The sequence below is a fragment of the Bombina bombina genome, chromosome 11, assembly GCF_027579735.1.
Source record: "Bombina bombina isolate aBomBom1 chromosome 11, aBomBom1.pri, whole genome shotgun sequence".
In the NCBI taxonomy this organism is placed as follows: domain Eukaryota; kingdom Metazoa; phylum Chordata; class Amphibia; order Anura; family Bombinatoridae; genus Bombina; species Bombina bombina.
This window is the reverse complement of record NC_069509.1, coordinates 171,189,961-171,262,049: the sequence shown is the minus strand read 5'-3', so window position 1 is coordinate 171,262,049 and position 72,089 is coordinate 171,189,961. Positions and strand designations below refer to the sequence as shown.

At 39.1% G+C, this 72,089-nt stretch overlaps 2 protein-coding genes across 2 annotated transcripts; one reads left to right on the top strand and one right to left on the bottom strand.

The window, feature by feature from the left end:
* Positions 1-21,045: 21,045 nt before the first annotated feature.
* AIMP2 (aminoacyl tRNA synthetase complex interacting multifunctional protein 2) lies at positions 21,046-38,365 on the bottom strand. The gene is made up of 4 exons (XM_053694982.1): positions 38,166-38,365; positions 26,979-27,182; positions 24,140-24,371; positions 21,046-21,685 (listed from the first exon to the last, which is right to left on the bottom strand). Exons 1-4 carry the CDS (start codon positions 38,274-38,276, stop codon positions 21,300-21,302), a joined length of 933 nt encoding a protein of 310 aa, XP_053550957.1. The 5' UTR covers positions 38,277-38,365; the 3' UTR covers positions 21,046-21,299.
* A 311-nt stretch (positions 38,366-38,676) lies between these two features.
* Positions 38,677-70,141, top strand: PMS2 (PMS1 homolog 2, mismatch repair system component). Its single transcript, XM_053694981.1, has 15 exons — positions 38,677-38,781; positions 40,879-41,018; positions 42,591-42,677; positions 43,924-44,026; positions 44,640-44,823; positions 47,533-47,703; positions 50,110-50,213; positions 56,909-57,008; positions 57,780-57,864; positions 59,029-59,181; positions 62,332-63,172; positions 64,335-64,502; positions 64,582-64,682; positions 68,200-68,369; positions 69,669-70,141. The coding sequence occupies exons 1-15, from the start codon at positions 38,768-38,770 to the stop codon at positions 69,810-69,812; spliced, it is 2,565 nt and encodes an 854-aa protein (XP_053550956.1). The 5' UTR covers positions 38,677-38,767; the 3' UTR covers positions 69,813-70,141.
* The last annotated feature ends 1,948 nt before the right edge of the window (positions 70,142-72,089 follow it).

The following is a 72,089-nucleotide window of genomic DNA, read 5'->3' as shown; positions in this document are numbered from 1 at the left end:
AAGAAATGAATTTATCAGGTAAGTTCTTACATAAATTATGTTTTTTTGATGTCCCTTCCTCGGTGGAAGTTAATCCTATACCAGATCGTGTTTCAGATATTATTGCATGAGAATGGGAGAAGCCTGGGATTCCTTTTTTCCTTTCTCCAATTTTTAGGAAGATGTTTCCTATTGCTGATTCTATTAAGGAATCTTGGCAGATGGTTCCTAAGGTGGAGGGAGCAGTTTCCACTCTGACCAAGAGGACCACTATTCCTATTGAGGACAGCTGTTCCTTTAAAGATCCTATGGATAAGAAGTTGGAAGCTTTTCTTAAAAAGATTTATGTTCACCAGGGGTATCAATGGCAAGCGGCTCCATGTATTGCTACGGTTACAAGTGCGGCGGCATATTGGTTTGATGCATTGTCTGATTCTATTCAGCAAGATACTCCTCTTGAAGAAATTCAAGATAGAATCAAGGCTTTGAAGTTGGCTAATACCTTTATTGCAGATGCTTCTCTACAGGTCATCAAATTGGGAGCTAAAATTTCTGGTTTTGCCATTTTAGCTCACAGAGTCTGAGGATGTGTCCTCTAAATCTAAGCTTTTGTCTATTCCTTACAAGGTTAAGACCTTGTTTGGGCCAGGTTTGGCTGAGATTATTTCCGATATTACGGGCAGGAAGGGGCATTCTCTTCCTCAGAATAAAAGAAATAAACAGAAGGTTTGGCAGAGTAATTTTCGTTCCTTTCGTAACTTCTCTGGTAAATCTTACTCTTCTTCCTCCAGCAGGAACAGTCCAAGCCATCTTGGAAGTCAAATCAGTCTTGGAATAAGGGGAAGCAGTCCAGGAAGCCTGTTGCTGACTCAAAATCAGCATGAAGGGTCTGCCCCCAATCTGGGAATGGATCTTGTGGGGGGCAGACTTTCTTTCTTTGGTCAATCTTGGGTTCGAGATATTCAGGATCCTTGGGTGGTAGATATCGTGTCCCAGGGTTACAAACTAGAGTTCAGAGGCAGGTTTCTTCTCTCCAGGTTATCTGTGAACCAGATAAAAGGAGGAGAGGTGTTTTTACGTTGTGTTCAGAATCTTTCCGACATGGGGGTGATAGTTCCTGTTCCGGTTGAGGAACAGGGTCTGGGGTTTTTATTCCAATCTCTTCGTCGTTCCAAAAAGGAGGGAACTTTCAAACCTATTTTAGATCTCAAGAGTGTAAACAAGTTTCTCAGGGTTCCGTCTTTCAAGATGGAAACTATTCGTTCCATTCTTCCTTTGGTTCAGGAAGGTCAGTTCATGACCACAGTGGATCTAAAGGATGCGTATCTGCATATTCCCATTCACAGGGATCATCACAGGTTCCTAAGATTTGCATTTCTAGCTCTTCCTTTTGGTCTGTCAATCGCTCCCAGAATTTTTTCAAAGGTCCTGGGAGCATTGTTGGCGGTGCTTCAATTGAAGGGTGTTGCAGTGGCTTCTTATCTGGATGACATTCTAGTTCAGGCTCCATATTTTCAACTAGCAAACTCCCACACTGAGTTGTTGTTGTTTTTTCTGCACTCCCACGGTTGGAAGGTGAATTTTGGAAAAAGTTTCTTAATTCCAGCTACAAGAGTGGTATTTTTTGGGACCATTATAGATTCTCTAGAGATGAAGATTTTTCTGACAGAAGCAAGAAAGTCAAAGATTTTCAATACGTGTTTTGCTCTTCAGTCCCTCCCTCGGCCGTCAGTGGCTCAGTGCATGGAGGTTATTGGTCTAATGATTTCAGTCATGGACATCATTCCGTTTGCTTGGTTCCATCTCAGACCTCTGCAGTTATGCTTGCTCAGGCATAGGGACAGGGATTATGCGGATCTATCTCCAAAGATTGTTCTAGATGTCCAGAGATTCTCTTCCATGGTAGTTGTCTTAGGATCTTCTCTCTCAGGGAACTTGCTTTTGCAGACCTCACTGGGTAATTGTAACCACGGATGCCAGTTTGCTGGGCTGGGGTGCTGTCTGGGGTTCATTATAGACTCGGGGTCTATGGGAGGAGTCGGTTCTTCCAATAAATGTTTTGGAACTGAGAGCAATTTTCAATGCTTTTCTAGCCTGGCCTCAGCTAGCTTTAACCCAGTTTATCAGGTTTCAGTCAAACAACATAACGTCAGTGGCTTACATCAATCATCAGGGAGGAACTCGGAGTTCGTTGGCCATGACAGAGGTAGCCAAGATTATTCAGTGGGCTGAGATTCTCAACTGTTGTCTGTCTGCTATCCACATTCCAGGGGTGGACAATTGGGAAGCGGATTTTCTGAGCAGACAGACTTTTCATCTGGGGGAATGGGAACTTCATCCAGAGGTATTTTCCAGCTTGATTCTCAGTTGGGGGCATCTCGTCAGAATGCCAAGCTCCCGAGGTACGGGTCAAGGTCAAAGGCTCCTCAGGCTGTTCTGATAGATGCTCTGGCAGTTCCTTGGACTTTCAGTCTGGCATATGTGTTCCCTCCGTTTCCTCTTCTTCCTTGGGTCAAACAAGAGAGGGTATCGGTGATTCTCATTGCTCCGGTGTGGCCTCGCAGAATCTGGTTTGCAGATCTGGTGGAGATGTCTTCTCTTCCACCTTGGCGACTTCCATTAAGGAAGGCCCTTCTTCTGCAGGGTCCCTTCCTTAATACAAATCTCGTTTCTCTGAAGCTGACTGCTTGGAGATTGAACGCTTGATTCTTTCTAAGCGTGGTTTTTCCGAGTCAGTCATTGAGACTATGATTCAGGCTCGTAAGCCTGTGACTAGAAAGATTTATTATAAAATTTGGAGTAAATATTTGTATTGGTGTGAATCCAAAGGCTACTCGTGGAGTAGAGTTAGGATTCCTAGGATTTTGTCTTTTCTCCAGGAGGGTTTGGAGAGAGGTTTGTCTGCTAGTACCCTGAAGGGTCAAATTTCTGCTTTATCTATTTTATTGCACAGGCGCCTGGCAGATGTTCATCTTTTTGTCAGGCCTTGGTTAGAATTCGGTCTACTACTCCACCTTGGAGTCTTAATTTGGTTCTTAGAGTCCTTCAACAGGCTCCGTTTGAACCTATGCATTCTTTGTATATTAAGATGTTATCTTGGAAGCTTTTGTTTCTGGTGGCTATTTCTTCGGCTCGAAGAGTTTCGGAGCTTTCAGCCTTACAGTATGAATCGCCTTTTCCTATTTTTCGCTCTGATAAGGTAGTTCTGCGTACTGCCTTGGGTTTTCTTCCCAAGGTTGTTTCTGATAAGAATATTAATCAAGAGATTGTTGTTCCTTCTTTGTGTCCTAATGCTTCCTCTCATAAGGAGCGTTTGTTGCACAACTTGGATGTGGTTCGTGCATTGATATATTATTTGCAGGCGACTAAGGATTTTCGCCAGTCTTCTTCTTTATTTGTTGTCTTTTCTGGGAAGCGTAAGGGTAAGAAAGCTACGGCTACTTCTCTTTCTTGTTGGTTGAGGAGTGTTATTTGCTTGGCATATGAGACTGCTGGTCAGCGGCCTCCTGAGAGAATCACGGCTCATTCCACGAGGGCTGTTTCATCTTCTTGGGCTTTCAAAAATGGAGCTTCTGTAGATCAGCTTTGTAAGGTTGCGACTTGGTCATCTTTGCATACTTTTTCTAAATTTGACAAATGTTATACTTTAGAGCAAGCAGTGGTGCCTTCTGTTTAGGTCAACGGTCTTGTCCCTCCTTTATCATACGTGTCCTCAAGCTTGGGTATTGGTTCCCAACAGTAATTAAGATGATCTGTGGACTCACCGTGTCATTAGAAAGAAAATATAATTTATTCTTACCTGTTAAATTTATTTCTTGACACGGTGAGTCTACGGCCCGCCCTGATTTTCAGACAGTTTGCTTTTCTATAAACTTCAGACACCTACACCTTGGATTACTTCCTTTCTCCTTTCCCTTTGGTTGAATGACTGGGGATTGTGGGTAGGGGAGTGGTATTTAATAACAGCTTTTGCTGTGGTGCTCTTTGCCTCCTCCTGCTGGTCAGGAGTGATATTCCCAACAGTAATTGATGATCCGTGGACTCGCTGTGTCAAGAAATAAATACATTTATCAGGTAAGAATAAAATGTTTTTTATGGAATTCTACTCTATTTAATTGCCCTTTAACACTTTTCGCAGGGGTTAAACATACACAGCTATTTTCAAGCAATAATAAAAAAGCTAACACATTATAGCACTTTGTTTATACACTTGTATGTCCCTTTAAGTGGCAAGAGTACAATTCCATCAAATGTACTAGTGAGTAAGAGTTACCCAAAAAGTGTGTAACATCCTATCCTCATAATGAATTCTATGGCGATTATGTGCTTGAGTGACAGTTGCCCTGTGTGATATTACTTACACCATATGTGATTGCCGATTACAGCAAATGTCTGCAGATAGCTTCCTTCTGTAAAGGGTAGCAAGGGCTCTGGACTGAGTATAATCTCTTGTGCCTTGTTACACGGGAGTTTAAAGGGACATTCTAGTCCAAAACAAACTTTCATGATTCAAATAAGGCATACAATTTTCTTTTATCACCAATTTTGCCTTGTTCTCTTGGTATTCTTAGTTGAAAGCTAAATCTAAGGTTCATATGCTAAGTTCTAAGCCCTTGAAGGCTGCCTCTTAGCTCAGGGCATTTTAACACTTTTTTCACCACTAGAGGGTGTTGGTTCGTGTGTTTCATTTAGAGAACACTGTGCTCACGCACGTGGAGTTCCTAGGAGCCTGCACTGATTGGCTAAAATGCAAGTCTGTCAAAAGAACTGAAATAAGGGGCAGTTTGCAGAGGCTTAGATTCAAGATAATCACAGAGGTAAAAATTGTATTAATATAACTGTTTATGCAAAACTAGGGAATGGGTAAAAAAGGGATTATCTATCTTTTAAAACAAATATTCTGGTGTAGACTGTTCCTTTCATGATTTAAATGGGGCATGTAATTTTAAACAACTGCCCAATTTACTTTTATCACCAATTTTGCTTTGTTCTCTTGGTGTTCTTAGTTGAAAGCTAAACCTAGGAGGTTCCTATGCTAATTTCTTGAAGACTGCCTCTAATCTGAATGCATTTTGACCACTAGAAGGCATTAGTTCATGTGTTTCATATAGATAACATTGAGCTCATGCACATGAAGTGAGCACTGACTGGCTAAAATGCAAGTCTGTCAAAAGAGCTGAAATAAGGGGGCAGTCAGCGGAAGCCTAGACACAAGGTAATTACAGAGGTAAAACGCCTTTTATAACTGTGTTGGTTATGCAAAACTGGTAAATGGGTAATAAAGGGGTTATCTATCTTTTTAAACAACAAAAATTCTGGTGTTGACTGTCCCTTTAACATTTTGTTCCATCTCAAGAGTGAGATGCCTCATTATGTAAACACTTTAGCTTAGGCTCCACAATACCACAATCATCTAGCCTCCATATATTATTAAAAGGATATGAAAAAGTGCTCCTTTACTAAAAATGACAGACTGTTAAAAACAACTTACTTGTTTTCAAGCAAAATGAGCAGTGTAGCCTTTAGTGTGATAAGGGATCTACCATTATAAAACACGTTCTACTGTCACATGATTTTTTTGCAGCAAATGTCCTGTACTGATCATAGGCAATAAAATGACTGGAGCTAGTGCAGGTGTCTCCTAGCAACCACTTCAAAGGAAAAGCTACTCTTTGCCCTTCCTGTAGAGACCGCAGACCCCTTAAAAGTAAAGGGCCCTGCACAAATTACGTTTAAAAAGGAAGAACGCTAAATATATCCCAACCCACTATTTTTTAATAGAACATATCTATTTCATAGGATTGCTGGGTATCCTGCCATGATTGTATTTTTTTTTTTTTTTTTGTACAGACGTGGCATGATTGTATTTTTTTTTTTTTTTTTTTTGTACAGACGTGGCAGAAAGTATTGGTTACCTTCCAACTTTTTAAACTCACAATTTTCTCTGAACGAAGTAAAAATTTACAAAACTGTTTGTTATCCACCATTCTTTATTACAAATGTAAAAGAACAAAAACCTAACTTCATCTATTACTTTAAAACAAATAAGAATGGCACAGACAAAAATATTGGTGCTCTTAAGCTAACATTTCATAGAACAGCCTTTGGCGACAATAACGGCAACCAAACTCTTTCTGTAGCTCTGAATAGGATTTGACTGGGATTGTGGCCCTCTCCTCTTGAGCAAACCGCAGTGAGTTTCAGCTCTTTCCACAGTTGTTTGATAGGATTCAGATCTGGACACATAGACGGCCACTTCATAACAATACAATGTTTTCTTCTCATCCATTCCTTGGGTGCTTTTTGAGGTATTTTTTATGTCATTATCCTGCGACCATGACACAGATTTCTGACACTTGGCAGTACGTTTCACTCCAGAATGCCTCGATAGTCTTCTGATTTCATTGTGCCCCAAAACATCACTGAGCCTCCATGTTTCACGGTAGGAATGGTGTATTTTCTTTCTGTAAACATGGAGTTGCGATTTGCCAAAAAGCTCTAATTTTGTTTTGTCTGTCCAAAGACCATTTTCCCAGAAGGATCGTGGCTTGTCAGTATGCATTATGGGAAATTCCAGACCGGGTTTTTTTGTGTTTCTTTCTTAAAATGCAACAGTACCAATACTTTCACCCACATCTGTATTTAATAAAATGGGAAGTGCGGTTCTTTAAAAGGGACAGTACACTCCAGAATTTTTGTTTAAAAAGATAGATAATCCCTTTATTACCCATGCCCCAGTTTTGCATAACCAACACTGTTTAATTAATACACTTTTTACCCCTGTGATTACCTTGTATTTAGGCCTTTGAAGACTGCCCTCTATCTCAGTTCTTTTGACAGACTTGCGTAGCAAATCATTGCTGGTTCATAAATAACTCCACAGGAGTGAGCCCAATGTTTATCTTTATAGCACACATGAACTAACACCCTCTAGTTGTAAAAAACTGTCAAAATGCACTGAAATAAGAGGTGCCTTCAAGGGCTTAGAAATTAGCATATGAGCCTACATGGGTTTAGCTTTTGACAAAGAATACCAAGAGAACAAAGCAAATTTGATGATAAAAGTAAATTGGAAAGTTGTCTAAAATTGCCCTATCTGAATAATTAAAAATTTAATTTTGACTAGACTGTCCCTTTAATAATCTTTAGAGGCTGGAGGAGTGCAGATGTTGTAGATATTCATTGGATGGTAATGATACTAGACAAACACTTACGGGAAGAACCGTTTAGAACATACAGGCGTTTTGTTTGTACTCAGAGTGGGTTGACATTGGAACTAATAAAATTACATATTGCAGAACATTTTAAAATCTAAACAAATTTTTATAAAAACATAATTTATGCTTACCTGATAAATTCCTTTCTTCTGTAGTGTGATCAGTCCACGGGTCATCATTACTTGTGGGATATTAACTGCTCCCCTACAGGAAGTGCAAGAGGATTCACCCAGCAGAGTTGCTATATAGCTCCTCCCCTCTATGTCACCTCCAGTCATTCGACCAAGGACCAACGAGAAAGGAGAAGCCAAGGGTGTAGTGGTGACTGGAGTATAATTTAAAAAATATTTACCTGCCTTAAAAAACAGGGCGGGCCGTGGACTGATCACACTACAGAAGAAAGGAATTTATCAGGTAAGCATAAATTATGTTTTCTTCTGTTAAGTGTGATCAGTCCACGGGTCATCATTACTTGTGGGATACCAATACCAAAGCAAAAGTACACGGATGACGGGAGGGATAGGCAGGCTCTTTATACAGAAGGAACCACTGCCTGAAGAACCTTTCTCCCAAAAATAGCCTCCGAGGAAGCAAAAGTGTCAAATTTGTAAAATTTGGAAAAAGTATGAAGCGAAGACCAAGTTGCAGCCTTGCAAATCTGTTCAACAGAGGCCTCATTCTTAAAGGCCCAAGTGGAAGCCACAGCTCTAGTGGAATGAGCTGTAATTCTTTCAGGAGGCTGCTGTCCAGCAGTCTCATAAGCTAAACGAATTATGCTACGAAGCCAAAAAGAGAGAGAGGTAGCAGAAGCTTTTTGACCTCTCCTCTGACCAGAGTAAACGACAAACAGGGAAGACGTTTGTCGAAAATCTTTAGTTGCCTGTAAATAAAAGTTAAGGGCACGAACTACATCCAGATTGTGCAAAAGACGTTCCTTCCTCGAAGAAGGATTTGGGCACAAGGATGGAACAACAATCTCCTGATTGATATTCCTGTTAGTGACTACCTTAGGTAAGAACCCAGGCTTAGTACGCAGAACTACCTTATCCGAGTGAAAAATCAAATAAGGAGAATCACAATGTAAGGCTGATAACTCAGAGACTCTTCGAGCCGAGGAAATAGCCATTAAAAATAGAACTTTCCAAGATAACAACTTTATATCAATGGAATGAAGGGGTTCAAACGGAACACCCTGTAAAACGTTAAGAACAAGGTTTAAACTCCATGGTGGAGCCACAGCTTTAAACACAGGTTTAATCCTGGCCAAAGCCTGACAAAAAGCCTGAACGTCTGGAACTTCTGACAGACGCTTGTGTAACAGAATGGACAGAGCTGAGATCTGTCCCTTTAAGGAACTAGCGGATAACCCCTTTTCTAAACCTTCTTGTAGAAAAGACAATATCCTAGGAATCCTAACCTTACTCCAAGAGTAACCTTTGGATTCGCACCAATATAGGTATTTACGCCATATTTTATGGTAAATCTTTCTGGTGACAGGCTTCCTAGCCTGTATTAAGGTATCAATAACTGACTCAGAAAAACCACGCTTTGATAAGATCAAGCGTTCAATTTCCAAGCAGTCAGCTTCAGAGAAGTTAGATTTTGATGTTTGAAAGGACCCTGAATCAGAAGGTCCTGTTTCAGAGGTAACGACCAAGGTGGACAGAATGACATGTCCACCAGATCTGTATACCAAGTCCTGCGTGGCCATGCAGGCGCTATTAGAATCACTGATGCTTTCTCCTGTTTGATTCTGGCAATCAATCGAGGAAGCATCGGGAAAGGTGGAAACACATAAGCCATCCTGAAGGTCCATGGTGCTGTCAAGGCATCTATCAGGACCGCTCCCGGATCCCTGGATCTGGACCCGTAGCGCGGAAGCTTGGCGTTCTGTCGAGACGCCATGAGATCTATCTCTGGTTTGCCCCAACGTGGAAGTATTTGGGCAAAGACCTCTGGATGAAGTTCCCACTCCCCCGGATGAAAAGTCTGACGAATTAAGAAATCCGCCTCCCAGTTCTCCACTCCCGGGATGTGGATTGCAGACAGGTGGCAAGAGTGAGACTCTGCCCAGCGAATTATCTTCGATACTTCCATCATTGCTAGGGAGCTTCTTGTCCCTCCCTGATGGTTGATATAAGCTACAGTCGTGATGTTGTCCGACTGGAACCTGATGAACCCCCGAGTTGCTAACTGGGGCCAAGCCAGAAGAGCATTGAGGACTGCTCTCAATTCCAGAATGTTTATTGGAAGAAGACTCTCCTCCTGATTCCATAGTCCCTGAGCCTTCAGAGAATTCCAGACAGCGCCCCAACCTAGTAGGCTGGCGTCTGTTGTTACAATTGACCAGTCTGGCCTGCTGAATGGCATTCCCCTGGACAGATGTGGCCGATAAAGCCACCATAGAAGAGAATTTCTGGTCTTTTGAATGGAATGAAGGACACGGCATGCATTTTGAAGTTTTGTTAACCTGTCCTCTGTCAGGTAAATCTTCATTTCTACAGAATCTATCAGAGTCCCCAGGAAGGGAACTCTTGTGAGTGGAAAGAGAGAACTTTTCTCTTCGTTCACTTTCCATCCATGCGACCTTAGAAATGCCAGTACTATCTCTGTATGAGATTTGGCAGTTTGAAAGCTTGAAGCTTGTATCAGTATGTCGTCTAAGTACGGAGCTACTGAAATTCCTCGCGGTCTTAGTACCGCCAGAAGAGTGCCCAGAACCTTTGTGAAGATTCTTGGAGCCGTAGCCAGTCCGAATGGAAGAGCTACAAACTGGTAATGCCTGTCTAAAAAGGCAAACCTTAGATACCGGTAATGACTTCTGTGAATCGGTATGTGAAGGTAAGCATCCTTTAAATCCACTGTGGTCAAGTACTGACCCTCTTGGATCATGGGCAAAATTGTTCGAATAGTTTCCATCTTGAACGATGGAACTCTTAGGAATTTGTTTAGGATCTTTAAATCCAAGATTGGCCTGAAGGTTCCCTCTTTTTGGGAACTACAAACAGATTTGAGTAAAACCCTTGTCCTTGTTCCAACCGCGGAACTGGATGGATCACTCCCATTAATAAAAGATCTTGTACGCAGCGTAGAAACGCTTCCTTCTTTGTTAGGTTTGTTGACAACCTTGACAGATGAAATCTCCCTCTTGGGGGAGAGGATTTGAAGTCCAGAAGGTATCCCTGAGATATGATCTCTAACGCCCAGGGATCCTGAACATCTCTTGCCCAAGCCTGGGCGAAGAGGGAAAGTCTGCCCCCACTAGATCCGGTCCCGGATCGGGGGCCCTCAATTCATGCTGTCTTAGGGGCAGCAGCAGGTTTTCTGGCCTGTTTGCCCCTGTTCCAGGACTGGTTAGGTTTCCAGCCTTGTCTATAGCGAGCAACAGCTCCTTCCTGTTTTGGTGCAGAGGAAGTTGATGCTGCTCCTGCTTTGAAATTACGAAAGGAACGAAAATTGGACTGTCTAGCCTTGGCTTTGGCCTTGTCCTGAGGCAGGGCATGACCTTTACCTCCTGTAATGTCATCAATAATCTCTTTCAAGCCGGGCCCGAATAAGGTCTGCCCTTTGAAAGGAATATTAAGCAATTTAGATTTAGACGTAACATCAGCTGACCAGGATTTTAGCCACAGAGCTCTGCGTGCCTGAATGGCGAATCCTGAATTTTTAGCCGCAAGTTTAGTTAAATGTACTACGGCATCTGAAATAAATGAATTAGCTAACTTAAGGAATTTAAGTTTGTGTGTGATGTCATCTAGTGTGGATGATTGAAGTGTCTCTTCCAGAGACTCAAACCAAAATGCTGCTGCAGCCGTGACAGGCGCAATACATGCAAGAGGTTGCAATATAAACCCTTGTTGAACAAACATTTTCTTAAGGTAACCCTCTAATTTTTTATCCATTGGATCTGAAAAAGCACAGCTATCCTCCACTGGGATAGTGGTACGCTTAGCTAAAGTAGAAACTGCTCCCTCCACCTTAGGGACCATTTGCCATAAGTCCCGTGTGGCGGCGTCTATTGGAAACATTTTTCTGAATATAGGAGGGGGTGAGAAAGGCACACCGGGTCTATCCCACTCCTTAGTAACAATGTCAGTAAGTCTCTTAGGTATAGGAAAAACGTCAGTACTCGTCGGTACCGCAAAATATTTATCCAACCTACACATTTTTTCTGGGATTGCAACTGTGTTACAATCATTCAGAGCCGCTAATACCTCCCCTAGTAACACACAGAGGTTCTCAAGCTTAAATTTAAAATTTGAAATGTCTGAGTCCAGTTTATTTGGATCAGAACCGTCACCCACAGAATGAAGCTCTCCGTCTTCACGTTCTGCAAACTGTGACGCAGTATCAGACATGGCCCTTGCATTATCAGCGCACTCTGTTCTCATCCCAGAGTGATCACGTTTACCTCTTAGTTCTGGTAGTTTAGCCAAAACTTCAGTCATAACAGTAGCCATATCTTGTAATGTGATTTGTAATGGCCGCCCAGATGCACTCGGCGCTACAATATCACGCACCTCCTGAGCGGGAGATGCAGGTACTGACACGTGAGGCGAGTTAGTCGGCATAACTCTCCCCTCGTTGTTTGGTGAAATATGTTCAATTTGTACAGATTGACTATTTTTTAAAGTAGCATCAATACATTTAGTACATAAATTTCTATTGGGCTCCACTTTGGCATTAACACATATAGCACAGAGATATTCCTCTGAATCAGACATGTTTAACACACTAGCAAATAAACAGCAACTTGGAAATACTTTTCAAAGTAATTTACAAATAATATGAAAACGAACTGTGCCTTTAAGAAGCACAGAAAATATTATAACAGATAAAATAATTAAGTTATAGCATCAATCTTTGTCAGAATATACAGTTTTAGCAAAGGATTGTTCCCCTCAGCAAATGATAACTAACCCAGGCAGCAGAAAAAAAATACACAAATAAACGTTTTTTATATCACAGTCAATACAATCAGCACAGCTCTGCTGTGAATGATTACTTCCCTCAAAAAAGACTCTTGAGATCCCTGAACTCTGTAGAGATGAACCGGATCATGCAGGAAGAAAATGAACCTCTGACTGAGTTTTTCTGATGCATAGTGAAAGCACCAAAATGGCCCCTCCCCCACACACATAACAGTGAGAGGGATCAGTGAACTGCTCTAATTTAAATCAAAACTATTGCCAAGTGGAAAAAAAGTGCCCAAAACATTTTTTCACCCAGTACCTCAGAGAAAAAAACGTTTTTACATGCCAGCAAAAAAACGTTTTACCTCAATAATTAATTGTCATTTAAAACCTATTGCAAGTCCCTGCAAAATAGGTTAAGTCTATGTATACAGTTTAAAAGCCAGAGAAGTACCATTTCCCAGAAAACTGAAGTGTAAAATATACATACATGACAGCCTGATATCAGCTACATCTACTGCATTCAAGGCTGAGTTTACATTATAACGGTATGGCAGGATTTTCTCATCAATTCCATGTCAGAAAATAATAAACTGCTACATACCTCTTTGCAGATTAATCTGCCTGCTGTCCCCTGATCTGAAGTTTACCTCTCCTCAGATGGCCGAGAAACAGCAATATGATCTTAACTACTCCGGCTAAAATCATAGAAAAACTCAGGTAGATTCTTCTTCAAATTCTACCAGAGAAGGAATAACACACTCCGGTGCTATTATAAAATAACAAACTTTTGATTGAAGATATAAAAACTAAATATATCACCATAGTCCTCTCACACATCCTATCTAGTCGTTGGGTGCAAGAGAATGACTGGAGGTGACGTAGAGGGGAGGAGCTATATAGCAACTCTGCTGGGTGAATCCTCTTGCACTTCCTGTAGGGGAGCAGTTAATATCCCACAAGTAATGATGACCCGTGGACTGATCACACTTAACAGAAGAAAAGTATTTAATAAATTCTGCCTTTAAATTTGTTTTTTGAAAGGGGAACTACAATTTTCTTTCATTGTTGTTTTAATATGATGCAAAGTAACTAAAAGTAAAGAAGTCTGTGTTTGTGATGGGTTAGATTGCCAGAGATTCAGATGGTGCAGCCACTGAGCATATTCAAATACCATACACATATGTTATGGGTAAAGTAAGATATCCGGGGAAACCTAGGATTACCCAGGAAAACCTGACATTATCCAAGCGGCTGTGGGTAAAGCCTGATGTAATTTAATTCTCCCATCTACACTATTTTTTTGCCTCTGCCTGGGGGGTTCAAGAAAGGTGCCCCGCCGATCTTCTGGCATCTGCCCCAAGCGAACCTTGGGGAATGAGGTTTACAAGGGGTGCATGGCCCACCAATCGGAGGCAAAAAAGATAGTGAACGAGAGTGGCAGACCTTTGGTCTAAGTCACCCCAGGTACCTTTTGTTCCCTATAATCAACTAGATGTCTCCCCATCTACCCCATCGTACATGAAATTCGAATACACAAGAGTTACTAGCCTTTTGTCGAAATGGAGCTTCAAACCCTCCTCGCCCTGGCAACTTACCATATGGGAAGCTAGGTGGCAACAAGGGCTTCGGCTAGGCAAACCTCTATCCTTACATTACACTCTCATTGATGGTGCGACACCAGCTGATAAAGCCCAACACATTCAAAAAATGGGAGCGGAGGTTGGATTTTACAGCTCCCCTTACAGAGTGGCAACACACGCTTTTACTAACGAAAAAAAACCTTCACTGCATCACCGTTCTCAAAACTTATGTTAAGGTACTCACACATTGGTACTATGTCCCAGCTCGTCTTGCAAAAATCTTCCCTAAGGCCTCCCCAGCCTGTTGGAGGGACTGCTTGTGCACTGGTGACATGATCCATATTTGGTGGAGTTGCCCTAAGCTTAAACCCATTTGGAACAAATGCTTTTCAACACTAACTAGTTTAGGTATTAGCCTCCCTAGAACCCCTGAGACGGCCCTATTTCACCTAGGCACATGCCAATTACCCAAGCACTACGGTTCCCTAAATATATATTTCTTTCATGTAATTAGCAAGAGTCCATGAGCTAGTGACATATGGGATATACATTCCTACCAGGAGGGGCAAAGTTTCCCAAACCTTAAAATGCCTATAAATACACCCCTCACCACACCCACAAATCAGTTTTACAAACTTTGCCTCCTATGGAGGTGGTGAAGTAAGTTTGTGCTAGATTCTACGTTGATATGCGCTCCGCAGCAGGTTGGAGCCCGGTTTTCCTCTCAGCATGCAGTGAATGTCAGAGGGATGTGAGGAGAGTATTGCCTATTTGAATACAATGATCTCCTTCTACGGGGTCTATTTCATAGGTTCTCTGTTATCGGTCGTAGAGATTCATCTCTTACCTCCCTTTTCAGATCGACGATATACTCTTATATATATATATATATACCATTACCTCTGCTGATTTTCGTTTCAGTACTGGTTTGGCTTTCTACAACATGTAGATGAGTGTCCTGGGGTAAGTAAGTCTTATTTTCTGTGACACTCTAAGCTATGGTTGGGCACTTTTTTATAAAGTTCTAAATATATGTATTCAAACATTTATTTGCCTTGACTCAGGATGTTCAACATTCCTTATTTTCAGACAGTCAGTTTCATATTTGGGATAATGCATTTGAATCAATCATTTTTTCTTACCTTAAAAAATTTGACTTTTTCCCTGTGGGCTGTTAGGCTCGCGGGGGCTGAAAATGCTTCATTTTATTGCGTCATTCTTGGCGCGGACTTTTTTGGCGCAAAAATTTTTTCTGTTTCCGGCGTCATACGTGTCGCCGGAAGTTGCGTCATTTTTGACGTTCTTTTGCGTCAAAAGTGTCGGCGTTCCAGATGTGGCGTCATTTTTGGCGCCAAAAGCATTTAGGCGCCAAATAATGTGGGCGTCTTATTTGGCGCTAAAAAAATATGGGCGTCACTTTTGTCTCCACATTATTTAAGTCTCATTATTTTTTGCTTCTGGTTGCTAGAAGCTTGTTCACTGGCATTTTTTTCCCCATTCCTGAAACTGTCATTTAAGGAATTTGATCAATTTTGCTTTATATGTTGTTTTTTCTATTTCATATTGCAAGATGTTCCACGTTGCAACTGAGTCAGAAGATACTTCAGGAAAATCGCTGCCCGGTGCTGGAGCTACCAAAGCTAAGTGTATCACTTTTGGTATCTGTTCCTTCAGCTGTTGTTTGTATTAAATGTTATGACAAACTTGTTAATGCAGATAAAATTTCCTTTAGTACTGTTACATTACCTGTTGCTGTTCCGTCAACATCTAATACTCAGAGTGTTCCTGATAACATAAGAGATTTTGTTTCTAAATCCATTAAGAAGGCTATGTCTGTTATTTCTCCTTCTAGTATACATAAAAGTCTTTTAAAACTTCTTTTTTCAGATGAATTTTTAAATGAACATCATCATTCTGATACTGATAATGGTTCTTCTGGTTCAGAGGTTTCTGTCTCAGAGGTTGATGCTGATAAATCTTTGTATTTGTTCAAGATGGAATTTATTCGTTCTTTATTTAAAGAAGTATTAATTGCATTAGAAATAGAGGATTCTGGTCCTCTTGATAGTAAAACTAAACGTTTAAATAAGGTTTTTAAATTTCCTGTAGTTATTCCAGTAGTGTTTCCTGTCCCTGATGCTATTTCTGAAATAATTTCCAGGGAATGGAATAATTTGGGTAATTCATTTACTCCTTTTAAAACGTTTTAAGCAATTATATCCTGTGCCATCTGACAGATTAGAGTTTGGGACAAAATCCCTAAGGTTAATGGGGCTGTCTCTACTCCTGCTATATTTTTAGCGGATGTTGCTGCAGCTTCAACTTTTTGGTTAGAAGCTTTAGCGCAACAAGTAACAGATCATAATTCTCATAGCATTATTATTTTTCTATAACATGCTAATTATTTTATTTGTGATGCCATCTTTGATATCATTAGAGTTGATGTCAGGTATATGTCTCTAACTATTTTAGCTAGAAGAGCTTTATGGCTTAAAACTTGGAATGCTGATATGTCTTCTAAGTCAACTTTGCTATCCCTTTCTTCCCAGGGTAATAAATTATTCGGTTCTCAGTTGGATTCTTTTATCTCAACTGTTACTGGAAGGAAGGGAACTTTTTTACCACAGGATAAAAAATCTAAGGTAAATTTAGGTCTAATAATCGTTTTCGTTCCTTTCATCACAACAAGGAACAAAAGCCTGATCCTTCATCCTCAGGAGCGGTATCAGTTTGGAAACCATCTTCACTTTGGAATATATCCAAGCCTTATAGAAACCCAAAGTCAGCTCCTAAGTCCCCATGAAGGTGCGGCCCTCATTCCAGCTCAGCTGGTATGGGGCAGTTTACGTTTTTTTCAAAGAAATTGGGATCAATTCCGTTCACAATATCTGGTTTCAGAACATTGTTTCAGAAGGGTACAGAATTGGCTTCAAGTTAAGGCCTCCTGCAAAGAGATTTTTTTCTTTCCTGTGTCCCAGTAAACCCAGCAGAGGCTCAAGCATTTCTGAAATGTGTTTCAGATCTAGAGTTGGCTGGAGTAATTATGCCAGTTCCAGTTCTGGAACAGGGGCTGGGGTTTTATTCTATCTCTTCATTATACCAAAGAAGGTCAATTCCTTCAGACCAGTTCCGGATCTATCAATATTGAATCGTTATGTAAGGATTCCAACATTCAAGATGGTAACTGTAAGGACTATCCTGCCTTTTGTTCAGCAAGGGCATTATATGTCTACAACAGATTTACAGGATGCATATCTGCATATTCCAATTCATCCAGATCACTTTCAGTTTCTGAGATTCTCTTTTTTGGACAAGCATTACCAGTTTTGTGGCTCTACCGTTTGGCCTAGCATCAGCTCCAAGAATTTTTACAAAGATTCTCGGTGCCCTTCTGTCTGTAATCAGAGAACAGGGTATTGGTATTTCCTTATTTGGACGATATCGTGGTACTTGCTCAGTCTTCACATTTAGCAGAATCTCATACGAATCGACTTTTGTTGTTTCTTCAAGATCATGGTTGGAGGATCAATTTACCAAAAAGTTCATTGATTCCTCAGACAAGGGTAACCTTTTTAGGTTTCCAGATAGATTCAGTGTCTATGACTCTGTCTTTGTCAGACAAGAGAAGTCTAACATTGATATCAGCTTGTCAAAACCTTCAGTCACAATCATTCCCTTTGGTAGCCTTATGCATGGAAATTTTTGGTCTTATGACTGCTGCATCGGACGCAATCTCCTTTGCTCATTTTCACATGCGACCTCTTCAGCTCTGTATGCTGAACCAATGGTGCAGGGATTACACAAAGATATCTCAATTGATATATTTAAACCCGATTGTACGACACTCTCTGACGTGGTGGACAGATCACCATCGTTTAGTTCAGGGGGCTTCTTTTGTTCTTCCGACCTGGACTGTAATTTCAACAGATGCAAGTCTTACAGGTTGGGGAGCTGTGTGGGGGTCTCTGACGGCACAAGGGGTTTGGGAATCTCAGGAGGTGAGATTACCGATCAATATTTTGGAACTCCGTGCAATTTTCAGAGCTCTTCAGTCTTGGCCTCTTCTGAAGAGAGAGTCGTTCATTTGTTTTCAGACAGACAATGTCACAACTGTGGCATACATCAATCATCAAGGAGGGACTCACAGTCCTCTGGCTATGACAGAAGTATCTCGAATTCTGGTTTGGGCGGAATCCAGCTCCTGTCTATTCTCTGCGGTTCATTTCCCAGGTATAGACAATTGGGAAGCGGATTATCTCAGTCGTCAAACGTTGTATCCGGGCGAATGGTCTCTTCACCCAGAGGTATTTCTTCAGATTGTTCAAATGTGGGAACTTCCAGAAATAGATCTGATGGCTTCTCATCTAAACAAAAAACTTCCCAGGTATCTGTTCAGATCCCGGGATCCTCAGGCGGAGGCAGTGAATGCATTATCACTTCCTTGGAAGTATCATCCTGCCTATATCTCTCCGCCTCTAGTTCTTCTTCCAAGAGTAATCTCCAAGATTCTGAAGGAATGCTAGTTTGTTCTGCTGGTAGCTCCAGCATGGACGGATCTTTTTCGGATGGCCTCTTGCCAACCGTGAGCTCTTCCGTTAAGACCAGACCTTCTGTCGCAAGGTCCTTTTTTCCATCAGGATCTCAAATCTTTAAATTTAAGGGTATGGAGATTGAACGCTTGATTCTTGGTCAAAGAGGTTTCTCTGACTCTGTGATTAATACTATGTTACAGGCTCGTAAATCTGTATCTAGAGAGATATATTATAGAGTCTGGAAGACTTATATTTCTTGGGGTCTTCTCATCATTTTTCCTGGCATTCTTTTAGAATTCCGAGAATTTTTACAGTTTCTTCAGGATGGTTTAGATAAAGGTTTGTCCGCAAGTTCCTTGAAAGGACAAATCTCTGCCCTTTCTGTTCTTTTTCACAGAAAGATTGCTAATCTTCCTGATATTCATTGTTTTGTACAAGACTTGGTTCGTATAAAACCTGTCGTTCAGTCAATTTCTCCTCCTTGGAGTTTGAATTTGGTTCTGGGGGCTCTTCTAGCTCATCCTTTTGAACCCATGCATTCATTGGACATTAAACTTCTTTCTTGGAAAGTTTTGTTTCTTTTGGCCATCTCTTCTGCCAGAAGAGTCTGAATTATCTGCTCTTTCTTGTGAGTCTCCTTTTCTGATTTTTCATCAGGATAAGGCGGTGTTGCGAACTTCTTTTGAATTTTTACCTAAGGTTGTGTATTCTAACAACATTAGTAGAGAAATTGTGGTTCCTTCATTATGTCCTAATCCTAAGAATTCTAAGGAGAAATCATTGCATTCTTTGGATGTTGTTAGAGCTTTGAAATATTATGTTGAAGCTACTAAGTCTTTCCGAAAGACTTCTAGTCTTTTTTTCATCTTTTCTGGTTCTAGAAAAGGCTAGAAAGCTTCTGCCATTTCTTTGGCATCTTGGTTGAAATCTTTAATTCATCATGCCTATGTCGAGTCGGGTAAAATTCCGCCTCAAAGGATTACAGCTCATTCTACTAGGTCAGTTTTTACTTCCTGGGCGTTTAGGAATGAAGCTTCGGTTGTTCAGATTTGCAAAGCAGCAACTTGGTTCCTCTTTGCATACTTTTACTAAATTCTACCATTTTGATGTGTTTTCTTCTTCTGAAGCAGTTTTTGGTAGAAAAGTACTTCAGGCAGCGGTTTCAGTTTGAATCTTCTGCTTATGTTTTCTTTAAACTTTATTTTGGGTGTGGATTATTTTCAGTAGGAATTGGCTGTCTTTATTTTATCCCTCCCTCTCTAGTGGCTCTTGCGTGGAAGATCCACATCTTGGGTAGTCATTATCCCATACGTCACTAGCTCATGGACTCTTGCTAATTACATGAAAGAAAACATAATTTATGTAAGAACTTACCTGATAAATTCATTTCTTTCATATTAGCAAGAGTCCATGAGGCCCACCCTTTTTTGTGGTGGTTATGATTTTTTTGTATAAAGCACAATTATTCCAATTCCTTATTTTTTATGCTTTCGCACTTTTTTCTTATCACCCCACTTCTTGGCTATTCGTTAAACTGATTTGTGGGTGTGGTGAGGGGTGTATTTATAGGCATTTTAAGGTTTGGGAAACTTTGCCCCTCCTGGTAGGAATGTATATCCCATACGTCACTAGCTCATGGACTCTTGCTAATATGAAAGAAATGAATTTATCAGGTAAGTTCTTACATAAATTATGTTTTTGTTTTCTGCGGTTAAGCTTAATATAGCGAGATCTTGGAAAAGATCTCTCCCCCCAGCTTGGTCGGATATCGTAGTAACTATGGATTACATATACTCCATGGAGAAAAACATTTATTACACCTCAGGTAGATCTGATTTCTTTGAACTAATTTGGTCCGACTGGAAGAGTAGGTTTGACACACTCTGGCTCCCTAGCTTTGATACTTAGGTCAAAATGACTCCTGACATATTATTAGATCTCCCTGCCCCACATTCAATATGCCCGATTTGACTCCTCTTGTGAGATCTCTCCCCCTAGGGATTCCCCTGCTTCATTCCCCCCTCAATATTGTCTCATGTCGTAATGAGATAATGGTTTCTTCCTTATATTAACTTTTACGTCAAGATTGTATTGTCTGTTTTCTTATTTCAGTGTAATTGAACTTAATGTACGAGTCGCTCGTACAGTTGTTGTATTTCTTGATTTGCTAAAAACCAATAAAAATTTCTTGGTTAAAAAAAAAAAAAAAAGATAGCGAAGATGGGGGAATTACAGTGCATCGTATATATGTTTGATGCAGTGACTCGATGCACCCTGAGAATATTTATGAAGTTACATCGTAAAAAAATTATTATATATATATATATATATATATATATATATATATATATATATATATATATATATATATATATATATATATATAGTGTGTGTGTGTCCCTGCCTGGCATTGTCCAATAAAATAAACATTGAATGTAAAGCTAAATTGATCATTTGAATGTTTATACAGATGGTATTTTGTTTTGATGAGTTTTATTTCTAACATCTGCGCATTAATTCTAAGTGGAAAATAAAAATCCAGCAAAGGGTACAAATGTGCAGGGCTGTACTTGCTCCTGTGCAGCAGGAAAAGGCGCATTACTGGATATTCTATATTAAAGAGAGTGAGTTGGTTACATAAAACTAAATGTAATATGGTTAATGGATAGTTTGTGCTTTCATATCATAATTCAACTAATATTTACAAATTAAACAAACCGTCTTCATGTGGTATAGCTACTTTACATAAGGATATGCAGCTGTAACAACTTTCGTTTGCAAAGTGCTTCAATTCCTTTAAATAATAATAATAATAATAAGACAAGTTGTAATATTTATTTATTTAACTTTGATATTACAGCCAGGTATTACCCTATATAAACAGCCTTCTTGTGTACCTGAAATCCTAGAAATGACATTGTATATCTGCTTATGTTCTCAAAATGGCCATAACTGAATTAAACTTGAAAAAAACATTTCGTTTCTTTCACTTGAAAGCTGCGTTGCTTCATCCAAATTCCTAATGACCGCTAAAAACATAAGTTCCAGTTAACTAACTTCAATCCAATGTAACCGTCAATTAAGTAATTTCAGAGCCATGTTAAAGGCTGTGAGGTTTTCACAAGACTTCATCCATTTCTGCACATTAGCTGGGACGGCGTTTGAACTTCCTGTTTGCTGAATGGCGCACCAACTCACAATATCCGCTATGGTCAGTTCGTTCCCACCCAGCCAGGGAGATTTACCAAGAGCAGAGTTCATAGCTCTCAGAACAGCAGCTTTTTCTTTATTACTTCCCTCTCCCAACTGAAAAATGGCCATATCCACCCAGCTGTCTATCAGAGTGGCAGTGACGGCATTAAAGGTATATCCTAAGAGCGAGAAGAGGAATCTAGCGATATTGCCTTCTCCTTCAATCGGACACATATTTTGAATGCTGAACTTCATTTGTGGTTTGGACACTGAAAAGAGAAAACAAAATTATTTCAAGATATTATAGACTGATGCAAGTTCAACTACTGAAATAAGTTATTGACAAAGCTACGTTATATTTAGGACAAACTTATCTGGTATTTAACCCACTCATAGGCAGAGCATTGAGTTCACACTTCACGGCCATATGTTTTAGTCCTCTTTGGCAATGAAATCAGTTAAAGTTTTTCTTTGTTTCAGAAACTTATACTCATCCTGGTTCTATTTTTCCCCAGTATAGGAAAAATAAATACTAAACAATAGATTTTATATTTTAAACACAAGATCAGTTCCATTTCCGCATTTACAGAATTGATCTTTTAGACCCAGACATGCCGCTTGACTTTACAATCCGTGAACCAACTTGCCTGTATCCTCAGAGAAAGTATATCGCTAAGCTTGTTTGCCTTATTCGGATTCAAACCAGCTGCAGCAGCAGTACGATCTTTGTATCACAATATTTTAGTTTGTTATGATGCTGAGAGAGCCGTCTCTTACCCACGTGTAAAGCTGTGTGAGCTGCCTTATTAGCCAGCGATGCAAAAGGACATACAACACCTTGTGATAGTTATATAAATGGTTTCATTACACACAGTAAAACAAATACCTCTGCAGTATACTTCATTTTCACCCCTTTTTTTTTTTTTTATTAACTTTGAAAACTGTAGGTTCTCTAATTCTCAGAGCTGTAAGTGCACACTGCAGGCATCACAAGCCTAACCCTGCTACAGATTTGCCCCTAATTGGCCTTAAACAACGATAAGATAATATACTGCAGAACAATGCAAGTTTTGATAACAAAATGACAGTGGCAAGCCTTGTTTACTCCAGTAAGAAGTCTGTATCGGCTCCTCCAAATTGGCATGGAGGGATTGGGCCACTGGAAAACTATTTTACATATTGTATTTGTGAGTTTTTACAGTTAGCTGCTATAGTTATTCTCCTGGGCCTGCAGCCGTCATCAACGTCATTCTCTTATTTTAATCCCTCACAGTATTAATGAAGCTCTGCATCTTCACACTGGGCGCCGCCATCTTGGAACTTATATTTGTTATGTAACTTCAAAACTGTGCAAAATAACTGCAAAAATGTAACACTTCTGCTCTCTATTACGCGAGTTACTGAAGTGAAAAGGTAAAGCTGTGAAAAAGCCAGTAACATCACAGGTCTGTGAAAGTGCACTGCTTCTGTCACATGATGCAACAATACAAGAGCTACAAGATGGCGGCGCCCAGTATAAAATGCAGCTTTACCCACTGGATTCTCTGTTGAGTAAAAATAAGAGAACGGCTTTATAGAGAGCTGCAGGCACAGGAAAATAAACAATAACCTGCTACTGCGGTTGTACCCAGCAGTTTAAAGGGACACTAAACCCAAATTTTTTCTTTCATTATTCAGATAGAGCAGCAATTTTAAGCAACTTTCTAATTTACTCCTATTATCATTTTTTCTTCGTTCTCTTGCTATCTTTATTTAAAAAGCAGGAATGCGATGCATAGGAGCCGGCCCATTTTTGGTTGAGAACCTGGGTTATGCTTGCTTATTGGTGGGTAAATGCCAGCCTCCAATAAGCAAGTGCTATCCATGGAGCTGAACCTAAAATGGGCTGGCTGCTAAGATTTACATACCTGCTTTTAAAATAAAGATAGCAAGAGAACGAAGAAAAATTGATAATAGGAGTAAATTAGAAAGTTGCTTAAAATTATTAAAGAAAAAAAATGGGTTCAGTGTCCCTTTGAAAGGAATTGACACAGTGGCGCAGAAATTATCCTGGTATTTTCAAGTGTGACAAATCGTATTTACTTTTTAGTTATAATGTTTATAAGCACCTATCTCCCTCCTCTATTTAGTTGAGGAGCTGCTGGCCAATGAGCTTATAGTCCCTATGGCTCCTTAGCTACCTAGCATAACAGTGCGCATGTTACAGCAAGAGTCTACCTTTCTACAAAAGGACAAATAAACTACAGTTACGCACTGTGCACCTATCAACAAAACAGGAACCCGCATGACGATTTAGTTTAAATAGTCACTATGATTGACTTAGTTTGTAAGAACCTCACTGCGTAAAACTCCCATTTTCTACAGATGAAATGCTAGCTGTGGCGAAGGAAGAAACATTCAAGATGTTAAATGCACAACTTGCATAAAGCTTTGGGTCCGTTGTTCTAGTACTGTAATCGCAATATATATATAAAAATTACAGGCAAGAAAATTAAAAATAAAGTCCTACATTCTGTACCAGTTACTAGGCCAAGTCTGATTATTTAGCCGATATCGGTGTAAACTGTACTTATAGCGTACATGATCGTCTGATAAAGAACACACAAATATTGTCTTGACTACGCATTTTAAAGAAATCAGTAATGAACGGTAATCTAACCTCATCACATTTCTCAGTTGTACTTATACCATGGATCAGTTGTGTAATAAAACATAAACTTTACCTTTCTTCCAGATAAGTGTAAATCCCAGCTGGTACGCCTGCCTAGACTTGATATTAACCTGCTCTCCGAAGCACTTTAGCAGCGGCTCTGGGATATGGGTAACAGATGAGTGCGTATGAACTGCAGAGAGCACCTTATAGCGCTCACACAGCATAGTGTGCAGGATCAGCAGGGAAAGGGGAGGCGTTGAGGGGTTTGCGTTGATCACAATATCCCGAAGAGCTCCATAATCCTACAAGTACAGGAAAGAGGTTACTGGTAGCCTCAATAGCAAACAATATACAAATATACAATGCAAAATGTTTTCTTTAAAAGGGACAGTCAAGTTAAAAAAACAAAAAAAACAAAAACACAACAACTTTTTTTATGATTCACATAGGGCATGCAATTTTAAACAACTTTCCAATTTACTTTTATCACTAATTTTGCTTTGTTCTCTTGGTATTCTTAGTTGAAAGCTAAACCTAGGAGGTTCATATGCAAATTTTTTAGACCTTGAAGGCCACCTCTAATATGAATGCATTTTAACAGTTTTTCACCACTAGAGGGCATTAGTTGATGCGTTTCATATAGATAACATTGAGCTCATGCACGTGAATTTACAGAGTGAGCACTGATTGGCTAAAATGCAAGTCTGTCAAAAGACCGGAGATAAGGGGGCAGTCTGCAGAGGCTTAGATACCAGGTAATAACAGAGGTAAAAAGTACATTAATATAACTGTGTTGGTTACGCAAAACTGGGGAATTGATAATTATGGGATTATTTATCTTTTAAAACGACAAAAATTCTGGTGTTGACTGTCCCTTTAATTAGCTGTGTCTCCCTTACAGACACAAATGCCAACACATCAAAGTCATATCTAATAATACGGTGAAACATCCGCTGGCCCTAATATTTTTAGCAAAATGTGACATATTTTGCAGACCAGGGACATTTAACACAAAATGTTTCTTTCCTTATTCAGATAGAGAATACAACTTTAAAAATGTTTCAAATTTACTTTTATTATTAAATGTGCTTTGTTCTCATGTTATTCTTTGTTGAAGAGATACCTAGGTAGGTAGCGTGCACATGCATGAAGCACTACATGACAGGAAACAGTGCTGCCATCTAGTGCTCTTGCCAATGTATAACATTGTTGCAAAACTGTTGCCATACAATACTGCAGACGCGTGCACAAGCCTGAGCTTACATCCCTGCTTATCAACAAAGGATAACAATAAAACAAAGACAATTTTATAATAGAAGCAAAATGGAAAGTTGTTTAAAATTGCTCTATCTGAATCATGAAAGAAAAAAAAATGTGGGATTTATGTTCCTTTAAAAATCCCCTGAATTAGGTTTATGTTGTCTCCTTTGCTGTGGACATCTGCAGACATATATAAAGAGGCACGTGCACTGACCAAGCAATAGCTGTGTATGCCTAGATTACTATACGGCAGCAGTTTTGCAAGAATGCTTTTGAACACTAGATGGCAGCAGCGCATTCATAATGTATAATAATGCTAATGTATTCTTGCAAAACTAATGCTATACAGTTCCCCAGAGACGTGCACGCTCCTAAGCCTTTCTAGGTATGCTTTTAAATAAATCAATTTAATAATAAGCGGACCCAGTTTTTTTAAAATTGCACACTATCTGAATCAAATAAAAAATGGGTTTCATGTTCCTTTAAAGCGAATATTTTACATTTTTCACATAATTTTTGCTTTTAATTTAGTAGTTTGTGAGTGTCACATGGTCTAGGGATTTAAAGGGACACTGAACCCAAATTTTTTCTTTCGTGATTCAGATAGAGCATGCAATTTTAGGCAACTTTCTAATTTACCCCTATTATCAAATTTTCTTCATTCTCTTGGTATCTTTATTTGAAATGCAAGAATGTAAGTTTAGATGCTGGCCCATTTTTGGTGAACAACCTGGGTTGTCCTTGCTGATTGCTGCATAAATTAATCCACCAATAAAAAAAGTTCTGTCCAGAGTTCTGAACCAAAAAAAAAAAGCTTAGATGCCTTTATCAAATAAAGATAGCAAGAGAACGAAGAAAAATTGATAATAGGAGTAAATTAGAAAGCTGTATGCGCTATCTGAATCATGAAAGAAAAGAATTTGGGTTCAGTGTCTCTTTAAAGGACCATATAGATATATCTACATGTTCAGAGGGTGTACAGATAAAAATACCTAGGCTGTTTCTTACATTTGCAGGGAACCAATCTGCTTCCTGCCTTTTTACGCAACCTCCATAACCACTTATACAGATCTGCACGGCTGTGACATAACACAGCAGATCGCTGGTCAAAGACAAAGCAACTACAGAGTTGTCCCAAAATTTTCCTTTCATGATTTGCACAGAACAGACAATTTTAAACAACTTTCCAAGTTACTTCTATTATCAAATTTGCTTTATTCTCTTGTTATCCTTTGCTGAAGGAGCAGAATTACACTACTTGCAGTTAGCTGTACATATCTAGTTAGCCAATCACATGAAATAAATGTGTGCAGGCACCAATCAGCAGCAGTTCCCACTAGTGTAGGATTTGTGTGTATTATTTTTCAACAAGGGATACCAAGAGAACAAAGCACATTTAAAAATAGAAGTGAATTTTAAAGTGTCTTAAAATAGCATGTGCTATCTGAATCATACAAGTCTAATTTTGACTTTCCTATCCCTTTAATAAAATGAATCATCCATGAAATCCCATACAAAGTGAAGGACACCAAATAAGAAACCATATGCACATTTTCAGGATACAGCAGCTGATCGCTTGCACTTATAGATGGAGCGAATATATAAAGGTATATATGGATTTTCATAGTGACAAATCTTCCTGGCCTTACTTTTCCAAGTATTGAGTCCAGGTTTGTAACGTTGGAAGCTGGTGCAGCCTGCTCATCTGCCTGAATCATGTCGGTCACATCCAGGTCCGCATCTGGCGTTTGGATCATTTTTGAGAGCCCATCTACAGCAGCTTTCAGTTCGTACAATCGCTTTAGGATGTCCTCTTGTCTGGACTCCAGGACCTGAAGTGCTGGGTCGGTTTCCTGACAAACAGTAAGAGGTCAGGGGAAGTTAGCATTACTGTTCCATGCAATGAGAATGAAAGAACATTAGGTGAACTGTATTAATTATATATAGCAGTGATGAGGAAATAAAACAAATGATATGTACCTTCTTGAACATACTATCCTGCTTAAAAAACACCCCTAAACCTTCAATTCAGCAAAAATGTAACATTGTGTTAACGGCTTAAAGAGATCCAAAAGGACAACAGAAGCGGCAACTCTGAGTTTAGAACGGTCACTTTTGTTAGCAGAATTTGAAAGGCCTTGAAATTGCAACAGTCCAGCAATACACTCCTTGAATAACCATATGGAATACATGTTCCTAGTATAACTGCAGTATGTACTCCTGGTCTCTTGTCCCTCTGGAGGTGACATGCGAGACTCACTGTAGCATTACCTTATACACAGACAATCTCAGTATAACTGCAGTATGTACTCCTGGTCTCCTGTACCTCTGGGGGTGACATGTGAGAGTCACTATAGCATTGCCCTATACACAGACAATCTCAGTATAACTGCAGTATGTACTCCTGGTCTCCTGTACCTCTGGGGGTGACATGTGAGACTCACTGTAGCATTACCCTATACACAGACAATCTCAGTATAACTGCAGTATGCACTCCTGGTTTCCTGTCCCTCTGGGAGGTGACATGTGAGACTCACTGTAGCATTACCTTATACACAGACAATCTCAGTATAACTGCAGTATGTACTCCTGGTCTCCTGTCCCTCTGTGTGTGACATGTGAGACTCACTGTAGCATTGCCCTATACACAGACAATCTCAGTATAACTGCAGTATGTACTCCTGGTCTCCTGTCCCTTTGGGGGTGACATGTGAGACTCACTGTAACATTACCCTATATACAATCTCAGTATAACAGCAGTATGCACTCCTGGTCTCCTGTCCCTCTGTGTGTGACATGTGAGACTCACTGTAGCATTGGCCTATACACAGATAATCTCAGTATAACAGCAGTATGCACTCCTGTCCCTCTGTGTGTGACATGTGAGACTCACTGTAGCATTGGCCTATACACAGATAATCTCAGTATAACAGCAGTATGCACTCCTGTCCCTCTGTGTGTGACATGTGAGTCACTGTAGCATTAGCCTATACACAGACAATCTCAGTATAACTGCAGTATGTACTCCTGGTCTCCTGTCCCTCTGGGGGTGACATGTGAGACTCACTGTAGCATTACCCTATACACAGGCAATCTCAGTATAACAGCATTGTGTACTCCTGGTCTCCTGTACCTCTGGGGGTAACATGCGAGACTCACTGTAATATTACCCTATACACAGACAATCTCAGTATAACTGCAGTATGTACTCCTGGTCTCCTGTACCTCTGGGGGTGACATGTGAGACTCACTGTAGCATTGCCTTATACACAGATAATCTCAGTATAACTGCAGTATGCACTCCTGGTCTCCTGTCCCTCTGTGGGTGACATGTGAGACTCACTGTAGCATTACCTTATACACAGACAATCTCAGTATAACTGCAGTATGCACTTCTGGTCTCCTGTCCCTCAGGGGTGACATGTGAGACTCGCCGTAGCATTGACCTATATACAGTATACCGCAGTATGTACTCCTGGTCTCCTGTCCCTCTGGGGGTGACATGTGAGACTCACTGTAGATTTGCCCTATACACGGACAATCTCAGTATAACAGCAGTATGCACTCCTGGTCTCCTGTCCCTCTGGGGGTGACATGTGAGACTCACTGTAGCATTACCCTATACACAGACAATCTCAGTATAACTGCAGTATGTACTCCTGGTCTCCTGTCCCTCTGGGGGTGACATGTGAGACTCACTGTAGCATTACCCTATACACAGACAATCTTAGGATAACTGCAGTATGTACTCCTGGTCTCCTGTCCCTCTGGGGGTGACATGTGAGACTCACTGTAGCATTACCATATACACAGATAATCTCAGTATAACTGCAGTATGTACTCCTGGTCTCCTGTCCCTCTGGGGGTGACATGTGAGACTCACTGTAGCATTACCATATACACAGATAATCTCAGTATAACAGCAGTATGCACTCCTGTCCCTCTGTGTGTGACATGTGAGACTCACTGTAGCATTGGCCTATACACAGATAATCTCAGTATAACAGCAGTATGCACTCCTGTCCCTCTGTGTGTGACATGTGAGACTCACTGTAGCATTACCCTATACACAGGCAATCTCAGTATAACTGCAGTATGTACTCCTGGTCTCCTGTCCCTCTGGGGGTGACATGTGAGACTCACTGTAGCATTACCCTATACACAGACAATCTCAGTATAACTGCAGTATGTACTCCTGGTCTCCTGTCCCTCTGGGGGTGACATGTGAGACTCACTGTAGCATTACCCTATACACAGACAATCTCAGTATAACTGCAGTATGTACTCCTGGTCTCCTGTCCCTCTGGGGGTGACATGTGAGACTCACTGTAGCATTACCCTATACACAGACAATCTTAGGATAACTGCAGTATGTACTCCTGGTCTCCTGTCCCTCTGGGGGTGACATGTGAGACTCACTGTAGCATTACCCTATACACAGACAATCTCAGTATAACTGCAGTATGTACTCCTGGTCTCCTGTCCCTCTGGGGGTGACATGTGAGACTCACTGTAGCATTACCCTATACACAGATAATCTCAGTATAACTGCAGTATGTACTCCTGGTCTCCTGTCCCTCTGGGGGTGACATGTGAGACTCACTGTAGCATTACCCTATACACAGACAATCTTAGGATAACTGCAGTATGTACTCCTGGTCTCCTGTCCCTCTGGGGGTGACATGTGAGACTCACTGTAGCATTACCCTATACACAGACAATCTCAGTATAACTGCAGTATGTACTCCTGGTCTCCTGTCCCTCTGGGGGTGACATGTGAGACTCACTGTAGCATTACCCTATACACAGATAATCTCAGTATAACTGCAGTATGCACTCCTGGTCTCCTGTCCCTCTGTGGGTGACATGTGAGACTCACTGTAGCATTACCTTATACACAGACAATCTCAGTATAACTGCAGTATGCACTTCTGGTCTCCTGTCCCTCAGGGGTGACATGTGAGACTCGCTGTAGCATTGACCTATATACAGTATACCGCAGTATGTACTCCTGGTCTCCTGTCCCTCTGGGGGTGACATGTGAGACTCACTGTAGATTTGCCCTATACACGGACAATCTCAGTATAACAGCAGTATGTACTCCTGGTCTCCTGTCCCTCTGGGAGTGACATGTGAGACTCACTGTAACATTACCCTATACACAATCTCAGTATAACAGCAGTATGCACTCCTGGTCTCCTGTCCCTCTGGGGGTGACATGTGAGACTCACTGTAACATTACCCTATACACAATCTCAGTATAACAGCAGTATGTACTCCTGGTCTCCTGTCCCTTTGGGGGTGACATGTGAGACTCACTGTAACATTACCCTATATACAATCTCAGTATAACAGCAGTATGCACTCCTGGTCTCCTGTCCCTCTGTGTGTGACATGTGAGACTCACTGTAGCATTGGCCTATACACAGATAATCTCAGTATAACAGCAGTATGCACTCCTGTCCCTCTGTGTGTGACATGTGAGACTCACTGTAGCATTGGCCTATACACAGATAATCTCAGTATAACAGCAGTATGCACTCCTGTCCCTCTGTGTATGACATGTGAGAGTCACTGTAGCATTACCATATACACAGATAATCTCAGTATAACTGCAGTATGTACTCCTGGTCTCCTGTCCCTCTGGGGGTGACATGTGAGACTCACTGTAGCATTACCCTATACACAGACAATCTCAGTATAACTGCAGTATGCACTCCTGGTTTCCTGTCCCTCTGGGAGGTGACATGTGAGACTCACTGTAGCATTACCTTATACACAGACAATCTCAGTATAACTGCAGTATGTACTCCTGGTCTCCTGTCCCTCTGGGGGTGACATGTGAGACTCACTGTAGCATTACCCTATACACAGACAATCTTAGGATAACTGCAGTATGTACTCCTGGTCTCCTGTCCCTCTGGGGGTGACATGTGAGACTCACTGTAGCATTACCATATACACAGATAATCTCAGTATAACTGCAGTATGTACTCCTGGTCTCCTGTCCCTCTGTGTGTGACATGTGAGACTCACTGTAGCATTGCCCTATACACAGACAATCTCAGTATAACTGCAGTATGTACTCCTGGTCTCCTGTCCCTTTGGGGGTGACATGTGAGACTCACTGTAACATTACCCTATATACAATCTCAGTATAACAGCAGTATGCACTCCTGGTCTCCTGTCCCTCTGTGTGTGACATGTGAGACTCACTGTAGCATTGGCCTATACACAGATAATCTCAGTATAACAGCAGTATGCACTCCTGTCCCTCTGTGTGTGACATGTGAGACTCACTGTAGCATTGGCCTATACACAGATAATCTCAGTATAACAGCAGTATGCACTCCTGTCCCTCTGTGTGTGACATGTGAGTCACTGTAGCATTAGCCTATACACAGACAATCTCAGTATAACTGCAGTATGTACTCCTGGTCTCCTGTCCCTCTGGGGGTGACATGTGAGACTCACTGTAGCATTACCCTATACACAGGCAATCTCAGTATAACAGCATTGTGTACTCCTGGTCTCCTGTACCTCTGGGGGTAACATGCGAGACTCACTGTAATATTACCCTATACACAGACAATCTCAGTATAACTGCAGTATGTACTCCTGGTCTCCTGTACCTCTGGGGGTGACATGTGAGACTCACTGTAGCATTGCCTTATACACAGATAATCTCAGTATAACTGCAGTATGCACTCCTGGTCTCCTGTCCCTCTGTGGGTGACATGTGAGACTCACTGTAGCATTGGCCTATACACAGATAATCTCAGTATAACAGCAGTATGCACTCCTGTCCCTCTGTGTGTGACATGTGAGACTCACTGTAGCATTGGCCTATACACAGATAATCTCAGTATAACAGCAGTATGCACTCCTGTCCCTCTGTGTGTGACATGTGAGTCACTGTAGCATTAGCCTATACACAGACAATCTCAGTATAACTGCAGTATGTACTCCTGGTCTCCTGTCCCTCTGGGGGTGACATGTGAGACTCACTGTAGCATTACCCTATACACAGGCAATCTCAGTATAACAGCATTGTGTACTCCTGGTCTCCTGTACCTCTGGGGGTAACATGCGAGACTCACTGTAATATTACCCTATACACAGACAATCTCAGTATAACTGCAGTATGTACTCCTGGTCTCCTGTACCTCTGGGGGTGACATGTGAGACTCACTGTAGCATTGCCTTATACACAGATAATCTCAGTATAACTGCAGTATGCACTCCTGGTCTCCTGTCCCTCTGTGGGTGACATGTGAGACTCACTGTAGCATTACCTTATACACAGACAATCTCAGTATAACTGCAGTATGCACTCCTGGTCTCCTGTCCCTCTGGGGGTGACATGTGAGACTCACTGTAGCATTACCCTATACACAGACAATCTCAGTATAACTGCAGTATGTACTCCTGGTCTCCTGTCCCTCTGGGGGTGACATGTGAGACTCACTGTAGCATTACCCTATACACAGACAATCTTAGGATAACTGCAGTATGTACTCCTGGTCTCCTGTCCCTCTGGGGGTGACATGTGAGACTCACTGTAGCATTACCATATACACAGATAATCTCAGTATAACTGCAGTATGTACTCCTGGTCTCCTGTCCCTCTGGGGGTGACATGTGAGACTCACTGTAGCATTACCATATACACAGATAATCTCAGTATAACTGCAGTATGTACTCCTGGTCTCCTGTCCCTCTGGGGGTGACATGTGAGACTCACTGTAGCATTGCCCTATACACAGATAATCTTAGGATAACTGCAGTATGTACTCCTGGTCTCCTGTCCCTCTGGGGGTGACATGTGAGACTCACTGTAGCATTGCCCTATACACAGATAATCTTAGGATAACTGCAGTATGCACTTCTTGTTTTCTGTGCCTTTTCAATAAGATGGAAAGCAAAAATTACCAAAAGGTAAATGAGATACATAGTGGGAAAATACATGAGAAATGTACATTTTTCTTTTACCAACATTAATAAGATGTTAGGACATAAAACAGAAATCTCCCTTATAAGTACATTTAGCAGTTGACTCTTGAGTGTTGTGCCCCTGCACTGATCAAGCAACCACTGTGCAGCACGTACAGTCAGTATTCTTAATTCCCCAGAATGTACTCAGGAGGATATTAAACAGTACTCCTTTAGTAAAAACAAATATGTTAAACATAAAAAGAAACTGAAGCCTCCATGTAGGGCTGTGACATGAAGTAATATACACTACACAAATAAAGTTTAAAAAAATAAAATAATAAATCCTTTTAAAAATGATGAAAAGTACATATTGCAATGAATACTATTATGTATAAGCCACTTGTTTTATTACAACAATGAAACCGACTGTTTAATATCCCATTAAACCTCTTTGTAGGCAGTGAAATTGTTTTATCTCCCCCCCCCCCACAGATTTAAAGGAAATCAGCAGAAAAGAATGAAAATGCAGTGGCAGGTTTGGTTAAATAGCCTCGTTTAAAGCACGTGTTCAACCAGATTTTTTTTTTTAAATAAAAAGTCTTAGATCATTTATAATAGAACTTTTCATTTTCTAGCCCTAGAAGCCTCACTTTTCCTGGTCTGTGTAATTTCAATTATTGAGTAGTTACATTTTCTCGCTGCGCACGACCCTTCCTTTTGTTTCATTTCATAGAGTGCCTGACAACCAAAAATCAATAAAGGCCTCATTCTGACGGCTGACGCTGTTGGTGCCATGACAGATCCAGCTATTTAGTGCCTTAGGTTACATCTGAACTACAGAGATTCATCTGCACTGACAGATGCTGCAATTAATGTCTTGGCGATGCAAATCACACATTATTCCAATGAAAATAAACAGAAATCATTATGGAACTTTATTTTTTGCAAATTCCCTCAACAGATTCATCTTACAAACAAAAAGAAATAAAATTGTCTATAAGTCATTTTTAATAGTAAAATATAGTATACTTGGGCAAATTAATTTGAAATTAAACCATATTTTACCATCACAGATTTAAAAAATGGTGAATATGGTGAAAAATAATAACCATTATAAACATCTCATCTAATCTAATGATCTAATGCAGGGCTCGACAAAGCCAGGACCCAGGGAACCACTGGCTCCTAGAATTCTAACCCTGACTCCTAACGATTTGGGTTATCTCCATATATCTATATTCAATTACATATATTTGGTTCCTAAAAGTATGTCCGACTCCTAAATATTCTTACTGGTTCCAATATATTTTAAACATGTTTTTCAACCCTGATCTAATGTACAGCCAGATTTAATTATTGATAAAAATAAATAAAAATATGATTGCTGTTGAGGACAGGTTTTTTTTTTTTCTTTTTAACAACATGGTAGTAAGAATATAAAGACCTTTAATACCATAAAACCGTTTATATTCTGTTAACCGAGATTATACAAAAAGTATAGGAAATGTTAGTCAAAATAAGTAAGGCAGCCCCAAAAGTTCTCTGGGTTTAAAGTACAAAAACGTGTGCGTCTTTCACATAAGTCTCTTATAACTATTATGGAAAGCACTGAAGGTGCCATTGCCCTTGACAACAGCGAGTGTGAATTACTCAAGTGTTGGCTCTGAATTGGTGGCATGTGGCCCCCAAACAGCTCACCCAGAGCTAAGACAACTGATGTAAGGAAGTGTGCATTAGGAGAGGAGCAGAAAAAGCCAAATCAGCAGTGCCGTTGGTGCTTTCCAGAAGAACAATGAGGAACTTTTGTGGAAACGATTGCCGTTTTCTTTTCAACACTGACATTCTAATGGAGGGGTTGTTACACCTCTTTAAGGCTTTAAATTGTAATAGATTATAATCTGGGTAAACAAATCCTGAGAGCTACAACTCTACCACTCCCAATTTCTTTTATAAGTAACCTACATACTCACCAGACAAATAAATTATGTATAGTCTTGATATATTCCCTTTCTGTCTGGACAATATGTAACCTGGAGTATTTGTACTCTTTTCCGTTTCCCTCATTCTTATGTGAATTTAAAAAGAAAGAAAAACGAGCCTATATATTATATACAAAATAATGTAACATTACTCCTAATTTACATGATATAATGCCATAATGTCCAACTGTATTATAAGTGTCACAACTTATTGTAATGTATATGACCTACACCAATGTATACATCCTTTTGATTGGCTGCCATACATACGGCTTCAGAGAGAAGATACGTCATTTTTATTTATATTTTTTTGTAAGGGCTGATTGTTTAGGCCACAAACAAATAAAATTTGAATAAATAATAAGTAAATAAGACATAATTAATATGTTTGCCCCCATACCATATAATGTAATTAAATCATTAATACATATTTGTGTCTAGATGTTTCCTGGTTTTCCTTAATGGAATAGTCTCGTCAAAATTAAACGTTCATGATTCAGATAGAGCAGTAATTTTAAGCAACTTTCTAATTTACTCCTATTATCACATTTTCTTCGTTCTCTTGCTATCTTTATTTGAAAAAGCAAGCATGTAAGCATAGGACAGGCCCATTTTTGGTCTAAATGTAGCGACCAATCAGCAAGCGCTACCCATGTGCTGAACCAAAAATAGACTGGTGTTCTGTCGAGAACTGCAATTCATCGAAAACTGCAATCTGACGTCACTTCCAGCAGCAGATTACCCTTTTTGCCTCCATTGCGCATGCGAGCACGCACCAGAGATTGTTCAACTGAAAAGAGGCGGACCCTTGGGGAGAATTAATTGAATTCTACAAAAAAAGCAAGTGCGCATGCAGAATTTTTTATGATGCTAAAAAAAGCCAGACCCTTGAGACAAATTGATTGAATGCTCCAAGAACAGCTGGTGCGCATGCGCACATTTTCAGAAACCTGACACAATATTTAAACGTGTAAACACCAGGCCCGTCCGTTTGTCACAAGCTTTACCCTCAGGCTATTGTAAAACATTAAAACACAGCAATATCCACCATATTTGATTTCCTTATTGTAACTGAGTAATTTGAGTAAAATGAGCTCAAAACATGGAGGTTTGCAAAAACGAAGTAGCTTAGAGAAATAAACAAATCATTGATAATAAATATTGTGTGTGCTCAGCGGTTTCACAGCTGAATATTGTAACAAGCGTAAACTTAGTCAGCTCGGCCTGAGGGTAAAGCTCGTGAGAAACAGACGGGCCCGGTGTTTACATGTTAATTATGTGTCAGGTTTCTGAAAAAAGCAAATTGGGACTCTACTTGTGCTTAAGTAGTATATCCAGAGATAAATAAGGTGCGCCTATATTATGCTTTCTACCGAAAAATTATTGTAAGTGACTATATCTTATAAGGAGGCAAATACTATCGGTAAAAAATATAAATGAAAATAAATATATAGTGCCCAAAAAAATTATAAATCACAAATAAATTGCTTTAAATATAATCACCACAGACATGTAATGAGAAAATGAATGTCCATTAGGCAAAGATTAGTGTCCCACAATGAAGTCCAATCCAATGTAATGTCCCAAAACAATGGCTGCTCTCTCCAAAAGATAAATAAATTAAGGATGACTTGCGTTCTGTAAAGAAACAAAAAAAGGAAGAGGCGCTCTGGTGCAGATGATCCTTGGATACAGAAAAATATATAGAAATGATAATGTGATACTCACAAAGGTACTTGCACATTCAGTGCAATAACAGGTGAGCCGAAGCTTCAGAGCCGCTCGGCTGACTCGCTGGAAGCAAAGCAACTGTTCCCTCAATAACAGATAGCCAACTGTCAGAAGTGTCGAAGGTGTCGCTATACAGCCTGATGAAACGGCATGTTGGCCGAGAAACGCGTTGCAAGATTATTTTAATGTTTTAAATAAAACTTTTATGATATCCTACCTTGCTCGATCCTGATTTATCTAAGAACAGTCCTACAGATCCTGTGGAGTCAGCCGAACGGCTCTATAAAGATTTGGCACGCATGATATTGCACTGTTTGTGCAACCACGCTTGTGAGTATACATTCCCTGACACTAGCTGTGTGTGTGATCTGTGTCTGGGGTAATCTGCACCAAGGGCGGTATCTACTCTCTATTTCAGGAGCACTTCTCCGACACCTTCGACAGTTGGCTATCTGTTATTGAGGGAACAGTTGCTTTGCTTCCAGCGAGTCAGCCGAGCGGCTCTGAAGCTTCGGCTCACCTGTTATTGCACTGAATGTGCAAGTACCTTTGTGAGTATCACATAATTTCTATATATTTTTCTGTATCCAAGGATCATCTGCACCAGAGCGCCTCTTCCTTTTTTCGTTTCTTTACAGAACGCAAGTCAGGTTTCTGAAAATGTGCGCATGCGCACCAGCTGTTCTTGGAGCACTCGATCAGTACTTCTCAAGGGTCTAGCTTTTTTAAGCGTCATAAAAAATTTCCGAATGCGCACTGGCTTTTATTATAGAATTCGATAAATTCTCCACAAGGGTCCGCCTCTTTTCAGATTAACAATCTTGGGTGCCCGCTCGCATGCTCAATGGAGGCAATTAGTGTAATCTACTGCTGGAAGTGACGTCAGTTTGCAGTTTTCGATAAATTGCAGTTCTCGACCGAACGCCAGCTCCTAAACTTTACATTCAAATAAAAATACCAAGAGAACACAGACAAATTGATAATAGGAGTAAAATAGAGAATTGCTTAAAATTGCTGCTCTATCTGAATTATGAAGGTTTAATTTTGACTAGACTGTCACTTTAATGGTGACTTTATCTCTAATTATCTTAATTTTGTTATTATTTGTTAATATATTTTTTTTTTAAATCTCAGACATTTCCTGAATAGCACAGAAGGCCTATACAACAATGAGTAGCTCACACACTGTACCTGATCATAGTGCCCAGAGGGAGGCTGGTGTAGGTTGGGCACCCTGTACATGCAGGTGGGCAAGTCTACCTGGATATCCCCACCGTAGGACTGCACCTTATACATGGGCATATCTGCTGGATACCCCGGGTCAGCAAGCACGCCGCACAGCCTGGCACTGCAGAGAGATTACGTCAGCCTCCCAGCTGCGTTCCAAGCCTCGTTGTGAGAAACACATTCCATGCCTAAAAGCGCCGCCATATTTAGTACTGGCAATGAGACACTTTCTCTGGTATATAATTAAGTATAATACAACAGGATATATATATATTTTGTTTATATTATTTGTTATTAAACTGATACTTTGATTTTAAAATTTAAATTAGTCGTTTTTTAAATAAAGTAAAACACAGCTTTTCCCATAACAAAAAAGGCTCCCAAGTGTTTTCCTTGCATGGTCAAGTGTACCTGCCAATAGCCAATGGGAAATGAGCTGCAGGGATGATGCTACGCTATTGGCTGAAGGGATGCGGGGATGTCAGGCTGTGCGCGGGAGCTGATACATTTTATCAGCTGAGTTCTAGTAGAATTTATTTATATTTATTTAGTGAGGAGCCAGCGGGATGGGAGACGTGTGGTGAGTCTGACTGTAGTGACTAAATAACTGCTATCTTTCTAACGAGGTCCCTTCTCACTATATACGTCTTTTTATAAACCCATATATCTAATGAGATGGGCAAATTAGAGGACTCAGGGGCCATAATGTGACCATGCAACATGCTACATAATTATTGCTTGATCACTTCAGGAGTCTCTAAATGGCCACACACTGGTGGTAGAATAAATGTTCTCAAGAGGTTCCTATGCCTGAGGACTGTAACTAATAAACAATTTATTTTGTACACAGAGCTAAGGTAATACACATTTATATATATATAATAATTGTAAAGGGGCACAATATGGCACACATGAATTAGTACTGTCTATAGCTGTGAACAACTGTCAAAATGCACTGAGATGAGAGTTGGCCTTCAAGGGCTTAGAAATTAGCATATGAGCCTACCTAGGTTTAGCTTTTAACAAAGAATACCAAGAGAACAAAGCAAATTTGATGATAAAAGTAAATTAGAAAGTTGTTTAAAATTACATGTCCTATGTGAGTCATGAGTTTAACTTTGACTTGACTGTCCCTAAAAAATAAAAGTGGATAACGTGCAAGTGAGGTGCATAAAAATAATCTTAAAGGGACATGAAACTCAATTTTTTTCTTCAATAATTGAGATAGAGCATATAATTTTAGGCAACCTTAAAATTTACTGCTATACTATAACCACATTTTTCTTAATTTCCTTGGTATCCTTTGTTGAAGGAGCAAGCAATGCGCTACTGGAAGCTGAGCACACCAGGTGAGTCATGACAAAAGGCATCTATGTGCAGCCACCAATCTGCAGCTAGGTCCCAGTTGTGCATAGCTGCTCTTGAGCATACCTAGGTATTATAGCTGTGCAATTAAAGGGATAGCAAAGTCAAAATTAAACTTTCATGATTCAGATAGGGTATGTTATTTTAAACAACTTTACAATTTACTTTTAGCATCACATTTTCTGTGTTCTCTTGGTATTCTTAGTTGAATGCTAAACCTAGGTAGGCTCATATGCTCATATGCCTTTGAAGGCTGCCTCTTGAATGCATTTGACAGATTTTCACAGCTAGAGGGAGTTTGTTCATGTGCTTCATATAAATAACATTGTGCTCACACATGTGAAGTTATTTAAGAGTCAGCACTGATTGGCTAAAATGCAAGTCTCTCAAAAGATCAGAGATAAGGAGGCAGTCTGCAGAGGCTTAGATGCAAGGTAATCCCAGAGCTAAAAAGTACATTATTATAACAGTGTTGGTTATGCAAAACTGGGGAAGAACAATAACATTTTTAGTGTTTACTATCCCTTCAATCACGATATGAGGCTATGCAGTACCTGAATCGCATGAGGATGCACTTTTTATCAAAACAACAAAATAAACAGCCCGAAACAACTTCCTTAACTTGTCTCATCAGTCACACAAATGGTCCCGTTCAGCCCAGCAGCAGCACTGGTCACTCCAGGAAACGTCACATCAGTGTCACAGCACGTAACGCGGCCGCTGCTATTTTACTTGCCTTGTGGTTTGTTGCTGCAGTCCTGAGATTTGCACAGTGAGTGTGACCGTGCTCTTTTCTCTGGCCTATTCACTCTGCAGTGCAAACTGAAAGGGGAACACGCCACTGTTTGTGACAATTAAATGCATTTTGATGCAAAATCTTTGTTTAAAAAATATTTTAATAAAATCGTAAATGCAATATTTCTTAAAAAAATTGTGGTATCTGCCCTACACCACTGCATTACTAAAGAATTGCATCTAAAATAAATGTTTTAGAAGCATTTAACATTTGCTTTCTTTTGCTGTCCAGGGACATAACCTCATGAGTGTTGTTTGTCTTGGTGTATCTCAATTCCATTCCTTAGGGCACACTAACAGGCAATATATTCATGAAATCTAACATTTATTTGAGACATATGGGGAAATGCAAGTGTAATATGCCTGTAACCTACAAATACAATTAGAATAACTGCAAAGCACTCTAGTATTAATAACAAATTAAGCTGCTAATTTAAAATGTTTCTGAGATGACAAGATAAAATCTAAGTAACACAGATTTATCTTTTCTCCTTTTTGTTTAAAAAAAAAAAAAAAGCACTGAGTCTGCAAAGGCAATCAAAGCGATTGACCGCAAGTCTGTACATCAAATCTGCTCTGGTCAAGTAGTTCTGAGTCTTTCTACGGCTGTGAAAGAGCTTTTAGAGAACAGTATTGATGCAGGAGCCACAAGTATCGGTGAGTTAAATGATCACATGGGTACATTGCTATGTGTGATGGGAAATATAACAAATGTACTCAGAATATTGTTGAATTGGGGATGCATAATAAATACATTATTCACATCATTCTGATGCATTGTCTATCAGCAGATAGTTTAAAGGGACATGAAACTCAATTAGTTTATTTCATGATTTAGAAAGAGCATGTAATTTTAAACAACTTTCCAATTAACTTCTATGATCTATTTTGCTTCATTCTCTTGATATCCTTTGTTAAAAAGCATATTAAAATATGCTCAGAATCTGCTGATTGGTGGCATCAACAAAGGATAGCTGAAGAAAGAAGAAAATTAAATAATTGAAGTAAGCTCATATGCTAATGTTTAAGCCCTTGAAGGCCGTCTCTTATCTCAGTGCATTTTCATAGTTTTTCACAGCTAGACAGTGCTAGTTCATGTGTGTCATAGATAACATTGTGCTCACTCACGTGGAGTTATTTATGAGTCAGCCCTGATTGGCTAAAATGCAAGTCTGTCAAAATAATTGAAATAAGGGGGCAGTCTGTAGAGGCTTACATACAAGGTAATCACTGAGGTAAAAAGTATATTAATATAACTGTTGGTTATGCAAAACTGGGGAATGGGTAATAAAGGGATTATCTATCTTTTTAAACTGTAACAATTTTCAAGCATACTGTCCCTTTTAAATAAGTTTTCCTACCCGCACACACTGATTTGTGCCTGTGCAATTTGAAATAGGTAACTGAAAAATATTACACGTGCACTGCTAAACTATCATACAAGAAAACAGCTTACTGGGCAAGAAGAAAGCTGTGGGCGGGGCTTGGTGGCCATTTTCTGCTAAAAAACAATGATTATTTAAAAGTTTAATGCACTTCTTACAAACTTATAGATATAAAACCTGTTGCAAGATGCTTGTCTGGTAGGTAACAATAAGTAATAAAGAGTACATATTGTTTCGTAATCTTACTTCCCATGATGCTTAGTCACTCTGAAGTTCAGTCGAGCATCATGGGAAATGTAGTTCTGAAACTTCTGGAGTGTCAAGGTTTGCATCAATGGTCTAGAGTCTAGACTATCCCTTTAAATATACTTGTGCAAAAAACATGTTAAAGGTTATTTTGATTTGAGCCTATACTGTCACTACAGGAAAATTGGAAATCAAATAACAGTTTTGTGATCTACTTTTCAGCACATAGAGATCTGCTGGTAGATCCCAGTTGTCTTTTGGGGACACCTGTCTAGGTAGCGTGCACCATATTCCTCTTTTATATATTAATCGCCTTTCAGTCTCAGCGTTTTACGTAGGAGGATGCGGTTACCTTGTTAAAGAGTCTATTCATCAACCTTGGGAAACAAGAAAATGATAAATAGCAATATAAGAGTAAGAATATTAAAGTACAACATGTATGGTGTATTTTTCTATTTCTATATACAATTATCTGTCAACGTAAATAATAGTACAATCGCCTTATCTCATTAGTTGTAAGACATCCTGTTCTGTACGCATTAAATATTTCCTGTTCTGTATGTGTGAAATAAATATATATATCTTTTTTTTATCTTAGAAATAAAGCTTAAAGAATATGGAGCTGACTTAATAGAAGTCTCAGATAACGGCTGCGGAGTAGATGAACCCAATTTTGAAGGCTTGAGTAAGTTAAATAGCACAGACTATGATTACAAATACTGCATATTCTTCTGAGGCTTTTATGTAAAGAACATTGCAGAAAATCTGAAATTAAAATCATACGTTTTAACCTTTTATTTTTTATACCGCAATATAGCAAAAGATTAAATATTTTAATTAAAATTGTTTTTAAAATAAATGTGATCATGCTTTGATAAATATTCAGTTTAAAGGGACAGTAAACACTCCATCTAAATTTCTTATTCAATTGGACTTGTCTGTCCCTTTAAGCATGCAGTGGACCTTTCTAATTTACTTTTATCAAATTATGCACATTTTATGAGACGCCAGCTTCTACTGACTATGTGCAAGAGTTCTCAGTTTATACGTATACAAACCTGTGATTGGCTGATAGCTGTCACATGATTTAGGGTGCTGGAAATTGAAAGTAAATTTTGAACTGTATTAGAAGGCAATGTACATTCATCAATTCATTTTCTTATGTGAAAGAGCAGCACACAAATCTCTGTGCAGCCATTTTCAGCATTCCTTTAGAAAACAAATTGTCGTATGCACATGCCGAGAAAAATCTTTTCATTAAAAATAAAGGGTATGTGCTATTGCATTGTCTTTTTATTATGCAATTCTACTTTATTTAATGGTCCCTTTAGAGGAGCAAAAGTCGTGTGTGTGTTTGAGTATGTTTACCTGGTCTCATTTTCTGTGGCCAATCATAGGTCCGAAGCAAATGAGATTGTGCACTGATGTGACCAGACTCTGTGTGACCTATTGTTGGGTTGTGCAGACTACATTGTACCCCCTGACCTTCCTAGGGAGTGGGTGAAGGGAACGATTTTAGGGCATAAATTAAACAAAACAGATGAAAATTGTTATGTTACTTTAACCCCTTATTATTTAGTCATATACAAATAAATGTACTGCTAATAAGTTTGGTTAGTTCTGATAGTTTTCTTTCTTAAACAGCATACTTGGGTAGCTAGATCGCTATATGACAACAGTTTGCAAACACTGCTGCCATTTGCTGCTTCCTTCAAATGTATAACAATGTTAAAAGCATTCTCACAAAACTCACAAATAGTGCTCCAGACATGTGCACACTCCTCAGCCTACCTACCTGCTTACCAACAAAGGATACCAAGTGAACAAAGTTCATGTGATAATAGAAATAAATTGCACTTACCCTCTATATGAATCATGAGACACATTTTGGCTTTCATGTCACTTTAATGAATTAATCTTTCTTTTTAAAGCACTGAAGCACCACACTTCTAAGTTACAAGATTTTTGTGACCTTGTTCATGTGGAAACCTTTGGATTTCGAGGGGAAGCCTTAAGTTCTCTGTGTGCGTTAAGGTACGAAAGCTTATTGGGTTTTTATTTTTAAACGACTGCACTCAACTCTGGTCGTTATCGCTAGCGTTTTAAATGCATACGAAACCCAAAAATGTTCTTTTGTGACTCAGACAGAGCTTACAGTGTTAAAAAAGTTCCCAATTTACTTCTATTATCAAATTAGCTTTGTTCCCGTGATATTCTGTGTTAAATACCTAGGTAGCATCTGGAGCACTACATAGCAAGAAATAGCGCTGTCATCTCGTGCTCTTGCATATGGATAACATTCTTGCAAAACTGCTGCCATATAGTGCTCCAGACACATGCACGCTCCTGAGCTTACCTCCCTGCTTTCCAACAAAAGATACCAAGAGAGTGAAGAAAATTTAATAGTAGAAGTAAATTAGAATTTTTTTAAAGTTGCTGCTCTGTCTGAATCGTGATAGAAAAATGTTGTTTCAAGTTCACCTTCATATTTTTTTCTTTCTTTTCTTTCCGTTCTTTAATTTTTATTTTGTTCTGTGTCTTAACTATGTTTGTGAATTAAACTGACACAATAAGCAGTGTAAAGAGAATACAAATAATCTTTATATTTTCTTTCTTGTAACAAATGAATACATTTATTACATTGCAGTGATATTGCTATTTTCACCTGCCATAAAGATGCTAAAGTTGGAACTCGTTTGGTGTTTGATCACAATGGAAAGATTGTGCAGAAATCTCCGTTCCCACGGCAACAAGGCACAACCGTCAGCGTGCAGCAGCTGTTTTACACCCTGCCGGTTCGACATAAGGAGTTTCAGAGAAACATTAAAAAGGTATCACATTAGGCCGTACAATATTAGCAAAGGGTGATCTTGTTCTTAACAAACCGCTTACAGTATTGATCATGAATAAAGTAATGTATTCATTTCTGAATAATAAAAGGATTAATCTCTAAATGGACACTAAGTCAAAATCAGATCTGGAACGTTAGTGATATTTTAGATGGAGTTTAATTAATCGGTTGTAATGAAGTTGCGCCATAACTTGATGGTAAATCTGAGCGTTTCACAAACGCTGGGAATTACCATCATTAAAAATCAAGTTGAGTTAAAGAGATCATATATGTAAAAAAGGGTGCTAAATTCACCCTGAATGTGCCATTGCACATTGCTAAACTCAGCGGCTCTGGCCGCCCCCGGCACATCGCTCTCCTTCAATGAGGTGACGTTTGCACCTCTAAACCAATAGCCGTGCATGTCAACTGACAGGTTTTTGTATGCACACGCGGCTACTGGTTTAGACGTCACCTAATTGGTATAAGAGCGAAGTGTCGTGGATGGCCGGAGCCGCTGAGTTTAGTGATGTGCAATGGTAGATTTAGGGTGAGTTTAGCACCCTTTTTTATATATATATATATATATATATATATTACAGTACTTGATTTTTAGTGATGGTAAATCTTAGCGTTGGTGAAACGCTTAGATTTACCATCACTTTAATGTAGATGTAAAATGTAAACTACCCGCGCGCCCACTTCAAAAGTCAATTTTTCTGTGAGCTGAAGGCTTGAATTGTTCTCCAATCAGTGCTCTCCCCATGTGGCACTTTGGTTGTAGCTAGAGCACTGATTAGAGAACAATTCAAACCGGTGGCTCACAGAAAAATGTACTTTTGAAGTAGGCAGTGTAGCGCAGGGAATTTGAATTTTATATCTATATTAAAAAGTAAGTTATAGCGCATCTTCATTACAACTGAAGAATGAAAAACTATCTAAAATATCACTAACATTCTGGATCTGATTTTAAAAAGAGGAGAGTTTACCATCAATTTAACCTTTCATAGTTCAGATAAAGCATACACATTTAACCCCTTAACGACCGTTTTTTGTAGGACGTGCCTGGCACGTCCTCTGGGTTTTCAAGCACTGGAAGCGATCGTGATCGCTTCCGTTCGCTTTCAGGGTATTGCAGCGATGCCTCAATATTGAGACATCGTGCAATACCCTTTGTTAAGCAACTGATGCAGAGAGGGCCACTCTATATTAAAGTGATGGTAAATGTTACATTTTTGAAACGCTAGGATTTATCAGTGCTTTAATTAAAGGGGACTTTTAGCTATGAAATATAAAAAAAACTTAATGCTGAAGGTACCTTTATTTGCCCAAGCTGAGCGCCCCTGGCCGCCCACAGCAAAATGCTATTTTTTCAATGAGGTGATATTTCCCATTCGGCATTATGCGATATCGCTAGCATGCTATTGGCTAAGAGGTGGAAATAGCGGCACATATATGTCTCTTGTCATTGGCTCTTATCTGATGTGCTCAGCTAGCTTCCAGTAGTGCATTGCTGCTTCTTCAACAAAGAATACCAAGAGAATGAAGCAAATACATTGATACTAGAAGTAAATTGTAAACTTGTTTAAAATTCTATGTTGTAACTGAATCATGAAAGAAAAGCATTTTATGTTTTATGTCCCTTTAACATCCCACAAAGCTCTCTAATGTCACTAGTTAATTCACTGTCTCCCAAATCATTTATTTACTAAAGAATGGAGAGGCGTGCGAGCTGTAGTGAATGTGCTCCTTAGTAAATGACCGGAACCGGTGTCACTGGAGAAGTTACGGAGACCTCACTGATTATATCACCATGAAGTTGGCTGCATGAATGGGACAGCAAGTTCTATCTTTGCCTGGGAAGGGGAAAATGTTTGTGTCTGCCCTGTTCATCACCTTTACAACGTGGCCACTTAATGTAAAGAGACACTGAGCGTAAAAAAAAAAAAAAGGTTCTTTTCTTTCCAATGGCATGGAGAGTCCACAAATCCATTCTAATTACTAGTGGGAATTCAACTCCTGGCCACCAGGAGGAGGCAAAGAACACCCCAGCAAAGCTCTAAGTATCACTCCCACTTCCCATAATCCCCAGTTATTCTTTGCCTGTTAACATCGTAGGAGGTGTGCAAAGATGGTGTATGAAGAAAATAACGTTTAATCCTTTAATAGGTATTTTCCCTGCAAGCAAGGATTGGGGTGATGCTGTGTCCATGTAATCCTCTTTAGTAAGAGTAATGGTGGCTGTTAGCCATTGGAGGTTGTCCTTGCTTCTCCTCCAACAATTTATGCTAACCCGTATATAGAAAACCAGGGTTGATTACTCTGCAAAATGTTCTTTTACGTTGTGCTTAACTCTTGCAAAGAATTTAATTACATAGTCACTGTGCTCCTGCCCCACTCCAGATAAGGATGCAGCTAATAAACAAATGAGAAGCAGGCATATATGGGTATGCTCCAATCACTGTTTGTATCCGTATATACGGCAGAATGGGGGTGTTCCAAGATTGCTACTTTGACTATGTGTTTATTACTGTTGAAGTGAAAAGAAAGGGAGTTTGTTCCTAAAATTCTTTATGGAAATAGATTTATTTTACACTATGATGTTCCTTTAAAATATTTTATTTATACTTTCAAAGTTTATGCGTCATCAATTATACAATTTGCGTGAGTTTTTATTGATGTCACATTTATTTTTTCCCCATGTTCTCAGGAGTTTGCAAAAATGGTGCAGGTGTTACAAGCTTATTGCATCATTTCAACAGGGGTTCGAATCGGCTGCACAAATCAAGTTGGCCAAGGGAAGAGAAGCCCTGTGGTTTGCTCTAGCGGGAGCACGAGCAGCGTGAAAGAGAACATAGGAGCTGTGTTTGGGCAGAAACAGGTATTGTGCATCATCTAAACAAAACTGGCACTGCACCTTATTTATAAGAAATCAGACTAAAAAAGTGAAAACCCCCCCCCCACCAATTTAAAGATTATATTTTTTGCATGAACTAATCTAACAAAGCACTATGTATATCATTTATCTGTCTTATTATTGTAGCAATACTGTGTTCACTGTAAGCAAAGATAATTCAAAGAAGAAAATATTTCAGTTCAACCAATGGTTTTTTTAGTAAGGAAGCAAAGTATTGCAACAAATCTGTTTATACGGTGGAAAGATGCTCTAAATACCTGGACATGTGACTGATAATCACTTCTGTAGAAATGAAACGTTAGCCCCATTATCATTATCATTTTTAATCACAGTTTATTAATTAAAGACTGTCTCTATCTAACTATATAAAAATGTAGACCAGGCATTCCCTCTTTTTTAAAGTGATGGTAAATCCAAGCGTATATCGCTTACTAAAAAAACTCTGTTAAACTCGCCCTATCAATGCCGCAAGTATATCGCTAACTCGGAGCCTCCGGCCGCCCACGACACAGCGCTCTTCTCCAATGACGTGACGTTTCCACCTCTTTACTGCAATCACAATCTGCTAACTGAGCACTAAAACTAATAACGGAATCTACTAGTAGATCACAAGACTTTTGTCTGATTTCCCATTTCCCTCTCACCCAGTAGTGACAGTACAGGCTCGTGTTTAAATACATGTACATATGTGTTTTGCACAAGTATATTCTGCACCATTAGCGGCCTCAATAAAAAGCTCAAGAATATTAGTCCATATGTAAAATGCAGATCAATTGCAAATGCAAGCTCAGATTTGTTCATGGCTAGCACATGCACTGGCAAACTTCACAGAAAGTAGTCCCTGTCTTGTACTGGCAGCCTTGATCTACTTTTGGTTATTTGGTTTTCAGAGTTATCCAAAGGATCAGCAGCACAAACAGTAATGTCTCAAATAAAACTTAGTAGAATCACAACAACGTTTCGGTTGCAAGTGTGCATGATTAAGGTCTTGTAGACTGAAATATCATTGTGATTCTATGGTTTGTTTGAATAAATAAAGTTTTACTTGAGACTTTGCCGTTTGTGCTGCTGGTCCCTTGGATGACTCATTATCATTTTGGGGTTTGGTGCAGATCTCTGCAGCGCGCACTCTATAGGACCGAGGGATACTGAACACTCTATTTGGATTTATATATTTGGTTTTAAAGACTTTACAGCATTTGCACCAATCTTCATGTTTTCTTTTACAAAAAAAAAATGCTGTTTCTCTTCCCCCGCTTTTATAATTTCAAAAATCTCATGCACCTCTACTCATGGGAAATTTACTAACTGTTTTAAAGCAATTAAACAAACTGTCTAAATGACCTCCTTGGCAGTATTGGTATTAGATGGGAGGGTATCTATAGCAAATCCAAAGGTGTTATAGCCATATTCAAGGAGGGTGTGCATTTTGTAGGCAGTTGAAAGTGCTGGAGGCATTGGTTCCTTCTGCGCTTACACATTGCTAAAGGGCTGTTTTTACAGGCTCTTTTACTTTTAAAGGGACAGTCTACTCCAAAAATTTTCATTTTTAAAAAGATAGATAACACATTTGCTACCCATTCCCCAGCTTTGCACAACCAACATTATTATATTAATGTACTTTATAACCTTTAAACCTCTAAATTTCTGCCTTTCTTTAAGCCACTACAGGCCGCCTTTTATAGCTTTTCACAGCCAGACTCTGCTAGTTCATGTGTGCCATATAGTTCATGTGTGCCATAAACATTTTATTGTGCTCACTCCCAAAGAGCTATTTATGAGTTGGCACTAATTGGCTAAAATGCAAGTCTGTAAATGGCATTGAGATAAGGGGGCAGTCTGCAGAGGCTTAGATACAAGGTAATTACAGAGGTAAAAATGATATTAATATAACTGTGCTGGTTCTGCAAAACTGGGGAATGGTAAATAAAGGTATTATCTATCTTTTTAAATTATAACAATTTTGGAGTAGATGGTCCCATTAAGCACTTATCTTTCAACAATTTTTATGTCTTCTTCTGTTGTTAGGATATATCCCAATTTAACTGCTTTTCCTGATAATTTTGTTTCCTAGCCGAAGCAGCCCATCTGGGTTAGTCCGTTAAAATCACATTGTTTATGTATTTAATAAAAAACATGCTGAGAACATTGTATTTCCGTCTTATAAAAATGCTGATAGAAAGTTCCCCTCTTTCCTCCCTGTGGCCGACCTCTTGGTTCTTTGTCTATACTATTAAGAGAGGAGCTGTTTTCCTTACCTATTTGTTTGTTAATTTATTCAGCTAATTTCTGAGAAACGAGAACATTACTCATTGATCTAGAACTTATAGTGGTTTCCGTAGCCTTATTCCTGTTATGATTGTCTTCCAGTTGCAAAGTCTGATTCCATTTCTTCAGCTGCACCCAAGTGAAACAGTGTGTGAGGAATATGGACTGAACCATACAGACGATACGGTATCACATCAGTTTTATAAGTGAGTAAAATATCTCATTATGCTGCAGAATCTTTTTATTTGTTTATAGAATAACAATCGTATTTATTTGCTCTGCCAGTTTTAGGGTTTGTACAATTTTGTAACTTTCCAGCTAGAATTTTGAAGATTTTTAATTGTTTCTCTATTTATTACTTTAAAGCAATTCCTTTTCTATGGAAAGCAGAAAATAATATTAACCTATTTAAAGCTAATGCAATAGTTCTATTATTTTTTTTATATATGTGTTTAAATGTTTTTACTATAATAAAAAACTGGCTAAAGTTCTGGTCATTTTTAAGAATTTAAAAAGCAGATAAAAAAAACACTGAGAAATACAGAAAATAGGTCTGAAATTATTGCTGCTATGTAATGAACACTGTTTCTTTCATGTAATTAGCAAGAGTCCATGAGCTAGTGACGTATGGGATATACATTCCTACCAGGAGGGGCAAAGTTTCCCAAACCTCAAAATGCCTACAAATACACCCCTCACCACACCCACAAATCAGTTTTACAAACTTTGCCTCCTATGGAGGTGGTGAAGTAAGTTTGTGCTAGATTCTACGTTGATATGCGCTCCGCAGCAGGTTGGAGCCCGGTTTTCCTCTCAGCGTGCAGTGAATGTCAGAGGGATGTGAGGAGAGTATTGCCTGTTTGAATTCAATGATCTCCTTCTACGGGGTCTATTTCATAGGTTCTCTGTTATCGGTCGTAGAGATTCATCTCTTACCTCCCTTTTCAGATTGACGATATACTCTTATATATATACCATTTCCTCTGCTGATTTTCATTTCAGTACTGGTTTGGCTTTCTACAAACATGTAGATGAGTGTCCTGGGGTAAGTAAGTCTTATTTTCTGTGACACTCTAAGCTATGGTTGGGCACTTTGTTTATAAAGTTCTAAATATATGTATTCAAACATTTATTTGCCTTGACTCAGGATGTTCAACATTCCTTATTTTCAGACAGTCAGTTTCATATTTGGGATAATGCATTTGAATCAATCATTTTTCTTACTTTAAAAATTTGACTTTTTTTCCCTGTGGGCTGTTAGGCTCGCGGGGGATGAAAATGCTTCATTTTATTGCGTCATTTTTGGCGCTGACTTTTTTGGCGCAAAATTTTTTCTTTTTCTTTTGCGCCAAAAATGTCGGCGTTCCGGACGTGGCGTCATTTTTGGCGCCAAATAATGTGGGCGTCTTATTTGGCGCTAAAAAAATATGGGCGTCGCTTTTGTCTCCACATTATTTAAGTCTCATTTTTCTTTGCTTCTGGTTGCTAGAAGCTTGTTCCTTCGCATTTTTTTCCCATTCCTGAAACTGTCATTTAAGGAATTTGATCAATTTTGCTTTATATGTTGTTTTTTCTCTTACATATTGCAAGATGTCTCACGTTGCATCTGAGTCAGAAGATACTTCAGGAAAATCGCTGTCTGGTGCTGGAACTACCAAAGCTAAGTGTATCTGCTGTAAACTTTTGGTAGCTGTTCCTCCAGCTGTTGTTTGTATTAATTGTCATGACAAACTTGTTAATGCAGATAATATTTCCTTTAGTAATGTACCATTACCTGTTGCAGTTCCATCAACATCTAATGTTCAGAGTGTTCCTGATAACATAAGAGATTTTGTTTCTGAATCCATCAAGAAGGCTATGTCTGTTATTCCTCCTTCTAGTAAACATAAAAAATCTTTTAAAACTTCTCTTTATACAGATGAATTTTTAAATGAACATCATCATTCTGATTCTAATGACTCTTCTGGTTCAGAGGATTCTGTCTCAGAGGTTGATGCTGATAAATCTTCATATTTATTTAAAATGGAATTTATTCGTTCTTTACTTAAAGAAGTACTAATTGCTTTAGAAATTGAGGATTCTGGTCCTCTTGATACTAAATCTAAACGTTTAGATAAGGTCTTTAAATCTCCTGTGGTTATTCCAGAAGTTTTTCCTGTTCCTGGTGCTATTTCTGAAGTAATTTCCAGAGAATGGAATAATTTGGGTAATTCATTTACTCCTTCTAAACGTTTTAAGCAATTATATCCTGTGCCGTCTGACAGATTAGAATTTTGGGACAAAATCCCTAAAGTTGATGGGGCTATTTCTACCCTTGCTAAACGTACTACTATTCCTACGTCAGATGGTACTTCGTTTAAGGATCCTTTAGATAGGAAAATTGAATCCTTTCTAAGAAAAGCTTATCTGTGTTCAGGTAATCTTCTTAGACCTGCTATATCATTGGCTGATGTTGCTGCAGCTTCAACTTTTTGGTTGGAAACTTTAGCGCAACAAGTAACAGATCATGATTCTCATAATATTATTCTTCTTCTTCAACATGCTAATAATTTTATCTGTGATGCCATTTTTGATATTATCAGAGTTGATGTCAGGTTTATGTCTCTAGCTATTTTAGCTAGAAGAGCTTTATGGCTTAAAACTTGGAATGCTGATATGTCTTCTAAATCAACTCTACTTTCCATTTCTTTCCAGGGTAACACATTATTTGGTTCTCAGTTGGATTCTATTATCTCAACTGTTACTGGTGGAAAAGGAACTTTTTTACCACAGGATAAAAAATCTAAGGGTAAAAACAGGGCTAATAATCGTTTTCGTTCCTTTCGTTTCAACAAAGAACAAAAGCCTGATCCTTCATCCTAAGGAGCAGTTTCAGTTTGGAAACCATCTCCAGTCTGGAATAAATCCAAGCCTTCTAGAAAAGCAAAGCCAGCTTCTAAGTCCACATGAAGGTGCGGCCCTCATTCCAGCTCAGCTGGTAGGGGGCAGGTTACGTTTTTTTCAAAGAAATTTGGATCAATTCTGTTCACAATCTTTGGATTCAGAACATTGTTTCAGAAGGGTACAGAATTGGTTTCAAGATGAGACCTCCTGCAAAGAGATTTTTTCTTTCCCGTGTCCCAGTAAATCCAGTGAAAGCTTCAAGCATTTCTGAAATGTGTTTCAGATCTAGAGTTGGCTGGAAAGAAGTAATTCAGACCAGTTCTGGATCTAAAAATATTGAATCGTTATGTAAGGATACCAACGTTCAAAATGGTAACTGTAAGGACTATCTTGCCTTTTATTCAGCAAGGGCATTATATGTCCACAATAGATTTACAGGATGCATATCTGCATATTCCGATTCATCCAGATCATTATCAGTTCCTGAGATTCTCTTTCCTGGACAAGCATTACCAGTTTGTGGCTCTGCCGTTTGGCCTAGCTACAGCTCCAAGAATTTTTTCAAAGGTTCTCGGTGCCCTTCTGTCTGTAATCAGAGAACAGGGTATTGTGGTATTTCCTTATTTGGACGATATCTTGGTACTTGCTCAGTCTTCACATTTAGCAGAATCTCATACGAATCGACTTGTGTTGTTTCTTCAAGATCATGGTTGGAGGATCAATTCACTAAAAAGTTCATTGATTCCTCAGACAAGGGTAACCTTTCTGGGTTTCCAGATAGATTCAGTGTCCATGACTGTCTTTGACAGACAAGAGACGTCTAAAATTGATTTCAGCTTGTCGAAACCTTCAGTCACAATCATTCCCTTCGGTAGCCTTGCATGGAAATTCTAGGTCTTATGACTGCTGCATCGGACGCGATCCCCTTTGCTCGTTTTCACATGCGACCTCTTCAGCTCTGTATGCTGAATCAATGGTGCAGGGATTACACAAAGATATCTCAATTAATATCTTTAAAACCGATTGTACGACACTCTCTAACGTGGTGGACAGATCACCATTGTTTAACTCAGGGGGCTTCTTTTGTTCTTCCGACCTGGACTGTAATTTCAACAGATGCAAGTCTTACAGGTTGGGGAGCTGTGTGGGGATCTCTGACGGCACAAGGAGTTTGGGAATCTCAGGAGGTGAGATTACCGATCAATATTTTGGAACTCCGTGCAATTTTCAGAGCTCTTCAGTCTTGGCCTCTTCTGAAGAGAGAATCGTTCATTTGTTTTCAGACAGACAATGTCCCAACTGTGGCATACACCAATCATCAAGGAGGGACTCACAGTCCTCTGGCTATGAAAGAAGTATCTCGAATTCTGGTTTGGGTGGAATCCAGCTCCTGTCTAATCTCTGCGGTTCATATCCCAGGTATAGAGAATTGGGAAGCGGATTATCTCAGTCATCAAACGTTGCATCCGGGCGAATGGTCTCTTCACCCAGAGGTATTTCTTCAGATTGTTCAAATGTGGGAACTTCCAGAAATAGATCTGATGGCGTCTCATCTAAACAAGAAACTTCCCAGGTATCAGTCCAGATCCCGGGATCCTCAGGCGGAGGCAGTGGATGCATTATCACTTCCTTGGAAGTATCATCCTGCCTATATCTTTCCGCCTCTAGTTCTTCTTCCAAGAGTAATCTCCAAGATTCTGAAGGAATGCTCGTTTGTTCTGCTGGTAGCTCCAGCATGGCCTCACAGGTTTTGGTATGCGGATCTTGTCCGGATGGCCTCTTGCCAACCGTGGACTCTTCCGTTAAGACCAGACCTTCTGTCGCAAGGTCCTTTTTTCCATCAGGATCTCAAATCCTTAAATTTAAAGGTATGGAGATTGAACGCTTGATTCTTGGTCAAAGAGGTTTCTCTGACTCTGTGATTAATACTATGTTACAGGCTCGTAAATCTGTATCCAGAGAGATATATTATAGAGTCTGGAAGACTTATATTTCTTGGTGTCTTTCTCATCATTTTTCTTGGCATTCTTTTAGAATTCCGAGAATATTACAGTTTCTTCAGGATGGTTTAGATAAAGGTTTGTCCGCAAGTTCTTTGAAAGGACAAATCTCTGCTCTTTCTCTTCTTTTTCACAGAAAGATTGCTAATCTTCCTGATATTCATTGTTTTGTACAAGCTTTGGTTCGTATAAAACCTGTCATTAAGTCAATTTCTCCTCCTTGGAGTTTGAATTTGGTTCTGGGGGCTCTTCAAGCTCCTCCTTTTGAACCCATGCATTCATTGGACATTAAATTACTTTCTTGGAAAGTTTTGTTCCTTTTGGCGATCTCTTCTGCCAGAAGAGTCTCTGAATTATCTGCTCTTTCTTGTGAGTCTCCTTTTCTGATTTTTCATCAGGATAAGGCGGTGTTGCGAACTTCTTTTGAATTTTTACCTAAGGTTGTGAATTCCAACAACATTAGTAGAGAAATTGTGGTTCCCTCATTATGTCCTAATCCTAAGAATTCTAAGGAGAAATCGTTGCATTCTTTGGATGTTGTTAGAGCTTTGAAATATTATGTTGAAGCTACTAAGTCTTTCCGAAAGACTTCTAGTCTATTTGTTATCTTTTCCGGTTCTAGAAAAGGCCAGAAAGCTTCTGCCATTTCTTTGGCATCTTGGTTGAAATCTTTAATTCATCATGCCTATGTCGAGTCGGATAAGACTCCGCCTCAAAGGATTACAGCTCATTCTACTAGGTCAGTTTCTACTTCCTGGGCGTTTAGGAATGAAGCTTCGGTTGATCAGATTTGCAAAGCAGCAACTTGGTCCTCTTTGCATACTTTTACTAAATTCTACCATTTTGATGTATTTTCTTCTTCTGAAGCAGTTTTTGGTAGAAAAGTACTTCAGGCAGCGGTTTCAGTTTGAATCTTCTGTTTGTTTTTCATTAAACTTTATTTTGGGTGTGGATTATTTTCAGCAGGAATTGGCTGTCTTTATTTTATCCCTCCCTCTCTAGTGACTCTTGCGTGGAAAGATCCACATCTTGGGTAGTCATTATCCCATACGTCACTAGCTCATGGACTCTTGCTAATTACATGAAAGAAAACATAATTTATGTAAGAACTTACCTGATAAATTCATTTCTTTCATATTAGCAAGAGTCCATGAGGCCCACCCTTTTTGTGGTGGTTATGATTTTTTTGTATAAAGCACAATTATTCCAATTCCTTATTTTATATGCTTTCGCACTTTTTTCTTATCACCCCACTTCTTGGCTATTCGTTAAACTGATTTGTGGGTGTGGTGAGGGGTGTATTTGTAGGCATTTTGAGGTTTGGGAAACTTTGCCCCTCCTGGTAGGAATGTATATCCCATACGTCACTAGCTCATGTACTCTTGCTAATATGAAAGAAATGAATTTATCAGGTAAGTTCTTACATAAATTATGTTTTTTCGACGGGATTGTCACGCAAAGGGACTTTGTAGCCAATATCTAAACGCACGTGAATGCATTTTAGGTTTGACTAGAACATTTTTGCAGTTTAATTTATTGAACAGAAATGCTTCTGATAAAATCTATCACTGTTTTAGTGATCCCATTTACGTTTGATTTATGTCTGCCTTGAGAACTTGCATTTACTGTTTGCAGCTACTCGCATTGTATCAGTGCCTAAGCAAAATGCTTGTCACTGCTTGTACACTGAGCACCCACATGCTGCGAATACAAGTGCACAAGACATATGTAAGTATGCTCCACAAGACAAGTGCAGAGTAAAAACAGTCACTAAAACAGGAATGGCTTTTATAAGAAGCATATTTGCTTTATACAGTGTAATGAAAAACAAGATATATTTTTTATTTACGATGGTCTGAAATGATGATTAGCGTATGCTATATATTTATTTATTTATACATTAGTATTTGAAACACACTGCTAAATTACAAGAAAAAATATTAGTCTAATAAATCCTCTTATAACAAGATAGGAAATTCTATAGGTTTACCCAGAAACTAAATATGTCATGTTCTCAGCATTACAGGATATATATCCCGCTGTGACCACGGGGTGGGAAGGAGCTCTACAGACAGGCAGTTTTTTTTCATTAACCAACGTCCGTGTGATCCAGCAAAGGTAAACACGCCCCTCTTTGATAGTTTTAATAAAGGTTTACTGTGAAGTGGGAAATCGTTCTTCAGTGCTTTAAATGCAATGGGTTACACCTGGTATTATAGGGACACTTAACACTAAATACATTTCATGCACCTTCTCTAATCATGGGTGATGCCATTTTGGAATCTTGGTAACACTGCAGGTATCTGAAGGAGAATTACTGCACATGCGCCAACACATCAGCACTGAAATGTAGTGAAAGTTAGATTTAAACATGGCGGCACTCATGACTAGAGGGAGGTGGGAATAACCTCAGTACTATGCTTCTAAAATGTTTACTCTCCCTTTAAAAGGACATTAAATACACTTTGAGATTGTAATATAAAAACACTTTGCAAAATACCTTTATTATTTATTTTGCCACCTTTTCTTGTAGTTTAAGTCTTACAATAAAAAGGTTTTCCCCTTTTGAGAGCTGGAAGTGCACACTGCACGTATCTGTCCCAAGAGGTTTCCTGTGCAATACTGCCCCTTACGCCTGCACAACCAATTGCACTAGGGAATGCCAATCACCCCAAACAAGCGAGTGTCAGGGTGATTGATCTCAGCACCTCAGAGGTGATGGAGAGGAAAAAGAGGCAGTTTAACCCAAAGAAGCATGTGTGTGGCTTAAACCAATTTCATTCATCTATGTGCAGTTACATTTTTAATGGAATGTCCCTTTAATAATGTCTTAAATATAAATAAACGTGTTAAATAGAAATCGGGTTACAAGTTTGTCTTTCTTTTCAGGTTACTAAGCTTGTGAATGAGGTATATCACACCTATAACAGACACCAGTACCCGTTTGTTGTTCTGAATATCTGCGTCAATTCTGGTGAGCTGTGATAGTGTTTTTATCTAACCATGTTGATTACAATAATTAAAGCGACATTAAAGTCTAAAGGTGATGCACTAATTTTTTTAAAGCTTGTAGTTCTAATACTAGCGACCCAATATAAAAATAGGCACTAAAGAATAAATACATAAAAATAAAAACTAATAAATCAATCATCTTCTTCCAGTTAGAGGTAGGGATGGGCGAATGTTTCTAAAAATTCGAACTTTAAAACTAATTTTGATACATTCGTTTGTTCGAATCGAATTTCAAATGTTTATATAACATTCTATTTTCACATTTTTGTTTTCGGATTTTTCAATAAAATTCAAAAATATTCGTTCGAATAATAAAATGTTTAGCTATATATTCATTCAATTTCGAAATGTAATATTCGAATGTGACATTTAATTTCTAATGTCACATTCGATTTCGAAATAGTATTTCTAGTCTAATGCTGTGTTGTATAAATGTAATATTAGAAAGTGACATTCGAAAACTGTAAATAACATTCGATAATAGAATTTTTAAGAATATTCATTCTTATCAACATTCTATTATGTAAATCGAATTTCTACAATAACATTCGAATATAAACACATTCGCCATCCCTAGTTAGAGGATACTGGTCAGTCAAATATTTTTATGATCCACAGAACTGTCCTTTAGTGCGTGGCTTTTTCTAGCATTGCACAGTTTAGTTGTAACATCTCTTATAAAAGTTAAAGGGACTTGAAACCCAAAATTTTTCTTTCATGATTTTGATTGAACATAGAAATTTAAACAGCTTTCCGGTTTACTTCCATCAAAACCACTGGTTTCTAACTAAACACATGGGTGAGTCAATGACTATATTTATATATATATATATATCCACCAATCAGCAGCTAGAACCTAGGTTCTTTGCTGCTCCTAAGCTTACACCTAGATAAACCTTTTAGCAAAGGATAACAAGAGAAGGAAACAAATTAAAGAATAGAAGTAAATTGGAAAGTTGTATTCTCTGTCTAATTATGACTTTACTGTCCCTTTTAATAGTTATATGGAAAACAAAATGGTTAATTAAAAAATAATAGCAACATAAAAAACCATCTTATTTCTCTAGTCAGGAATGTGAAAATTACGAGCAGCTATATATATATACTGTATTTTTCTTTTTTGCAGAGTGTGTTGATATTAATGTCACTCCAGACAAGAGACAAATTTTACTGCAAGAAGAAAAGCTTTTGCTGGCTATTCTAAAGACGTCCCTGAATGCCATGTATGGCAGCGACGTCAACAAGTTAAACGTCAATCAGACTGTAATGGATGCCGCTGGTATGTAAGCAACAATCTGTAGTTGTGGGCAAAGTGCCTGGCAAAAATATTAACCCTTTATCGACATGACATAGCCTGTACGTCACAAGTCATTAGGGGGTTTTCATGCCAGTAATAACACGGGTGTCGCCACAAGCAGCGAGGCGCGCCTTTTCTGCATGCCTCATTCAACCAGAGCACAATCTCGCCAATGCTAATTAACCCCTACACCTACGTACACGATACAATGCCTTGTAAAAATATTCACCCCCCCCCCTTGACTTTTTACCTATTTTGTTACATTACAGCCTTAAGTTCAATGTTTTATTAATCTGAATTTTATGTGATGGATCAGAACACAATAGTCTAAGTTGGTGAAGTGAAATGAGAAAAATATATACATAAATAAAACTATTTTTTAGGAATAGAAAACAAAAAAATTGGCATGTGCGTATGTATTCACCCCCTTTGTTATGAAGCCCATAAAAAGCTCTGATGCAACCAATTACCTTCAGAAGTCACATAATTAGTGAAATGATGTCCACCTGTGTGCAATCTAAGTGTCACATGATCTGTCATTACATATACACACCTTTTTTGAAAGGCCCCAGAGGCTGCAACACCTAAGCAAAAGGCACCACTAACCAAACACTGCCATGAAGACCAAGGAACTCTCCAATCAAGTAAGGGACAATTTTGTTGAGAAGTAAAAGTCAGGGTTAGGTTATAAAAAAATATCCAAATCTTTGATGATCCCCAGGAGCACCATCAAATCTATCATAACCAAATGGAAAGAACATGGCACAACAGCAAAACTGCCAAGAGACGGCCGCCCACCAAAACACACGGACCGGGCAAGGAGGACATTAATCAGAGAGGCAGCACAGAGACCTAGGGTAGCCCTGGAGGAGCTGCAGAGTTCCACAGCAGAGACTGGAGTATCTGTACATAGGACGACAATAAGCCATACTCTCCATAGAGTTGGGCTTTATGGCAGAGTGGCCAGAAGAAAGCCATTACTTTCAGCAAAAAAACAAAATGGCACGTTTTGAGTTTGCGAAAAGGCATGTGGGAGACTCCCAAAATGTATGGAGGAAGGTGCTCTGGTCTGATGAGACTAAAATTGAACTTTTCGGCCATCAAGGAAAATGCTATGTCTGGCGAAAACCCAACACATCAAATCACCCAAAGAACATCATCCCCACAGTGAAACATGGTGGTGGCAGCATCCTGCTGTGGGGATGTTTTTCAGCAGCCGGGACTGGGAAACTGGTCAGAGTTGAGGGAAAGATGGATGGTGCTAAATACAGGGATATTCTTGAGCAAAACCTGTACCACTCTGTGCGTGATTTGAGGCTAGGACGGAGGTTCACCTTCAATGACCCGAAACACACAGCTAAAGCAACACTTGAGTGGTTTAAGGGGAAACATGTTAATGTGTTGGAATGGCCTAGTCAAAGCCCAGACCTCAATCCAATAGAAAATCTGTGGTCAGACTTAAAGATTGCTGTTCACAAGCGCAGACCATCCAACTTGAAGGAGCTGGAGCAGTTTTGCAAGGAGGAATGGGCAAAAATCCCAGTGGTAAAATGTGGCAAGCTCATAGAGACTTAGAGGTGTGATTGCCGCAAAAGGTGGCTCTACAAAGTATTGACTTTAGGGGGTGAATAGTTATGCACATTGACTTTTTCTGTTATTTTGTCCTATTTGTTGTTTGCTTCACAATAATAATAAAAAAAAACATCTTCAAAGTTGTGGGCATGTTCTGTAAATTAAATGATGCAAATCCTCAAACAATCCATGTTAATTCCAGGTTGTGAGGCAACAAAACACGAAAAATGCCAAGGGGGGTGAATACGTTTGCAAGGCATTGTATGTTGGCTGTCAAAGGGAAAGTCTACTCTAAAATTGTTATTGTTTAAAAATATAGATAACGCCTTTACTACCCATTCCCCAGCTTTGCACAACCAACATTGTTGTATTAAAAAAACTTTATAACATTGAAACCTCTAAATTTCTGCCTGTTTCTAGGCCACTACAGACAGCCTCTTATCACATGTTTTTTTATTAGCTTTTCACAACAGGTGACTGCTAGTTCATGTGGGCCATATAGATAACATTGGGCTCTCTCCCGTGGAATAGTGCAGGAACCAGCACTAATTGGCTGAAATGCAAGTCTGTAAATAGACCTGAGATAAGGGGGCAGTCTGCAGAGGCTTAGATACAAGGTAATCACAGAGGTAAAAAGTGTATTAATATAACTGTGTTGGTTATGCAAAACTGGGGAATGGGTAATAAAGGGATTATCTTTCTTTTTAAACAATAACCATTTTGGAATAGACTGTCCCTTTTAAATGTTTTTAGAAAGCCCATAATATTTTATTTTTTAATAGTGTTTTTTATTACAGTTTTATACATTAGTGTTAATTAACTCGCACCATTGAACAGTACAAAAAAATTGTCTAGTACATAAACAATAGTTGATTTAATAAGTTTGTAGGGGATTATGTCAATTTATGACCTAATTGACATTATGTTTCAATGTGTCTGGTCGTTCCCATAGGGCTGTTCCACGGTGGTAGTTGGTAATCTGCCTTTTAGGGGTGTGGGATGAGAGGAGCAGGGTGCTAGCAGGGCTTGGGGGGAGGATCTTAGCAGTTGAGGTGGCCCATAATTTTTATAGTATCTTAAAGGGTTTTTTTTCTTCACAATTTGTCACTATCACATTTTAATGCTAGAAAAAAACATTTGTTTATACTGTAGGAGCCAGTGGAACGTTTTGCCTCATTGCTCGAGTAGGTAGTGACTGCCAAGAAAATTAAGTTTTAAGACCTTAGATATATTTATGGCTAATAACAGAATGTAAGGTCCCTTGTGATAAATGGGCAGCTATTCTAACGACATTACTGTCGTTAAAAAACAGGGATCATTATCATCTGTAAAGCTTGAACCCAATAGACATTTAGGGCTTTGTTTATCAAGTTGCAGAGATCGCTTTGGAGCGTTTCTGTGCAGCGCTACTGTGTGATATAACCGATATACCAGTTTGTATGCAACATCACTTTTTAGAGCCAAAGTAGTGCGAGTTCATTAGCAAAAGAATAATTCAATTAAGCTAACGATAAACATTTCTACAAGATATTAATACTGGTATTTTTTTTTCTTTTTTAGGTAATGTAAAGAAAGTAAATTCAGATATCTCAGAGTCCCCTACTGCAGAACATAATGCAGTACCTGTAAAAGGGGAGATTGCTCTCTTTAGGCTGAGAGAAGCTTTCTCTCTCCATCAAAAGCCACAAACTAACAATCCAAATAACAATTCTACTAAATTACAATCTCCCCCAGCCCAAAGGAAACTTCAGTCCTTTTTTAGTAGTGCTCCAAAGATTAAAAATTCTACTACCGAACGCTCCCTGGATACAAATAATCTTAAGAAGGAAGCAGAGAATGAGGATCTCTGTGTCAAAGAATTTGCACCAGAACGTGACACTGATTCTGGGAAAGGAACAAGTAATACCCTTGATTTTGAGAGAGAATATAGAACCCCAGAAGTCCGTAGCCATCAAAGTAGTGCGAGTTTATCAAACTCACCAGAGATACCAGAAAGGCTCGGATGTAAAGACGATGGTCTGGTTTCTGAGTATAGTATGACACAGTCAGAAGCCATGTTGGAATCTGCACAACAGGATATGACCGATGAAGTGGGTAAAGTTTGGGCAAAGGAGTGTGAACTTGGGCCAGATACCAAGAGGTTAAAAACTGAAGACAGCGCAGAGCCAAGAAGCATTAGAAGAGAGGAGAAGTTACATATTGATAGTATAGATGCGCCAGTAAATATAATTAGAAGAACTGTACCGCTACACTTCTCTATGTGTCAGCTGACCAAAAGAATGAAGAGGTTGAAACTCAGGCAGCAAGAGAGAGAAGATACTGAAAGGTACCGAAGGTTCAGGGCAAAAATAAGCCCAGGCGAGAATCAGGCGGCTGAAGCAGAGCTACAGAAAGAGATCAGGTATTTACAGAGCATTACAATTGTGTAAATCGTTATATGTAGCTGAGTGCAGCCCCTTTTATTGGAGTTTAGAAGACAATGACCTTTTAGATTAATTGTATGGGAAATTAAGAATTAAAGAGACAGTGAAGTCAAAACTATCACGATTCACACAGAGCATTCCGTTTTAAACAACTTTTGTTCTCTTGGAGTAAATCTAGGTAGGCAGGGGGGGGAAAGCTCAGGAGCGTGCACGTGTCCTTAGTACTCTATGGCAGCAGTGAAATACATTGTTGTATATGCTGCTGCCATAGAGTATTAAAGACATGCACTCTCCTGAGCTCTTAATAGCCTACCTAGATTTACTCTTCAACAAAGGATACCAAGAGAATTAAGTGATTTTGATCATAGAAGTTGGAGAGTTGTTTAAAATTGCATAAGTCATAAAAGTTTAATTTCGACTTTACTATCGTTTTTAAAGTCATGTACTGTAAGGCTGAATTTGATCCTCATTTTCTAATGTTGTGGGTTCTTTTTTCTTGAAAGATTTTAAGTAACAGGAGCAAGGTTACAGTAAGGAACTAGAGATGAGACTTGTATGTCTGTAATTTAAATGTATTTTTCCCTCATTTGCCGGCCCCCTGTATCATGGGACAGCCATCAACCAATCAAAGACTAGTATATTTATACACGGAACTTCTGCACATGCTCAGTAGGCGTTGGTGCCTCAGAAAGTGTGTGTATAAAAAGACTGCAAAATTTTATAATAAAAGTAAATTCGAAAATAATTCTATAGCAGAAATAAAGTGAAAATATTACAGAAACATTTCTAAAACAAAAAACAGTGATTATTTGCTGACACTTCTATACTTTGTGAAGTAACCAAAATGATGGAAGCTTTTGTGCAAAGTATTAGCTGTTTTAAATTTAAATAATACAGCAGTATCATTTGTAATTGGCTTATAGGCTCACATGATCATTAGCAGCCAATGAGCAGTAGAAAGAAATACAAAGTTATTGCTGTATTCACAGTTTTCAGGAAACATTTTTGATTACATTGTCCCTTTAAGATCTTCATCAGCTGTTGTTAATTTGCATAAAATTACACAGAAAATCTTGTTAGAGAAAAAGTCTCCGTTTAAACCTTTCTAATTATTTGTGCCTTTTGTTTTTATCTGTATAGTAAGGAAATGTTTGCAAAAATGGACATAATAGGCCAATTTAATCTGGGATTCATAATTACAAAGTTGGACTCAGACTTATTTATGATTGATCAGCATGCAACGGACGAGAAATACAACTTTGAAATGTTACAACAAAACACAGTTTTACAAGGACAAAGACTTATTGCGTAAGTAAAGCTATGAGCGTCTGGTTTTGTATTTATATTACGATATTTTACATTGGTTGTTTCTTTTATTTTTTTTTAGGCCACAGAAACTGAATTTAACAGCTGTTAATGAGTGTGTACTGGTTGACAATATAGAGATATTCAAGAAAAATGGATTTGATTTTGTTGTTGATGAGACCGGTGAGTAATTTACTTTCTCCTCATTTATAAAAATGAAAGATTAGATATTTTTCAGAGTGATTTTCTGTTCAGTTTGAAAAAGTTTCTCTTATATTCTGACAATTCATGAAATGAAAGTCCCTCTAATGGTTAAAACAGCTCCACACCCACCGGGAGAAGACAGAAACTAGAAATTCAACAGCGTTTAGTTCCAGCCTCCCCCTTCCTCCAGACTAATAGTGTAATTACATTTCATGCTGTCCTTGGCATTAAGATTGGCTTCTTCCAGTATCTCCACAAACTAGCTAATTATATAATGTGCAAATCATACAACTGGGCAGTTATGAACTCATTCACAAACACTGAGCAGTTATTAATTCCCTCTCAAACACCTTGGGCATACATTTAAACTAGTACACAGTTATGGGTTTATTAGGATGTGTTTATTGTATAAATATAGATAAAAATGCTGGCTATACAATTTACTACATATTATTTCTTTCCAATGGCATGGAGAGTCCACAATTCCATTAATTACTGTTGGGAAATTCAGCTCCTGGCCACCAGGAGGAGGCAAAGACACCCCAGCAAAGCTTAAGTATCCCTCCCACTTTCCATACTCCCCCAGTCATTCTTTGCCTCCATAACAAGGAGGAAGCGAAGATAGTGCTCTGAAGAAAAATTGAACTAAGTCCTTTAATAGGTAGCTTCCCTTCAAGTAGGACTGGGGTAATGCTGTGTCCATGTAAGAGTATTGGTAGCTGTTAGCTGCTTGAGGTCGCTGGGAGACTTCTCTGTTCTCTCTCTCTCCAGCAATCTATGCTAACCCCCAACCTGGCACCAGGGTTAGTTACTCTCTTTCCTTCTACGTCAGATCCCTGTCAGAGGTCTGGATAGATCTGTCAGACCTGGAAATGCTGCGACTGCTCCACAGCAGAGACCCTGGAGGGTCAGTCCTCTACATTTATTCATAGGTGAAGGGACAATACAGATATTAGAGGTCACAGTTGAGGGTCTGGGAACTAAAGTTATATCCCTTTTTGGGGATATCATTAATTTGAGCTGTTAAGCCTTTTACCCTCTAACGGCACCAGAGCTCCGGCCGTGTGTGAGATAGTTGTGTGGTGTTTTGGGGCACAGTAAGAGGGATTAGAATCAATTTATTTTTTTCCCTTTTTTCAATAAATATTGTAAGGGGTTCAGTCTTTTCCCTTCTCACACATATTAGGGCTTTGTAATACCACTAAGGGTCCTGAAAGGCTCTTATTTGAGCGTAGCTACATAAAATGAGGGTGGTATTGGTTTATATTATGAGCCGCCACGAAATGACCATATCGGAAATTGTTAATTGCCCAACCTCATTTTGGCTATTATGTGTAGCGCCCGACCCCTCTTCTGCTTATCTCCATTTTTATTTAGAGTTTGAAGAGGAGCACCAGGTTCTTTATAAAAGAACTAGTTGCGACTGTGAGATAGCACACTTTGTAGTTAGAAGCCCTATGAGTGCCCTAGATCCCTTCTTTGTTCCTCTATACAGCACCATTTTAATCAGAATCTGTAGTGGTGCGTGCTAAAAGTATGAGCTTTACTGGTATTAGATGCTGGCATAGATGGGGTTTACAGTGGGGAGATACGATGTTGCAGCTATCGTAGCTTTATTATCAGATCGCTCCCTGTACCTGCATCACAGAGTTTCTGTAATTTTATCTCCGGTGTGTTACTTCCTACCAGTCTTTTCCGTGTTCCCTACTACTGCGGGTGTTTCTGCAGGGTATGCTCTGCGACTTCTCTAATGGTTTCAAGCACTGTTGAGGCTATCATGGGTTCCAGGTTGATCCGGAGTGACTCCTTTCCGTTCCCTTGGAACGTGGCCTTGTTTATCTCTATGGGAGATGTGACAAATTCATTCCTATCTTTTGAGAGTATGATTAGAAGGCGCATTTTCTTAAGGGTGCATACTATAGCATATCAGTTTTTTTTATTGAATCTGTATTTGCTGTGTTAAATTCACTGGCCTTCCAGAACGGTCAGTGAGGATTACCAATATATACGCGTCTCTCTATGGGACTTAATCATATCCTGTGGGGTATTTGTATTCTCATAGTTTGCACTGAATTATTTTCAATTGAAAATGTACCTCTACCTTTTTAGGTTATATGTATTTATATATTACTGGTGCAAGATGAGAGTTGTCAGATTCTGTGATTTCTCCATGAGGGGTTTGTCTGCTAGTTCTCTTACTAGAACAGATTTCTGACTTTTCTGTTTTCTGCTACACAAGGAGTTGGCTAATCTCCCTTTGTTCAGGACCTGGTTAGAATCAGGCCTGTGTTTAATTATGTTGCTCCTCCTTGGAGCCTTCATCTTGTTCTCGTGTTCTACAGCAGGACTAGTTTGAGCCTATGCATGCTGTTGATATGAAACTTTTTATCTTGGAAAGTTTTATTTTTATTAGCTATTTCTTCTGCTTGTAGAGTTTGAGTTATTGGCCTTACAGTGTAACCCCACTTATTTTATTTCCATGCGGAGACGGCTGTTCTTCGTTCCAAATTAGGGTTTCTTCCCAAGGTGGTCTCTGTCCACAATATCTATCCGGAGATCGTAGTTCCTTTTTTTTTCTATCCCTTCTTTTCAGAAGGATTGTTTGCTTTACAACCTGGATGTGGTGCGTGCCTTAGTTATATCTCCAGGCTACCAAGGTTTTTAGGCAATCCTCTTCCTTGTTTGTGGTGTACGCCGGTAGGTGCAAGGGTCAAAAAGCCACTGCACTACACTTTACTTTTGGCTGAGGAGTGTCATTCGTTTTGCTTATGAGGAAGCTGGTCAGCAGCCTCCTGAGAGGATTACGGCTCACTCCTATCCGTGCTGTCTTCCTTTTTGGGTTTTTAAGAACAAACATCCATAGAAAAACAAATCTGTAGGACGCCTACTTGGTCCTCTGCATACTTTTTCTAAATTTTCTAACTTTGATGTTTTTGCCTCAGCTGAGGTTTCTTTTCGGGGTAATGTGCTTCTAGCAGTGTTGCCTTCAGTTAAGCTCCGCCTGCCTTTAGTTCTCACTGTCCATTCTGTGTCCTCTCTAGCTTGGGTATTGGTTTCACAACAGTAATGAATGGAATTGTGGACTCTCCATGCCATTGGAAAGAAAACAAAATTTATGCTTACCTGATAAAGTCTTTTCTTTCCTGGCATGGAGATTCCATGACCCGCGCTTTTACAATTTTTAGGCGGCATTTAATTTTATACAATCTTCAGGCACCTCTATACCCCTAGTGTTCTTCTCTTTCCTTTCCCTCGGCTGAATGGCTGGGGGGGTATGGGAAGTAAGAGCGATACTTAAGCTTTGTTGGGGTGTCTTTGCCTACTCCTGGTGGCCAGGAGCTGAATTTTCCAACAATAAGGAATGAAATTGTGGACTCTCCATGCCAGAAAAGAAAATGATTTATCGGGTAAGCATACATTTTGTTTTTATGTAAACTGAACATAATTTAGGTACTTGGTTCTGTCATAGCTTTATATATTACATCTTCTGTTTTAGCCCCTGTTACAGAGAGAGTCAAGCTGATTTCTTTGCCAACTAGCAAAAACTGGACCTTTGGCCAACAAGACATAGAAGAGCTTATCTTTATGTTAAGTGACTCACCGGGCATAATGTGTAGGCCGTCCCGAGTACGGCAGATGTTTGCTTCCAGATCATGCCGGAAGTCTGTGAGTAGAACCGCTGTGCTGCCTTATTATTTCATTAGACCTATTTTAAATATCATGGCAATGTTTTAACCTGCTGAGTGGATCATTACACAATCTTGTGTGCTGGGAAATTGATATCGGGGTTTGATTTTGCTATTATACTTGAGCAAGCACCCAGGTGGATGTCCGTAGAGGGTGAATTCACTTCTGTATAGTGACACACACACACACACATATATATATTTTCTATCTCTCATTCTAAAACTTTCCTGAAAGGTTATTAGTCTTACTCAGTAAGGAGTATTCTTAAATAAGTTATTCCCAGTTTTGCTTGTTAAATCATGTGCACAGCTATTTGGTATTGTGGCATTTTCTTTTATTTCTGGGTACGTATGAATCAATAAAAACAGTGCTTCTATACAGTTCATGATAATTGGTTTGCGATCATTTTGAAAAATGTTCCTGTTGGGATAATACATTAATTATAAGTTTTATAAAAAATAAAAATAAAAAAAAAGCGATAGGTGAGCAAATCCATATCCATGAAAGAGCAGTTCAACATTTATTTGAAATAGTTTAATTAAAAGCTGTTTAAATAGATATTAACCATGTGATAATTCACAATTCTTTGATTTCACTTTATTTTTTTCCTGAAATTTTCTTAATTCTAATCTAGATGAGGCAATAACATAAAGTGTGATTGTTTCCTTGTGAAACAGACCAGTCTATAACTACGCACTAGAGGCCGAGCACACTCGGATGAATACAATAGTGACTCGTTACAAACCAATTTCTGACTTAGTTGACTCTCCACTGAGAAATTAACTCTTATTTAAAAAGTGGTTTGTGTTATGGGGACAGATTAGCTGCAGAGACTGGGTATGTAAATATTATATTAATGTAGCTCAACAACCCTTAATGTATTTAAAAAAAAAAAAATAGAAGAAAGTAGGGTGTGCTCACCAAAGAGTCACCAAAAAACACACCCTGGGACCAGTTTTGTTTTTATTATTTATTTTGAGTGCTTACATTCTAGTGTCATATAGATACATTAATCCTCAGGTTTTTGGATCTGCAGTACTTGCAGTATTATATTTGCTCTGAGACATCCCGGCTTAAGGATCACTCGCAGTCCCAAGCTGCTGCTATATGTTGGTTTGTGTACAACATTAATTAGTGGTCTTGTTTGGCTACTGTGAGAAAAAGCAAAGAAAAAGATTTGACAAGAAAATGTTTATCTGTAATCATTGATCCTATTACATGTCTTCTATCTAGAAAACAAATGTTTTGACACATTGGCTTTCTCTTCTTAATAAATAGGTAATGATCGGAACAGCCTTAAATACATCTGAAATGAAGAAACTTGTGACACACATGGGAGAAATTGAGCATCCATGGAACTGCCCCCACGGACGACCAACAATGCGGCATATTGCCAGTTTAGACATGATTTCTACGGATTGATGTTTCCTGCACTTTTCTAGGGTTACTTTTATCATCACAATTACACTTCTGCTGGGGAGATTTTTATTGTGCAGGCTCTTTTTGTGCATTAATTAAACCATTCCCAGTCTGTTATGCAATTCTTAAATGCTTAAAATATTTTAGCTTGGTTTTACTTTTAAATAAATTCAGTGTTGTGGTGGGAAGCTGTGCCTTTTTTAGTGCCAGAAATTTGGGTACACATCTTAGGAAATTAGTGTATTTTTTAGTGTTCTGTATAAGATTTGTAAGATAAAAAGTGCAATTTTGTAAATCATATTGAAATAAAAAAATATTTTTTAACATAAAAATTCAGCTTTAGAAAGCCATTAAATTATATATTTGAGATTGTGTGTGTGTATGTATATATGTGTGTGTGTACATATAAAGGCTACGTTTACACTATATTGTAGTCTACAAAGCGTTCAATAGCAGTTTGTCCAAAAAAAAAATGTACTTACCTGAATTAAATTATATACAGGTGGGCCTCGGTTCAATTTACGCCGGTTCAGAATAACAACCTTTTTTTTCCAGTCACGTGACTGCTATTGAAAAGCTTTGGAAATCAATGCACTAATTAAAATAGCCAGTAGGTGGAGCTGTCCACTTGTTTTGCAGCAAAGTTATGCAACTTGGCCTTAAATTGATCTGTGTACACATATCAGACCAGATCTATCGAGCAAAATTTAGCAGGCACTTCCCTATTATCTTCCTGTCCAGCTGCTTGAGGTGAGGGTGCCTAACTGCTTATTAATCACTGCAGATTGAAATGCATAGAATAGGTGCAGACCCAATATTATCTAACATGCTAACAATGCAGAGAACTGATTGCTGAAAAATGCAAGTAAAAAAACGTTTTTGTGCTTGGATAGGGGAGGACCCTGAGACGCACGACGTATGACGTCGATACGCATGCAAGACCGAAGCTGTGCTTGAGTCCCAGCTACACGCGGAGTACATCTCCAACCCTCCATAGGCAGCGAGTTTGTCCTGTGTCTGCCTGGAGAATCATTTCTGTAGCAGAGGACGTCGGGGATCCTAGAAGGCAACTGAAGGCCGTTTGCCAAGGCCGCAGCCTATGTTCAGCCCTGCAGGCACCGGAACACCTGGGGACGTAATAAGGAGAGAGAAACACAGCCGGTGAAAGTCTAGAGGACCAGACTATTGGAAATCACACCTCCACATACACAGATAGAGTCGCGCTGGAGCGGAGAGGAGGATCCGCCAAGACCGGTGCTGACTGGAGATCGGAAGCGGAGCGCTCTTCTGAATAAAGGAAGGAACAGCTGAAGGGATCCTAAGGTACAAAGCTAAGGCCCTACAACCTTAAAAAGTCAGGAAGCTGTACCGGAATGGATAAGAGGAGCCCTGCCAAGCCTGGTTTTGGTAGAGAAGGAGATTCCAGACACTAAAGTGCTGCAGAAGAAACGCCATAAGGAGCGCAAGTATATGCTTTCATTTTTTTTTCTTCTGAATATTGCTGATACGCTGTCCTGTTTGGGAGACTATCCATTGGCTGATATGATAATTGCTTGTAAATCAAGGCACTAGAGCTTTGACTTTCACCCCATATATATTGGGCGCTTAGCTTCTGAGGAGCGAAAAGGGGTGTATAATAGGAGAAGATAATATAAATACCCCAGACCACTAGCCATACCTGTGTTTTGTATCAAAGGGGACCTACATTTGTAGAGGCGTAGGTTTTGGGGACCTACGCCTCTACAAATGGATTAAAAGTCTGCCTCAACTTTAGGAAGGGGGACTATTTAAACGTTTTAAGGAAGCAAATCCACCGGAGCAATAATTTATAGTAAAATACAGACACTAAGTACTCTATAAAGGGACACCTACTGTACAGAAGTTGGACTGCCTATATCTTAATCTTTTTTTTTTTCCTCTTCACCTGTTGTCTCTATCCTACTTGGAAACTTAGAGATTTCTGAAGAATGGTAGTCTATGAAATATCAAGCCCTATTGTATAGAATTTTGTTACTATAAATGCTAAAGGAAAAGTATAAATATGTATAGCACTAATATGGCTTTATGAAGTATGGTTTTATGAAGTATGCTATCTGTATAACAAATATCTGAATCAGAGTCCAGCTTAGCCAAACATAATTTATATAGCTCTTCAATACGTAGAGAAATAATAGTGTAACCAGAGAGGAAGAACTATTGAAAACTGTTTTGGACTAAAAAGTAGCTCCGGTTGAACAGAAGTTTATCAATAGAAAGCGAATTACTGTAGTTTTTATTCCT

Bases quoted from the DNA above. Each gene is read 5' to 3' on its own strand.
- AIMP2 (XM_053694982.1), bottom strand. From the start codon at position 38,276: ATGCCCATGTATAAGGTGCAGTCCTACGGTGGGGATATCCAGGTAGAC. The intron at 27,183-38,165 runs GTACAGTGTGTG...ACTGTTTGTCAG, and splicing joins CCTCTGGGCACTATGATCAG to GAAACCGACCCAGCACTTCA. The intron at 24,372-26,978 runs GTAAGGCCAGGA...CTGTACTTGTAG, and splicing joins TGGACTCAATACTTGGAAAA to GATTATGGAGCTCTTCGGGA.
- PMS2 (XM_053694981.1), top strand. The intron at 44,027-44,639 runs GTACGAAAGCTT...ATTACATTGCAG, and splicing joins AGTTCTCTGTGTGCGTTAAG to TGATATTGCTATTTTCACCT. The intron at 50,214-56,908 runs GTGAGTAAAATA...TCATGTTCTCAG, and splicing joins GTATCACATCAGTTTTATAA to CATTACAGGATATATATCCC.